Source organism: Hyla sarda, chromosome 1, assembly GCF_029499605.1.
Source record: "Hyla sarda isolate aHylSar1 chromosome 1, aHylSar1.hap1, whole genome shotgun sequence".
Classification (NCBI taxonomy): domain Eukaryota; kingdom Metazoa; phylum Chordata; class Amphibia; order Anura; family Hylidae; genus Hyla; species Hyla sarda.
The window spans coordinates 493,828,747-493,900,835 of NC_079189.1; the positions used below are offsets into that span (position 1 = coordinate 493,828,747).

General features: G+C 43.5%; 1 long non-coding RNA gene across 1 annotated transcript; it reads right to left on the reverse strand.

Moving 5' to 3' along the window:
- Positions 1-45,536: 45,536 nt before the first annotated feature.
- On the reverse strand, positions 45,537-48,725 carry LOC130310304 (uncharacterized). The gene is made up of 3 exons (XR_008858839.1): positions 48,612-48,725; positions 46,773-46,972; positions 45,537-45,749 (listed from the first exon to the last, which is right to left on the reverse strand). It is a non-coding gene; the product is annotated as an uncharacterized LOC130310304 (long non-coding RNA).
- Between the last annotated feature and the right edge of the window lie 23,364 nt (positions 48,726-72,089).

The following is a 72,089-nucleotide window of genomic DNA, read 5'->3' on the forward strand; positions in this document are numbered from 1 at the left end:
CAGCCCTGCACAATACAATACATGTCCTTTACGGCCCACTGGGTGAATGTGGTTCCTGCACAGCCGCAACAGCAACTTAGACAGGTCATGCCTCCTGCTCTCAGGCCGCTGGCCCTGCGACAGTTTGCGACTCCGCCTCCTCATCCTCCACCGTGTCCTCAGCCTCCACTGCACAGACAAGTCTTAGTGCCCCTCCAGCATACCATGTGTGTAGGGCATGGTGGTGTAACGCTGTTCTCCCCATGGTTTGCCTTGGCGAACTGAGTCACACAGGGGAGGAACTGCTAAAAGTCATTCATCAAGAAATCGAATCATGGCTTACTCCACGAAAACTTGAAATGGGAACCATGGTGACTGACATCTTGTCTGTGTTGTGACAAGGAAGCCTGAGACATGTGCCCTGCATGGCACACGTGTTCAATCTAGTTGTCAAGCAGTTCCTGAAGTGTTCCCCCCATCTAAATAATACACTACTGCTCAGGATATACAGGTCTGGCAGAAGACATCTAGCTCCCAGTTAACAATAAACCATTGGTCTGAAAACCCTTAGTATAGCACACAAAGAGTATGGGGAGTGACTCTATTAAAACATAACTTTTACTAGATCAAAGTAAAAAGTCAAAAAATAGTGCTGCATCCAGTGTGGATGACTCAGTGCAAATACCGGACAAACATGGAAACAATCTTCTCAATACTCATTATGGGTTTATGGATCGAATATACCCCAATTAGAAAAGTATGAAGAAATATAAAATAGTATTAAATCCTTTCACAAATATTGTGAACTTGCTCATGCAATATTTCTAGAACATAGGTTTCTCGACGCGTTTCTGCCGAAGTGCCTCGGCGTCCTCAGGGGAAACCCTTATAGATTATTATTTTAAATCAAATCAGTGATAAAAGTCAAATACAACCCTCACAGACTAATGCAGGTCTGATGCTTATAATGTCAAGCATGCCCAGACCTATGATACTGTAGGGGTGGCCACAGGACATCAGGTACCTAGAAAAAAAGAAAAAAAAAAGGCACATAATAGTATATAGTTGGGGAAATAGTTTCCATTTTTAAGATAATTCCCCACTTCCTCTACTTACATACAGACATTGCTGCCTAGGTTTACCTGGAAAAAAGCACAGAGGGAAAACAGCCTTTTTACTAACTCTCCTGAAAAGGCCGACTGTGGAGAAAACTGTATGCTCGACAGATAACCTACTCACGGTTACGATGTCCGGGCAAAGAATAGATGCGGTGATGTGCAAACCTGCCGAAGCAGGGAGCCGCGATCCTCGGCTACACTGCACATGCCGCATAGCGACGTCGTCTGACGTTATATCCGGTCGCCCAGACACACGCGTCAGAATGCCGCGCCCCGTCAGACGCCTCTGAGAGGTGCGGCTAAGATAATCTATGCGTGTGCGCAGATGGCGGCGATCCCGATCTCAAAAAAGTAACTAAGTGTTTGCAAGGGCTCAATGTTACTCAGTCTTGTCAGTGGGCGCAGCAATGTGGATTATAGGAATATAGAGTAAGTGTTGGGGATATAGGAACAACACCGTACCCATAGTCCATATTTTAAAGAAGTATGAGATGCTCAAGGCAGAACCACGCACATGTAGATTCACAACAGCTTTGGACAATTACTAGGAGGGCCAATAATGACTAATTTGTGAACATGTAATGTCCATATATTATTTTTTGCACATATGAGGCCAAGCACTCCACGGATACCAAAAGGTGCCCTGTATATGAGTGTTACTCGCCCTAAAAAAGCCGGCCCCACACAGGAACCACTCCCTATTTCCCCCTACAAACACTTCCATTTCCCAGGGTTTTTAGGTGGAAATAGAGAGAGTTTCCTGTGAGGGGCTGCCCTTTTTAGGTTGAGGAACACTTGCCAAGAAGGCAATTAATAGGGCGAGAGTAGCACCTTACGGGGGAAGTTTTACCCCTGGACAATGGACAATAGACAATACGTTGTTCCCTTCCACCTTTTCGAGAAAAGTGGTACTCGTCTTAAAAAGGGTGGCCCCACTCAGGAACCAATCCCTATTTCCACCCAAAAACCCTGGGAAATGACAGTGTTTGTAGATGGAAATAGGGAGAGGTTCCTGTGTGGGGCCATATGTTCCCCTCATGCTGATGCCAGCTCTAAGCTGTCGCATACGGCCACATGTTCTCATCATGCTGCTGCCACCTCCAGGCTGTGTGATTCAGCCACTATATGCTGCCACCAACTCCAGGCTGTGTCATTCAGCCACGATATGCTGCTGCCAACTCAAGGCTGTGTCATTCAGCCACTATGTGGTCTCTTCTTGCTGCCACCAACTTAAGGCTGTGTCATTCACGCACTATATGGTCTCCTTATGCTGCTGCCACCTCCTGGCTGTGTCATTCAGCCACTATGTGGTGTCCTCTTGCTGCCGCCACCTCCAGGCTGTGTCATTCAGCCACTATGTGGTCTCCTCTGTTTCCGCCACTTCCACGCTGTGTCATTTAGCCACTATATGGTCTCCTCATGCTTTTGCCACCTCCAGGCTGTGTTATTCAGCCACTATATGTTCTCATCATGCTGCCGCAAACTCCAGGCTGTGTCATTCAGCCACTATATGCTGCCACCAACTCCAGGCTGTGTCATTCAGCCAATATATGTTCTCCTCATGCTGCCGCCACCTCCACACTGTGTCATTCAGCCACTATATGGTCTCCTCATGCTGCCGCCACCTCCGTGTTGTGTCATTCAGCCACTATATGTTCTCCTCATGCTGACGTCACCTCCACGCTGGGTTATTCAGCCACTATATTGTCTCCTCATGCTGCTGCCACCTCCGCTGGGTCATTCAGCCACTATATGGTCTCCTCATAATGCCACCACCTCCACGTCGTGTCATTCAGGCACTATATGGTCTCCTCATGCTGCCACCACCTCCGCGCTGTATCATTCAGCCACTATATAGTCTACTCATACTGATGCCACCTCCAGGCTCTGCCATTGTGCCACTCTGCGACGTGATTCTAATAGCGACGCCTCTGATCTGCATGTCCTATTGAATAACAGTATTATTTCACTAACCCAGCACACAATCTGTGTGTCTTACAGCAAGACAAAATGTTCTACCCCCCTATTGAGGCTTTCTGTAGGCCAGAAATAGCTGTTTTTAATAGTGATTCACCGCAAATAAATTTTGACCGAAAACGTCCGAATCGAATTTTTCAAAAATTCCCTCATCTCTACACATTACATCTTGCTCAAAATGGTAACAATTTACATTTTATATTGAAACACTAAAATGAACAGGATGAGAATATAGAACTTTGTCAAAACAGTGTTCGACACTTTCATATAGCAACAAACATAACATTTCCGATTGATTAGAAGCAATGACAATGACATTATGAGTTGAGGCAACACTACCCAACCGTCTGTAGTTTGTTCTTTTTTTGTTAGAATTCAGTTGCTAACACAGGCTTCTGATTTGTGTTCTAAAGCAACCCATAGTGCTGTTCTAGTACAAAAACCCTTTGAAATTGTATTCAAAGATCATCACGCTTTGTATTAACTGAAACATGTTCCTTTGTACCGACTACAGAATCACATTGACTGATAAAATTATGGACAGTTCTTTGTGGAGTAGAATGTAGTATATTCTACAGAAACCTTACCTAATTAAGTGTGCAGACTAGACATTACTTCAAGTCTCCTTGTATTATCACTAATTATTAGACAAAAGTGCATTTCCCATTGCATGCAATTATTGGAAGAATCATGCTTGTTATGGTTACCATCATTTTCAGGGATTCACCGAAAATTAGAATATAGGAATAGAAGATAAACACATTATTCTGGAGTATTGTCCAATAGCAGGAAACAAATAAATAAACTTAAATAAATAGCCAGGCTGAAAATGGTGCAGAGTGTTGAATATATATTTTTTATTATTTTAATTTTAAGACTGCATTTATTTCCAGGGCTAAAGCAGCCAGATACACTATACGGCTAACCTATGCTTTAATGAATCCATTTAATCCAGTATACTTAATTTCAATTCTTCATGCATTAGTTAAGTCTGACATACTATTCATTTGCATAAGCTAGTGAAGGATTAATACAAAAGTAGGCCATGTGATATTACTATTTGATGTGCTATGACTCACCAGACTTGACATAATGCATGACATTTCATCCATACAAAATAATTTAATTTATTATTAATATCATCCAGAGAAATCCACTATGAGCACTACAATGTGAAATACTTGCAATTACTATACCTTATTTGATTTATAAATTGGTCTCGTCTGAAGCTCATTTACTACAAATTAAAACAGACCATGAAGCGGAAGATAAATTCAGGCAATAAAGCTTAAAGGGTATGTCCAGTTTATGATGGCTATCCTTACATCTGGCAGAGCTTAAAGGGGTATTCCAGGAAAAAACTTTTATATCTAGATAGATAGATAGAAAATTCATAAAAAGCAGCACATCCAGAATAGTGAAATGGGTGCAAGCCTGTTGAACCTCGGTGCTCCGGTTCTTACTAGATATAAAATGGATAAAGGCAGCACACCACGATGGTATAATCCAAAAAATCGTGAATTTATTCCATGATGTAAAAAACAACGTTTCGGCGATCTCTCACCGCCATTTTCAAGTCAATTTTATAGATAGATAGATAGATATCAACTGGTTCCAGAAAGTTAAACAAATTTGTAAATTACTTCTATTAAAAAATCTTAATCATTACAGTAGTTATCAGCTGCTGAAGTTGAGTTGTTCTTTTCTTTCTGACAACAGTGCTCTCTGCTGACACTAGTGTTGAGCGCGAATATTGGAAATGCAAAGTTTTACCACGAATATAGACACTTTGCGATTTCGCTAATATTTAGAATATAGAGATATATATTTGTAATGACGAATATTCGTTTGTTTTTCTTTTCTTGACAGTACACATCACAACAATGATGTGTTCTGTGTAAAAAAAAAAGTGATCATCCCTCCCTGCTTCCAGCTTGTGGTCCAAAGAAGGCTCCAATATTATTTACTGTGTGAGTCATAGTGGAGCGCAAATATTTCGCATATGCGAATATGCAAATATTTGCGAATATCTGTACTTAAAGAGGACACTGATCCCTTGCTTATTTTAGGTGAAAAATATAATCGCACATGCGCACTATGCACATTTCATTTAAAATTTTTGCATGGAAAAAAAGGGAAAAAACATAGCAAATATGCGAACTTTGCAAACATAGGACGCATATTCGTTCATATATTCGCAAAATATTGCGAATTCGAATAGGGCCCCTGCTGCTCATCACTAGCTGACACCTCTGCTTGTCTCAGGAACTGTCCAAAGAATTAGAGGTTTGCAAGGAGGAGTTGCTCCTACTCTGCACAGTTCCTTAGACAAGCAGAGGTGTCAGCAGAGAGCACTGATGTCAGAAAGAAAAGAACAACTCAATTTCAGCAGCTGATAACTACTGGAAGGATTAAGATTTTCTAATAAAAGTTATTTACAAATCTGTTTAACCTCTTAAGGACCCAGCCATTTTACACCTTAGGACCCGGCCATTTTTTGAACATCTGACCACTGTCACTTTAAACATTAATAACTCTGGAATGCTTTAGTTATCATTCTGATTCCGAGATTGTTTTTTCGTGACATATTCTACTTTAACATAATGGTAAAAAAAAATTTGTAACTTGCATCCTTTCATGGTGAAAAATGTTAAAATTTTACGAAAAATTTTAAAATTTTGCATTTTTCTAACTTTGAAGCTCTCTGCTTGTAAGGAAAATGGTTATTCAAAATATTTTTTTTTTTTTCACATATACAATATGTCTACTTTATGTTTGCATCATAAAATTGACAAGTTTTTACTTTTGGAAGACACCAGAGGGCTTCAAAGTTCAGCAGCAATTTTCCAATTTTTCACAAAATTTCCAAACTCACAATTTTTCAGGGACCAGTTCAGGTTTGAAGTGGATTTGAAGGGTCTTCATCTTAGAAATACCCCACAAATGACCCCATTATAAAAACTACACCCCCCTAAGTATTCAATATGACATTCAGTCAGCGTTTTAACCCTTTAGGTGTTGCACAGGAATAGCAGGAAAGTGAAATAGAAAATTCACAATCTTCATTTTTTACACTCGCATGTTCTTGTAGACCCAATTTTAGAATTTTTACGAGGGGTAAAAGGAGAAAATGTATACTTATATTTGTAGCCCAATTTCTCTCGAGTAAGCAGATACCTCATATGTCTATGTAAAGTGTTCGGCGGGCGCAGTACAGGGCTCAGAAGCGAAGGAGCGACAAGGGGATTTTGGAGAGTACGTTTTTCTGAAATAGTTTTTGGGGGGCATGTTGCATTTAGGAAGCCCCTATGGTGCCAGAACAGCAAAAAAAAAACACATGCCATACCATTTTGGAAACAAGACCCCTTGAGGAACGTAACAAGGAATTAAGTGAGCCTTAATACCCCACATGTGTTTCACGACTTTTGCATATGTAAAAAAATAAAATAAAATTTCACTAAAATGTGTGTTTCCCCCAAATTTCACATTTTTGCAAGGGTTAAGAGCAGAAAATACCCCCCAAAATTTGTAACCCCATCTCTTCTGAGTATGAAGGTACCCCATAACTTGGCCTGTAGTGCACTACGGGTGAACTACAAGGCTCAGAAGAGAAGGAGTCATATTTGGCTTTTTGAGAGCAAATTTTGCTCGGGGGCATGTCGCATTTAGGAAGCCCCTATGGTGCCAGGAGAGCAAAAAAAAAAACCACATGGCATATCATTTTGGAAACTAGACCCCTTGAGGAACGTAACAAGGAATAAAGTGAGCCTTAATACCCCACAGGGGTTTCACGACTTTTGCATACGTAAAAAAGAAAAAGAAAATTCACTAAAATGGGTGTTTCCCCCCCAAATTTCAAATTTTTGCAAGGGTTAAGAGCAAATTTTGCTCGGGGGGCATGTTGCATTTAGGAAGCCCCTATGGGGCAAGAACAGCAAAAAAAAAAACACATGGCATACCATTTTGGAAACTAGACCCCTTGAGGAACGTAACAAGGGGTACAGTGAGCATTTACCCCCATTGGTGTCTGTCAGATCTTTGGAACAGTGGGCTGTACGAAATTTTTAATTTGCACAGCCCACTGTTCCAAAGATCTGTCAGACACCAGTGGGGGGTAAATTCTCACTGCACCCCTCATTACATTCTGTGAGGGGTGTAGTTTCCGAAATGGGGTCACATGTAGGGTTTTGGTTTTTTTGCGTTTGTCAAAACCGCTGTAACAATCAGCCACCCCTGTGCAAATCACCTCAAATGTACATGGCGCACTCTCTCTTTTGGGCCTTGTTGTGCACCCCCAGAGCACTTTGCGCCCACATATAGGGTATCTCCGTAGTTGGGAGAAATTGCATTACAAATTTTGGGGGGCTTTTTCCCCTTTTTCCTCAAAATGAAAAGTATAGGGCAACACCAGCACGTTAGTGTAAAACATTTATTTTTTTACACTAACATGCTGGTGTAGACCCCAACTTCACATTTTCATAAGGGGTGAAAGGAGAAAAAGCCCCCCAAAATGTGTTAGGCAATTTCTCCCGAGTACGGCGATACCCCATATGTGACCCTAAACTGTTGCCTTGAAATACGACAGGGCTCCGAAGTGAGAGCGCCATGCGCATTTGAGGCCTGAATTAGGGATTTGCACAGGGGTGGACATAGGGGTATTCTATGCCAGTGATTCCCAAACAGGGTGCCTCCAGCTGTTGCAAAACTCCCAGCATGCTTGGACAGTCAACGGCTGTCCAGCAACACTGGGAGTTGTTGTTTTGCAACAGCTGGAGGCTCCATTTTGGAAACAGTGGCGTACCAGACGTTTTTCATTTTTATTGGGGAAGGGGCTGTGTAGGGGTATGTGTATATGTAGTGTTTTTTACTTTTTATTTTATTTTGTGTTAGTGTAGTGTTGTGTTTTTAGGGTACAGTCACATGGGCGGGGGATTACGGCGAGTTTCCCGCTGCGAGTTTGAGCTGCCGCGCAAAATTTGCTGCATCGCAAACTTGCAGCCTGATACTCACTGTAAGCCCCCTGCCCATGTGAATGTATCCTGTACATTCACAGGGGGGGGGGGATCTCCAGCTGTTGCAAAACTACAATTCCCAAACATTCTCAGGCATGCTGGAAGTAGTAGTTCGGCAACATCTTTAGAGCCAGATGTTGCCGAACTACAACTCCCAGCATGCTTGGAGTTGTAGTTTTGCAACACCTGGAGGACTACAGTTTGCAGACCACTAATACAGTGGTTTCCAATCTGTGCCCTTCCAGATGTTACAGAACTACAACTCCCAGCATCCCTGGACAGTAAGGGCATGCTGAGGATGTGTAGTTTTGCAACATCTGGAAGGGCACAGTGGTCCCAAAACTGTGGACCTCCAGATGTTGCAAAACTGCAACTCCCAGCATGCCCAGACGCCAAGGGCTGTCTGGGCATGCTGGGAGTTGTAGTTTACAGGGTCCCATTACAGCAATGCAAGTCGCTTTACGGCGACGTGCATTGCTGTAAAGGGCCCGACCGCGGCTGAAGATCAACTCACCTGCCGCCGCCGTCTTCATCGCCGGGATCCGGGTCTTCAGGGACGAGGTAAGTACCGGACCCGGTCCCCAGCCCTCCCCCCGCCGCGTTCTCCGGTCTTCCTCTCGTCCTCTCCGGACTTCCAGGGGCCGGGCAGGACGGGAGGAAGTAACCGCCCCCCCCCTGCGATTGGTCGGTTAACTAACCGAAGAATCGCAGGGGATCGGAGGAGGTGGCAGGCTTGCCACCTCGCTCCTATTCTTTAGCATGGTCCTGGCTGTCTGTGACAGCCGGGATCATGCGAAATTACCAGGCGGTCGGGTCCCAGAGACCCGATCAGCGCGGTAACGCCGCAGATAGCAAGGGCGATTTCCCTTGCGATTTGCGGCGATCGCCAACATGGGGGGGCCTACATGGCCCCCCTCGGCGTTTGCCCTGGATGCCTGCTGAAGCATTTCAGCAGGCATCCGGTTCCGATTTCTGCCCGGCACCCGGAAGAGACCGGAAAACGCCAGGGCGTATGGATACGCCCTGGGTCCTTAATGCCCAGGGTGTGAGGGCGTATCCATACGCCCTGGGTCCTTAAGAGGTTAAGGACCAGGCCTATTTTGGCCTTAACCTGTTAAGGACGTAGGGCGTACCTGTACGCCCTACGCCCGGTCCCAGTGTTTAAAACGTGGTAACACCAGGTCGGTCCTTACTGCTATTCATAGCCGGGACCCAGGGCTAACGGTGCGCGGCACCGATCGTTGTGCCACGTGCTATTAACCCTTCAGAAGCGGGGATCAAAGTTGACAGCCACATTTGAAAGTGAAAGTAAACGCTTCCCGGCAGCTCAGTCGGGCTGATCGGGACATCGCGATAATATCGCGATGTCCCGATCAGCTAGGATGCGAGCTGAGACCCCCTTACCTTGCTCCATCATGTCCGATCTGGGTTTGTTTGCTCCAAGCCTGAGCTACAGGCTTGAGCAATCGAGACCCTATCTGACTGATCCACGCAAAGCTATGGCTTTGCAGGATCAGCATAAGCTATAGCACTGCAAAAAAAAGTGGAAAAAAAAGTTAACAAAGGTCATTTAACTCCTTCCCTAATAAAAGTTTGAATTACCCCCCTTTTCCCATAAAAAAAAAACTGTGCAAATAAAAATAAACATATGTGGTATCGCCGCGTGCGTAAATGTCAGAACTATAAAAATATATTGTTAATTAAATCCCACGGTCAATGGCGTACGCGCAAAAAAAATCCAAAGTCCAAACTAGCTTATTTGTGGTCACTTTTTATATCATGAAAAAAGGAATAAAAAGCGATCAGAAAGTCCGATCAATACAAAAATGGTACGGATAAAAACTTCAGAACACGGCGCAAAAAATGAGTCCTCATACCAGCCCGTAGACTGAAAAATAAAGTTAGAAGATGAGAATTTTGAACATATAAATTTTCCTGCATGTAGTGATGATTTTTTTCCCAAAGTACAACAATATCCAACCTATATAAAGAGGGTATCATTTTATCCGCATGGAACTACAGAATAAAGATAAGGTGTTATTTTTACCGAAATGCACTGCATAGAAACTGAAGCACCCAAAATTTACAAAATAACATTTTTTCTTCAATTTTGTCACACAATGAATTTTTTTTCCGTTTTGCTGTGGATTTTTGGGTAAAATGACTAATGTCACTGCAAAGTAGAATTGGTGGCGCAAAAAATAAGCTATCATATGGAATTTTATGTGAAAAATGTAAAGCGTTATGATATGCTGCATATGCATATGCAGGTCTGGACAGTTCCTAAAATGGACAGCAGAGGTCCGAAGAGAGCACTGTGGTCATGACATCAGAGGAAATGCATTTCTTTTTTGGATTTCTCTTTAGTATACAGCCCCTAAAAAGTACTGGAAGGATTAAGATTTTTTAATAGAAGGGATTTACAAATCTGTTTAAATTTCTGGCACCAGTTGATTTAAAAAAAAAAAAAAAAAAGTTTTCCACGGGAGCACCCCTTTAAGGACCAGACCAATTTTATTTTTTAATTTTTGTTTTTTCCTCCTTGCCTTCTAAAAATCATAACTCTCTTATATTTCCATCCACAGACCCATATGAGGGCTTGTTTTTTGCGTCACCAATTGTACTTTGTAATTACATCCTTCCAGTACTTTTTAGGGGCTGTATATTAAAGAGAAAATCCAAAAAAGAAATGCATTTCCTCTGATGTCATGACCACAGTGCTCTCTGCTGACCTCTGCTGGCCATTTTAGGAACTGTCAAGAGCAGGAGAAAATCCCCATAGCAAACATATGCTGCTCTGGACAGTTCCTAAAATGGACAGCAGAGGTCAGAAGAGAGCACTGTGGTCATGACATCAGAGGAAATGCATTTCTTTTTTGGATTTCTCTTTAGTATACAGCCCCTAAAAAGTACTGGAAGGATTAAGATTTTTTAATAGAAGGGATTTACAAATCTGTTTAAATTTCTGGCACCAGTTGATTTAAAAAAAAAAAAAGTTTTCCACGGGAGCACCCCTTTAAGGACCAGACCAATTTTATTTTTTAATTTTTGTTTTTTCCTCCTTGCCTTCTAAAAATCATAACTCTCTTATATTTCCATCCACAGACCCATATGAGGGCTTGTTTTTTGCGTCACCAATTGTACTTTGTAATTACATCCTTCCAGTACTTTTTAGGGGCTGTATATTAAAGAGAAAATCCAAAAAAGAAATGCATTTCCTCTGATGTCATGACCACAGTGCTCTCTGCTGACCTCTGCTGGCCATTTTAGGAACTGTCAAGAGCAGGAGAAAATCCCCATAGCAAACATATGCTGCTCTGGACAGTTCCTAAAATGGACAGCAGAGGTCAGAAGAGAGCACTGTGGTCATGACATCAGAGGAAATGCATTTCTTTTTTGGATTTCTCTTTAGTATACAGCCCCTAAAAAGTACTGGAAGTATTAAGATTTTTTAATAGAAGTGATTTACAAATCTGTTTAACTTTCTGGCCCCAGTTGATTAAAAAAAAAAAAAATTTCCACGGGAGCACCCCTTTAAGGACCAGACCAATTTTATTTTTGAACTTTTGTTTTTTCCTCCTTGCCTTCTAAAAATCATAACTCTCTTATATTTCCATCCACAGACCCATATGAGGGCTTGTTTTTTGTGTCACCAATTGTACTTTGTAATTACATCACTCATTTTACCATAAAATGTATGGCGCAACTAAACAAATATTATTTATGTGGGAAAATTGAAAATTTTGGAAGGTTTTGTTTTCACGCTGTACACTTTCCGGTAAAAATGACATGTTTTCTTTATTCTGTGGATCAATACGATTAAAAGGATACCCATGTTATATGCTTTTCTATAATTGTACCACTTAAAAAAAATCTCAAACCATTTTAACAAAATTAGTATGTTTGAAATTGCCCTATTTTGACCACCTATAACTTTCAAATTTTTCCGTATATGGGGCGATATGGGGGCTAATTTTTTGTGCCATGATCTGTAGTTATCAGTACCACTTTTGCTTAGGTTTTCCTTCTTATAAATTTTTTATAAATTTTTTTGGGAATAAAATGTGACAAAGGAGCAATTTGGGACTTTTTAAAAATGTCTTTATATTTACGACGTTCACTGTACGGGATAATTAACAATATATTTTAATAGTTCAGACTTTTATGCACGCAGTGATAACAAATATGTGTATTAATAATTTTTTTATGCTTTTTGGGGGGTAAAATGGGAAAAACGGACATTTAACTTTTTTATTGGGGGAGGGGATTTTTCACTTTTGTGACTTTTTTATTTTACATTATTTTACTTTTAATTTTACACTTTTTATGTCCCCATAGGTAGACTATTCATAGCAATCATTTGATTGCTAATACTGTTCAGTGCTATGTATAGGACTTAGCACTGATCAGTGTTATCGGTGATCTTCTGCTCTGGTCTGCTCGATCTCAGACCAGAGCAGAAGACCCCAGAAGACAGCCGAAGCCAGGTGAGGGGACCTCCGGCTGCCATGCTGGATGATCGGATCACCGCGGCAGCACTGCTGGCGATCCGATCATCCATTCAAAGTACCGCACTGCCGCAGATGCCGTGATCTGTATTGATCACGGCATCTGAGGGGTTAATGGTAGACATCAGCGCGATAGCGTATGTCCGCCATTACCGGTGGATCCCTGCTGATAGCAGCTGGGACCTGCCGCGCATGACGCGTGCACCCACCCGGTCCTTGCGGTCATGGCGGCATGTAAATGTACGTCACGGTGCGTTAAGTACCACCTCACCATGACGTACATTTACCTCCATTGTCGTTAAGGGGTTAAAGCGCACCTTTCAGAGCCCACAAAAAAAAAAATGGTACATGTTGCTCAGTACCTAATCCTTGTCCTGAACATATCATTTTTATGCCTTTATCTCATACATGTTTCACAAAACAAATTGTCTGATAAACCTGCTCACCCTCTTTTCCATTCTCTATTGTGGAGGGGGCAAGTCCTTCTCTTGCCTGCACTCTGCATAGCTCAGCTTTCTTCCTCACTCTGCTAACTCACTACTCTTGGTAGCAAGCCTGGCAGACCTGCTCTGTAACCCCTTCCTCACTGGTGTTATTCTATACATTTTACACAGAGAGGAAGAATGGTTCTTGGAGATTGCATGTATGCTGTCCAGGCATGCTTGTAGTTGTACTTTTGCAATAGCTAGAGGCACATGTTTGGTAAAATGTGCTACTGTGGTGTTGCTGCAGGCTTTGTTCCTCCTGCAGTCTTGTCCATCAGCCATCTCTTGTTCATGACCCTTGGATAAGCTAATGCTGCTGTGGGACTCATTAGTGAAGTGATTTTCAAAGTCAGTATTCTTTAATAAAATGCTAAAAAAAATTTAAGAATTATATTAGAAAAACTTGTTTTGCCTTGATGTACAAAATATAAAAAGTTTTTACATCTGAAAGTTCCCATTTAACTTTTATTTCCAACTGTAAAAAACACAAGGGATCTTTAATACCCATTCTTTATATCCCCACCCTAAAACATAACTTTTGTGTTTTAGAAACAGTACTGGTATAGCCAAATATTAAAAACACTGGTGTCGACAGTAACTGATAGCTATGTGATATCTCTGTATTTGCTATCACTTGGGCTCACGGCCCATGGACATAGAAAATGTACCTTTATATCTTATATCACCATTTTTGGCAGCAGTAAAAAGCCATTAGTCCAGACCTCTGATGAAGCTCTGAGGAGCAAAACATGTCAGGGGGGCTTTGTGTCTGAGCCATTATTATCATCTGTTGCTTGGCCTGCAGCCAAATACAGTATGTAAATATATGATGTAAAAGTACATTGTTACGCCGAGCGCTCCGGGTCCCCGCTCCTCCCTGGAGAGCTCGCAGCATCCTCTCATTCACAGCGCCCCGGTCAGACATGCTGACCGGGTGCGCTGCAATATCTCTTCCAGCCGGGATGCGATTCGCGACGCGGGAGGCGCCCGCTTGAGATGCGCGTCCCGGCTCCCATACCTGACCCGTTCTCCGTCTGTCTTGTCCCGGCGCGCGCGGCCCCGCTCCATAGGGCGCGCGCGCTCCGGGTCTCTGCAATTTAAAGGGCCACTGCGCCACTGATTGGCGCAGCAGGCCTAATCAGTGTTATCACCTGTGCACTCCCTACTTATACCTCACTTCCCCTGCACTCCCTCGCCGGATCTTGTTGCCATTGTGCCAGTGAAAGCGTTCCCTTGTGTGTTCCTAGCCTGTGTTCCAGACCTCCTGCCGTTGCCCCTGACTACGATCCTTGCTGCCTGCCCTGACCTTCTGCTACGTCCGACCTTGCTATTGTCTACTCCCTTGTACCGCGCCTATCTTCAGCAGTCAGAGAGGTTGAGCCGTTGCTGATGGATACAACCTGGTTGCTACCGCCGCTGCAAGACCATCCCGCTTTGCGGCGGGCTCTGGTGAATACCAGTAGCAACTTAGAACCGGTCCACCAACACGGTCCACGCCAATCCCTCTCTGGCACAGAGGATCCACCTCCAGCCAGCCGAATCGTGACAGTAGATCCGGCCATGGATCCCGCTGAAGTCCCGCTGCCAGTTGTCGCCGACCTCACCACGGTGGTCGCCCAGCAGTCGCAACAGATAGCGCAACAAGGCCACCTGCTATCTTAACTGACCGTGATGCTACAGCAGCTATTACCACAGCTCCAGCAAGCTTCTCCTCCGCCAGCTCCTGCACCTCCTCCGCAGCGAGTGGCCGCTTCCAGCCTTCAATTATCCTTGCCGGATAAATTTGATGGGGACTCTAAGTTTTGCCGTGGTTTCCTTTCACAATGTTCCCTGCACTTGGAGATGATGTCGGACCAGTTTCCTACTGAAAGGTCTAAGGTGGCTTTCGTAGTCAGCCTTCTGTCTGGGAAAGCTCTGTCATGGGCCACACCGCTCTGGGACCGCGATGACCCTGTCACTGCCTCTGTACACTCCTTCTTCACGGAGATTCGAAGTGTCTTTGAGGAACCTGCCCGAGCCTCTTCTGCTGAGACTGCCCTGCTGAACCTGGTCCAGGGTAATTCTTCTGTTGGCGAGTACGCCATCCAATTCCGTACTCTTGCCTCCGAGTTATCCTGGAATAATGAGGCCCTCTGCGCGACCTTTAAAAAAGGCCTATCCAGTAACATCAAAGATGTGCTGGCCGCACGAGAAATTCCTGCTAACCTGCATGAACTTATTCATTGTGCCACCCGCATTGACATGCGTTTTTCCGAAAGGCGTCAGGAGCTCCGCCAGGATATGGACTTTGTTCGCACGAGGCGGTTTCTCTCCCCGGCTCCTCTCTCCTCTGGTCCTCTGCAATCCGTTCCTGTGCCTCCTGCCGTGGAGGCTATGCAAGTTGACCGGTCTCGCTTGACACCTCAAGAGAGGACACGAAGCCGCATGGAGAATCTTTGCCTGTACTGTGCCGGTACCGAACATTTCTTGAAGGATTGTCCTATCCGTCCTCCCCGCCAGGAAAGACGTACGCTGACTCCGCACAAAGGTGAGACGGCTCTTGATGTGAACTCTGCTTCTCCACGCCTTACTGTGCCTGTGCGGATATCTTCTTCTACCTTCTCCTTCTCTGCTATGGCCTTCTTGGATTCCGGATCTGCAGGAAATTTTATTTTGGCCTCTCTCATCAACAGGTTCAACATCCCGGTGACCAGTCTCGCCAGACCCCTCTACATCAATTCTGTTAACAATGAAAGATTGGACTGTACCGTGCGTTACCGCACGGAACCTCTCCTAATGTGCATCGGACCCCATCACGAAAAGATTGTATTTTTGGTCCTCTCTAACTGCCCTTCAGAAATTCTTCTTGGATTACCGTGGCTTCAACGCCATTCCCCAACCCTTGATTGGTCCACAGGAAAAATCAAGAACTGGGGTACTTCTTGTCACAAGGACTGTCTCAAACCAGTTCCCAGTACTCACAGTCGTGACCCTGTGGTTCCCCCGGTATCTGGTCTTCCTAAGGCCTATCTGGACTATGCTGATGTTTTTTGCAAAAAACAAGCAGAGACTTTGCCTCCTCACAGGCCTTATGACTGTCCTATTGACCTCCTCCCGGGTACTACTCCACCCCGGGGCAGAATCTATCCTCTGTCTGCTCCAGAAACCCAAGCCATGTCGGAGTACATCCAGGAGAATTTAAAAAAGGGGTTTATCCGCAAGTCCTCCTCTCTTTTTTTTTGTGTCCAAAAAAGATGGCATTGATTACTGCGGACTTAATAAAATCACGGTAAAAAACCGCTACCCCCTTACCCCTTATCTCGGAACCCTTTGATCGTCTACAAGGCGCCCACATCTTTACCAAGCTGGACTTAAGAGGTGCTTATAATCTCATCCGCATCAGGGAGGGGGACGAATGGAAGACGGCATTTAACACCAGAGATGGACACTTTGAGTATCTGGTCATGCCCTTTGGCCTGTGCAACGCCCCTGCCGTCTTCCAAGACTTTGTTAATGAGATTTTTCACGATCTTCTATATACCTGTGTTGTGGTTTACCTGGACGATATTCTGATTTTTTCTGCCAACTTAGAACACCGCCAGCATGTCCGCATGGTTCTTCAGAGACTTCGGGACAATCAACTTTATGCCAAAATGGAAAAATGTCTTTTTGAATGTCAATCCCTTCCTTTCCTAGGATACTTGGTCTCTGGCCAGGGACTACAAATGGACCCAGATAAACTATCTGCCGTGTTAGATTGGCCACGCCCCTCCGGACTCCGTGCTATCCAAAGTTTTTTGGGGTTTGCCAATTATTACAGACAATTCATTCCACACTTCTCTACTATTGTGGCCCCTATCGTGGCTCTAACCAAGAAAAATGCCAATCCTAAGTCCTGGTCTCCCCAAGCGGAAGACGCATTTAAACATCTCAAGTCTGCCTTTTCTTCTGCTCCCGTACTCTCCAGACCTGACCCTTCTAAACCCTTTCTATTGGAGGTAGATGCCTCCTCAGTGGGAGCTGGAGCAGTTCTTCTATAAAAAAATTCTTCCGGGCATGCTGTTACTTGTGGGTTTTTTTCTAGGACCTTCTCCCCGGCGGAGAAAAACTATTCCATTGGTGATCGAGAACTACTGGCCATTAAATTGGCGCTTGAGGAATGGAGGCACCTGCTGGAGGGATCAAAATATCCAGTTACTATATACACTGACCACAAGAATCTCTCCTATCTCCAGTCTGCCCAACGACTGAACCCTCGCCAGGCTAGGTGGTCGTTGTTCTTTGCCCGTTTTAACATTGAAATCCATTTTCGCCCTGCTGACAAGAACGTTAGGGCCGATGCCCTCTCTCGTGCTTCTGATGCCTCTGAAGTAGAAGCCTCTCCACAACACATCATTCCTCCGGACTGTCTGATCTCCACTTCTCCAGCTTCCATCAGGAAAACTCCTCCAGGGAAGACCTTCGTTTCTCCACGCCAGCGTCTCGGGATTCTCAAGTGGGGACACTCCTCCCACCTCGCAGGCCATGCGGGCATCAAAAAATCCTTTCAACTCATCTCTCGATTTTATTGGTGGCCGACTCTGGAGACTGATGTTGTTGATTTTGTGCGGGCCTGTACTGTCTGTGCCCGGGATAAGACCCCTCGCCAGAAGCCTGCTGGTCTTCTTCATCCTCTGCCTGTTCCTGAACAGCCTTGGTCACAGATTGGTATGGACTTTATTACGGACTTGCCCTCATCCCATGGCAACACCGTTGTTTGGGTGGTCGTTGATCGATTCTCCAAGATGGCACATTTTACTCCTCTTCCTGGCCTTCCTTCAGCCCCTCAGTTGGCAAAGCAATTTTTTATACACATTTTTCGCCTTCATGGTTTGCCCACGCATATCGTCTCGGATAGAGGCGTCCAATTCGTGTCTAAATTCTGGAGGGCCCTCTGTAAACAGCTCAAGATCAAATTAAACTTCTCTTCTTCTTATCATCCCCAATCCAATGGGCAAGTAGAAAGAATTAATCAGGTCCTGGGTGACTATTTACGGCATTTTGTTTCCTTCCGCCAGGATGACTGGGCAGATCTTCTACCATGGGCCGAATTCTCATACAACTTCAGAGTCTCCGAATCTTCTGCTAAATCCCCATTTTTCGTGGTGTACGGCCGTCACCCTCTTCCTCCCCTCCCTACTCCCTTGCCCTCTGGTTTGCCCGCTGTGGATGAAGTGACTCGTGATCTTTCCACCATATGGAAAGAGACCCAAAATTCTCTTTTACAGGCTTCATCTCGGATGAAAAAATTTGCTGATAAAAAGAGAAGAACTCCCCCCATTTTTGCTCCCGGAGACAAGGTATGGCTCTCTGCTAAGTATGTCCGCTTTCGTGTCCCCAGTTACAAACTGGGACCACGCTATCTTGGTCCTTTTAAAGTTTTGTGCCAGATTAACCCTGTCTCTTACAAACTTCTTCTTCCTCCTTCTCTCCGTATTCCCAATGCCTTCCATGTTTCTCTCCTTAAACCACTCATCCTTAACCGCTTCTCTCCCAAAGTTGTTTCTCCTACTCCTGTTTCCGGTTCGTCTGACGTCTTTTCTGTGAAGGAGATTCTAGCCTCCAAGATCGTCAGAGGTAAAAAAAAAATTTGGGTGGATTGGGAGAACTGTGGCCCAGAGGAGAGATCTTGGGAACCTGAGGACAACATCTTAGACAAAACTCTTATCCTCAGGTTCTCAGGCTCTAAGAAGAGGGGGAGACCCAAGGGGGGGGTACTGTTACGCCGAGCGCTCCGGGTCCCCGCTCCTCCCCGGAGCGCTCGCAGCATCCTCTCATTCGCAGCGCCCCGGTCAGACATGCTGACCGGGTGCGCTGCAATATCTCTTCCAGCCGGGATGCGATTCGCGACGCGGGAGGCGCCCGCTCGCGATGCGCGTCCCGGCTCCCGTACCTGACCTGTTCTCCGTCTGTCTTGTCCCGGGGCGCGCGCGCGCCGGGTCTCTGCAATTTAAAGGGCCACTGATTGGTGCAGCAGGCCTAATCAGTGTTATCACCTGTGCACTCCCTACTTATACCTCACTTCCCCTGCACTCCCTCGCCGGATCTTGTTGCCATTGTGCCAGGGAAAGCGTTCCCTTGTGTGTTCCTAGCCTGTGTTCCAGACCTCCTGCCGTTGCCCCTGACTACGATCCTTGCTGCCTGCCCTGACCTTCTGCTACGTCCGACCTTGCTATTGTCTACTCCCTTGTACCGCGCCTATCTTCAGCAGTCAGAGAGGTTGAGCCGTTGCTGGTGGATACGACCTGGTTGCTACCGCCGCTGCAAGACCATCCCGCTTTGCGGCGGGCTCTGGTGAATACCAGTAGCAACTTAGAACCGGTCCACCAACACGGTCCACGCCAATCCCTCTCTGGCACAGAGGATCCACCTCCAGCCAGCCGAATCGTGACATACATTTTATATGTCAATGGGCCATGAGCCCAATTGATAGCAAATACAGAGATATTACATAGCTATCAGTGACTGGCAACACTGGTGTTTTTTAAATTTTTGTTATACCCTTACTGTTTCTAAAACATCTATCAATGATTTCCGGTTAAGGATCTTGTGTTGTTTACAGTTGGAAACTTACCCGTTTCTCCACTTGGGTACTTTTTGTTTTGATTACATTTAGCAAAGTTAACCAAATTGTGAGGCTCAGAGGTTGGTGAGGTAAAGGCAGTTTTGATAGAAGTGTCATTTACTACTAAACAACCTCTGACACACATTATGAAATCACTAAAATCAGAGGGTGTTGAAACAGAAGCAAAAAAAAATTATAAGGAAATGATTTAAAATACTGGCATACGTTTTCCAGATTAAGGAAAATTATGGAATCATCCACTAAAAATCAATTACCTTTTTGTTGTTCCTCCTCAGGCTTTTATGAGACCTGAATTACATTAGGTCTTGACTTCACTAATGATAATTGAACCAATCACATCACTTCTTTCATTTTTCAGAGGCCTTTTAAAAATGAAAGAAGAGATCTGATTGGTTGCTATGGGCAACTTTTTCTCTACACAGGTCTTGATGAATCTCCCCCATGCTGTATACTGGCCAGTCAATTATTAGTAACTTTGCACATGGCTCATTAAGTTTTGGCTATTGCACATGCACTTTACGCCATTTTTATACTGCCCAGTACACTCACTAGTGACTCTGCATACTATGTATTTCTTCATGCTATCAGACCCATCATTGCATTGTCCTTTTTTTTTGATTATTTTTTGTTGCTCTGTACATTATAGTCCCGGGTATGCTGCTTTTTTCTTATGTCCATTTTCCTCCTTTTTTAATGACGTTTATCTATTTTGTAATCTAATAAAGACATTGTCATTTATTATACTCTTTGAGTAGCTCTGCTTTTTTCTTTTGCTATATATTCCATTGTTAGGAGTCTACATTGGCTTATACTATTCGTGCATTAAGGGGCTAATTAAGCTATTCATCCATCCAGTATTTATTATATGGCAAATACTATATGCTACACTATATTTTTTCATGGTTATGCACAATATATGATGGGTATATCGTAAGAGATGGCCTTATGTTCCCCCTTCTTTAAAGGAGTTTTTTTTTGCACACGCTGCCGTGTTTAATAATGATAATTGATATGCTACATTAAAAAGTAAATCTGTTTTTATTTTATTTTTCCCGATATAATGCATACTCATCCCAGTATTGCTATAGTGCAATCTTTTTCCTGCCAGCTCTGCCGTATCCATACAATTCTGTACTGTGGATGGGTCTGAACTAAACAATTACATATACACTGTATCACATTCATTATACTTGCATTATGTATTTAACCGGCCTGGGTCTTGGTGGTGAGGCCCCCACTAACCTCTAGATGGAGTTTGAAGAAGCACAGAGCTGTCTGCTTTACCACCTGGCTCACTGCTTGGTCCAAGTCGGATTGAGCAGTGAGCCCATCTAGCAATGGGTGAGGGGCTTAGCACCCCGCAGACCCCAACCAATTAAAACTTTTGACATGTCTGTTACACTCTGCGCTCCGGTCGCAAGCTCTGGCCGTGAGCGCAGTGTCCCTGTCTGCTGGCGGGACTGGGATTCGCATTGCGGGACGCGTCAGCATGCGAATCCCAGCCCGTCACTTACCACGATCTGCTGCAGCCTCCTCTGTGTCTTAGCTCCGGCGTGCACGTCCCCGTCTCCTAGGGCGCGCATGGCGGAGCTCTGAAATTTAAAGGGCCAGTGCTCCCATAATTAGTTGTTGCACCTGACACTACATTATATAGTCCCTGCACCTCCCACACTTCCCTGCTGGATCTTCAGTGCCCCTAGGCTGAGTTTAAGTGTTCCATGTTGCCTGTTTGCCTTACCCGTGTATTCAGAACATCCTGCTACGTTATTTGACTTCGTATCTTTGCCTCCTGCCTTGACCTTCTGCTACGTTTGACCACACTACTGCCTTACCCTTCAGTACCTCACCTTACCCAGCTACCTCTGTGGTTGAGCCGTGTCGGGGGTAGCGACCTAGGTGTCGCCTGCCGCAGCAAGCCCATCCTGCCTTGTGGCGGGCTCTGGTGAAGACCATCGGCACCTTAGACTTCGCTCCCGATGCGGTCCGAGTCATCAGCCACACAGGTTAGAGGATCCACATCTAGCTTCATAACAATGTCTGTGTGACATTTTAAGTGAAAGTAATGCTATAAGTTTACATGTACATCAACAGAGAAAAAGAAAATGCTCAGCTCACCATCCACTCATAGTAAGTTGCAGAGACTCGGGCTAGGTAATAGGTAGGAGCACCTGGAGCTCGGATGAATCAGCCATGACTAAGAGCTCCTCTGTAACTCGAAACACGTCAGTGTACTGTTTTTTAGGGGATTGTCTCCCCCCCTTTTTTTCCCTTTTTTGGTTTGGGTTTGATCCTGATCATTTTAACATGAGTTAGTAAAAGCTACGTTTTACCTTCTTTCTCAACCCTGTGAGCTGGATCCCTGTTGTTTGTATGGTCCTATAAGTTTACATGCCAAATGCCAATTCCTTGCCAAAATGTTCTTATTACATACAACTGAATGGGTTTCTTTCTCCAGCATGTGTATGGCTTTCTCAAAACCTCATTCAGATGAATGGGACAGATTTCTTCAGTTATAGAAATATCTGAGGCAAATCGGCCCCATGTGCACATTAGAGAAGTTTAAGTCAAACATTATTGTAGTTTTATTTTTATGAACATCGTTTTATTGAAATGTATGCAATATTTGCTAATTTGTGCTTGCATTTTTTCAGAGATTTTCCTGGAAATAATATACAGTATAAACATAATTGAAATAGTCTAATAGTAAAAGCAATTGAGGATTATTGATTTTTCATACTGTGAAATGTATTATATCTAGGAAAGCTGATTATCTCCACAGTCTGACACATAAAGGTGGTAAAGCAAATAAAATAAGCTGAAGATCTTACTGAGGTTGTAACCTTCATGGAACACATCCATAATTCTAAGCCCACAGAACTTGAAGCTTATACATGTTTACGCTGACCAAATATGATAGATCTCCGGAATAATGACACAATAATATGTCTAGATTGACAAATTTGGCCGTATAAGTAAAATTATGCTTCCATGCATAATGTTTCTCTTAAACTTGTTGTCAGAAGACTAGATTTCCATGTGGCTGCCACAGAACATCATTCAATTTTGAAATATAGTAATAATTATTGGTTGCATTAAGCAGGCCAACATTGCCCCCCATGTCTGCCATGCACAAGAGCCTATTAGGCCCTGCCTTGGCACTTAAACACGGACTAACATAATATTTTGTATTACAGCAGTATTAAAATGTATTACAGAAACAGTAAGGGGATTGTATATTCACGTAATATAGTAGGACTAAAAAAGGATTAAAAATTGTAAAATCTGATAAAAATAAAATACGTTTTTCTCTTAAATAATGTAGATCACTGCTGTAGCCAGTGATTGGGTAAGTGGACAAAACCTTCAGGAAGTGCTAAAGAAAGTTAATAAGCAGTATGTAGTGCAGCCTGGCTGAAATCAGTCCTGTACTAGGACCCTCCATAAGTTGTGCACAGCAACTTGAGTTAGGTTTCATCCACATTTTCATCAAATGCTCTTCTAGATGACAGATTCCTTCAATAATGCATGCAGTCCAATTATGCCCTAAACACATGACAGAAACTGTTAAAATAAGTAGGGTCTGTTGGGCACCATTGGAGTCCATCGTGTAAAGGATATGACACTATCATATTTTCATTGTTCTTCTTTGATGGAGCTGAACAACAGACAAATATCATGGTGATGCGAATTGAGCCTACAGAGCTAAAATGTGAATTATTATTTTCTTGAGTCAAGTCCCATAAAACCAGGTTGTTCTTGTTCTGGGTTCTGTGCAGATTTAAAGGGGGTACTCCACTGCCCCAGCGTTCTGAACATATTGTTCCGAATGCTGGCTGCGGGGGTCGTGATGTCACGGCCACACACCTCCCCGTGACATGACACCACACCCCCTGAATTCAAGTCTGTGGGTGTGGCAGCCACCACGCCCCCTCCCATAGACTTGCATTAAGGGTGTGTGGTGTGACATCACAAGAGGGCATGGCTGTAATGTCACGACCCCCGCAGCCCGCACCCAGCATTTGCAACAACGCAGTGGAGTACTCCTTTAACAGTCACTTAAATGGGTACTGTACTGTTACTTAAAAAAAAAAAAAAAAATGTGAAATGTATTAGAGACATGTCAAAAGTTTGGATCAGTGGAGGTCTGAGTGTTCAGACTGCTATCAGTAGCTAGAATTAGCTGTGATAAGAGTGTGTTAAGCGAGGCAAACTTACAATGTGAGTCTATAGGATTGTCTTGGTCTGCTGCAATTTTCTTACAATTGGCCAGGGTCTGAACACTGACCGATAAAAACTTTTGACATGTCTCTAGAACATGTCAAAAGTTTTTTAAAGCAACAGGTACACTTTGAGGTGGTTGTAAAGCCAATGGTGACCATAGAGAGTTATACTTGTTATATTGAGACTGTTCAAGTAGCGCTTCTAGCAATAACACTCAACTAACAAGTTACAGATAGACAACTTATAGGAAATCTGCATTGTACATTCTCCTTCTCTCCCAGCTTCATTTCTCTCTTTCTCTGTGCCCTAAAATTAGCCCACTCGGACTTCACAACTTGTCGTGTTTACAGCTATTACCTATACACATCAATAGAGATCCATATAATGTGGTAAGTATTAGAAGATTGAGTCATCAGCAGGAGTGCCAGTGTCTTTTGAACCTTAAACTTGAATATATTGATTTTCCCTTGGCTATAATAGATTTTTCCTTTCTTACCATTACACCAGTCTCACGTTAAAATGAGAGACCCACCCCCACCGGCATCTGCATCAGTTACAATTTCTTGGTGAAAACTTCACTTTTCGAGCTTGGAAATTAACCAACAATCAATTTTAAGCTCAAGGCTAAAATCTGGGACTTGCACAGCTGTGTCTAATATAACTCAATTATTTCACTACCTTAAGTGTTAGCTTCAAACTGTTACACCAGCAAAAACATAATTACAGGATTCTAAAATATCCATATGGTTCATGAGTGGGGCGATTGTGCTAAAGTGAAAAAGCATATTTTATGCTGTATGACAATATATTTGTTTTAAGCAATGTGTTCAATGCCACTAGCCTTGCTGCTTGCAGTGACAAAAAGCTATCACAGAAGTAGTAAGAAAATGATTAATAATACATCTTCAATGAAAAGTTTAGATTTCAATTTCCATATTCCTATTAAATATTAGCACATTAGCAGTATGAGTATAATAAAAACACAGTAAGGTGGTCACTCTAGGCAAAACTGATTGGGTGGTGGGTGACACAGGGATTCTCTCACTCATGTTTTATGAATCCATGGATTGTTCACTATCTTTTCTTCCCTCTCGGGTTTTGCATTATCATGACACAGTATATCATTTTTTTTCCTGTAGAAATAATGAAGACATGTTGTAAAAAGAAAAAGAAAACTACTATTACTTACCTACCCCGGTTCCCTACAGCTCTCATTCCAGACACTTCAGATCCTTCCTGCTTCCCAGACAAGGAGTTGGAGCAGGACCTGCCTACTCAGCAATGGCTAGTGATTGACAGGTCCTGCTACTACTTCTTATCTGGGAAGCAGAGAAAAGATACTAGCAGCTGGGGATTGGAAGGAGATAAAACGGTAGCTGAGAGGGACCAGGGTAGGCAATTGTAACTTTTATGTTTAGTTTTTTGTTTTTTTGTGTTTGCAAGTCTTTATGCTTGAATATCTCTTTAAAATCCACTATCATTTTGCTACACTGTTTTTAGGGTTTCATGGATCAAGTCCAGAATCAAACTAAGTTGTGTGGAGACCTCAAGGAAAAATCAACATGTTGATACCCTTTTCTATTTTTTTGAAGGAGAGAAGGAACAGCTTGGACTTTAGACAAGTTATATTACCAGGCATGGCTCTAACAGTAATAACAAAAGGTCATGAATGGTCCCTTGGTGGCTTTCATGTCCCCAAATATGTTTTAATGTGGCAGAGGTCATATTTAAAGGGGTTGTGCGCTGCCCTGGAGTTCGGAGCTCCGCTCACAGCGTCCGGAAGTTCATTACTCCGAACGCTGTGTGCGGGCTTCTGTGTTTGCAGCCGCCGGGCGTGACATCAGGCCCGGCCCCTTCATGACATCTCGCCCATCCCCTCGTGACGTCACGCCCGCCCCCTCAACAAAAGTCTATGAGAAGGGGGCGCAACCGCTGTCACGCCCCCTTCCCATAGACTTTGGTAGAGGGGGTGAGCGTGACGTCACGAGGGGGGGGGGGGGGCGAGACGTCACGAAGGGGAAGCCCGTACACAGCGTTCGGAGTAATGAACTTCCGGACGCTGTGAGCGGAGCTCCAAACTGCAGGGCAGCGCACAACCCCTTTAAAGCGTACTCGTTACATCTTAAAAAATGTTTCCCAAAACAGCATTTTTAGTGTTGTTGTTCCTTGTACCTCCATATATGACTATAAAATAACATCAAATACACTTTGTTTGACAAGAAAAACATAGTAAAATTAAGTTAGCAAACATAGTAAAATTAAGTCACACAGGCATTGGGTGCCAAAGTTGAGATAAGTTATTTCATCAGTTGCTGCTTTTTTTTTTTCCATTCATGACCATAATTTCTTTATTGGATTTATGTCTGGACTGTTGCTTGACCAGGGTAATACTTTAATGCAATGGTCCTTAAGAAAATATGTCACTTTATGACCCTTGTGACATGAAGCCACTGTAACACAATTAAATTGTGTTAATATTGGAAGTTTGTGAAAATGTGATGTTCATTGATCTAAAATTGTTAATAAGGTCAGTGTTAGTATGACATCTGTCAGCTGAAATCAAAATATACTAATGGCCAATGAACCATTGTAACCTAGACATTCTGGAAAATATGGTCTTAAAGGGGCACTCTGCCCCCAGACATCTTATCCCCTATCCAAAGTATAGGGGATGAGATGTCCGATTGTGGGGGTCCAGAATGCTTGGTGCGGGTGACCATGGTCGGGACGTCACGCCCCTCCATTTATGTCTATAGGGCAGGTCGATCACAGCCATCCGCACCAAGCGTTCTAAACATAATGTTCAGAATGGCAGGTACTGAACGTAAATCTTGGGGGGTCCTCAAAGCCAGAACCCAGCCATCAGAGATCTTATCCCCTATCCTTTGCATAGGGGATAAGATGTCTAGGGGCAGAGTACCCCTTTAAAAGAATATTAACAACTTGTGATTACACCCTTTTGATTAGGGAATCACAAAGTTCCCAGTAGACAGCTGGAAAAGGACATGCTGGAATGGCATGGAGTCTTAACATGTTAAAGATCTGTTTAACGAAGACTTCGGCATTCTTGACTTGGAGCCCAAAGACCTTTGGGAAAACAGCAACTGAATAAACAAATGAAGGAAAAAAAAACTTGTTTGAAAACTGGTTAACAGACTGTAAATAAGTGAAAAATCAAGAATGTCATTAGCATAAGCCAAAATTATTTTTTTTTAAATACAGCTTTGCATATTTTTGGTTGCTTTTTAAGATTATGTTCAGGTTTAGTGCCAAAAGGATCACCAAGTGTTCTTAGCTGCAATTACAATGTGTCAAACAACAGCCTGGAGAACAAATGAGGAAAGACTGCACCGTCCATCTAGTCTAGTGCCCCACTCTAGAGTGTCATGAACATCTTTGGGATAGGCAGGATCAACATTATACAGGGTGAAATGATGCAGAAGTCATGCAAGTCAGATGTAGGGCAACATCTGATCCCTCAGCTGCGTGACCTGGCAAGAAAAAGGGATTTACAGAGACTGGAGGCTTTATCTTCATGCAAAATGGTGCTCAATGTCACAAGGATCATTTTTGGTGGCTCATGACATTGAAGTGCTACTTTGGCCTGGCAACATCTTGTAAATACACCCAACAGAGGAATTGTGAGTAGATCTAAAGTCTGAAATTATATCATCTTGGACACACCGGGGGACATTTATCAAGGTGTTTAGAGCCGTTTTTTGTTTTTTTGCTTACTCCGGCTGTGCAAAAAGTTGCATGTGCACCTAAGCACTTTTTTTGCAACATTTGTGGGTACGCATAAAGTTACAAACAGCCTTACCTTAGCAACTTTCAATTTTTACTTTGTAGTAGTTGCAAATTTTGTAGTAGTTGCAAATTTATATATATATATATTAGAGGTGCACCGAAATGGAAATTTCAGAACCGAAACGAAACCGAAATAAAAAGAAATGTCCGGCCGAAACCGATACCGAAAATGACTTCTCCCCGCCTTCTGGTAAAATGCAGTGCTCCGCTCATTAGATTAGATTCCCCCATATTAGATTGCCAGCTCCCCCACATTAGGTCGGGAGTTCCCCCACATTAATAGGCAGCTCCCCCACAATAGTAGGCAGCTCCCCCGCAATAGTAGGCAGCTCCTCCACATTAATAGGTAGCTCCCCCACAATAGTAGGCAGCTCCCCCACAATAGTAGGCAGCTCCCCCACATTAATAGGCAGCTCCCCAACAATAGTAGGCAGCTCCCCCACAATAATAGCAGTTCCCCCACAATAGTAGGCAGCTCCCCCACATTAGGTCAGCATTTCCCCCACAATAGTAGGCAGGTTCCCCACAATAGTAGGCAGTTCCCCCACAATATTAGGCAGCTCCCCCAACAATATTAGGCAGCTCTCCCCCACATTTGTAGGCAGCTCCCCCCCACATTAGGTCAGCAGTTCCCCCACAATAGTAGGCAGCTTCCCCCCACCCCACAGACATACAGCTTCCAGCCATATACAGTGTATGGCTGGAGGCTGTATGTCTGTACTGCTGCCCCCACAGTGATCCGGTCACCTCTCCTCCGGCCCGGGGTCACATCTACTGCTATGGCCTATGGACCATAGCAGTAGGTGCCGGGACCGGAGGAGCGGTGACCGGAACACTGAAGAAGATGACGCGCCACCGGTCACTTACCAGGCCCCGGCCAGCGCGCGTTCTCCTACGTCGATCCTGCGGTCCTCCTGCGTCTCTATGGTTGTACGCACGGGACATGCCGTGCCGTGCGTACAACCATAGAGGCGGAGAAGCGAAGGACCGAAGGAGGACGCGTGCTGGCCGGGGAATGGTGAGTGACCGGCGGACATCCTTATGTCCCGAAAAGATTTTAGTATACAGTATTAGTTTTTATATGCTCTGGCCGGCCCCCGCCTGCAGCCACACACGGGAGCCGGCCCGGGCACATACAAAGAAGTATTCCTATCCCGGAGAGCGCGCCCCCCCCAGATGTTGCGCCCGGTGCGGCCAGCCCCCCCTGCACCCCCCACGCTACGTCTCTGGCACTGGCAGTGTTTGCAACTTGTGCTGTGGGCGGGCAGGGGAGGTGGGTCATTATCGGCAAATTTTTTGTTGTTTTGGCATTTCCCCAAAATAGCTATTTTCGGCCGATATATCGGTGCATCACTAATATATATATATTTATATATATATATATATATATATATTTTTTTTTTTTTTATGTGAGAATGTTGCACATAGGCAAAAAAAAGTCGCAAAACCCTTCAAAAAGTCACAAGTTGATTCCAGGTCTGAAGTACAAAACTGCTTTTGGTGAGCATTATTAATAGTTGCAAAAAATCTTAAAGTGCAAATGTCACCAGTGTTTTACCCCCAGACTACCCACATGAGCTTACTGTTATGAACACATGTAATGCAGCCATGCCTTTTGCAGCACTGCTTTATCCGGGCAAATCCCATTTTTGGATGCCGCTCAGCAACAGTAGGATAGGCATGGCTGGGCTTTGCAGTGATAAACCCATACCCCCCCCCCCCCCCACCTAACCCCGCCACGCCTATCCTCTCTACGTCACCGCTTGAACCGCTGCCAGGGAGACAGAGGTCCTCAGCACATGTGCCCCTGTCGTCCTGGATGAGCACGTGGCCTTGAATGACTTAACAGAGTGAGCTCCCCCCCTCGCAAGTGCTTGCTCCTTTGCTCCTGCTGGCTGAAAAATCCGTGTACCTGCGCTGTACTAGAGGCAGGAAGCGAACACTCACTCTGGTAGTCACGTCGGGCCGCATTTGCGTCTAGGACGTCAGGGGCACATGTGCTGAGGACCTCTGTCTCTCCAGCTGTCTGTATGATGAATGCTGCAATGAACTTGTCCACTCTGTGCCTGAACTAGTTTAATCCTTGATATTGGCTAAAGGACCACTCACAAAATAATAATTTCACTTAGCTTTTCTTGTAAAACAAGAACATTTCTTGAATTATGAGGCAAAGAACAATAAGAATGCTGTTGATTTAAACATTTCCATTTATTTGGTAAACACTGCAAGTTTACATTAGTATGAAGGCCTATGCATTATATAAATTGCACTATAATTAATAAAACATTATACACAGTATACACATTAATAATACATTTGTGCAATTTTCCTGTTAAAATTCTATGATGTTGTACTTAAAACATCATGTTCTTATTACTAATGGATTTCATATCCCCAGAAATATAGAGTGTATTAGGTCATACATAACAGAAAACAACATTATACATTTATGGTAAATTATAAATATTCTGAGTTGTGTAGGGTCTTTTTATAATGTGTTTGCACTAATCAATACTACTGGTCATCAGATATAGATATAACATCCACTACCATGACACATAAGATAGTATTTTAACCAGTCATGATGCAGTACGATGAAAGGTAGTAATAAAAAGAAAAAAGTCATCTGCCTCACCTACAGTATTGAAGCTTAAAGAGAATCTGACAGGCAGTTTACCCACACTAAAAGTACACTGGGTTATAGTTCGGGGGAAGAGCTGTAAAATGAGGGGTTACTCACTGAAATACGTTCACTAGGTGCTGCGTTATGCTTATACATTGTTTCATTCCTAATGCGCCACAGCACACACTGGAGGTGGGGAGCCCTGCTGCTCTCTGTGTGCTCAACTGCCTCCTTCATTAGCTTATTAATAAAGGTAGCAGGGCCGACAGGGATTTTGTAGGAGACAGGGGAACTCAGCCAGCCGTCTCCCTGCCTCCATGCGTGCTGGGGCGCATTAGAAATGAAACAATTACAAGCACAATGCAGCACCTAGGGAATAGATTTCAGTATGCCACCATTTTACATCTCTTCACCCGCACTATAACAAAGTATATTGGGTTTAGTGTTTAGTGAACTAGCTGTCAGATTCTCTTTATTGCCAAGCCAGAAAGCAAAAAGAGCATAGATTGTGGCGCACATCTAGGAACATGTGCTAAAATGTGCTAAATTTGACAACCCTTCTAATTTCTGCCTCAGAAAGCCTGTGACAGGCTACATGGTAGTGATGAGTGGCATTGCCCATATTCAAATTCACGATATTTCGCGAATATATAGATGAATATTCGTCTTATATTCATATATTCGAGGAAGAAAACAGTGAGGGGGTGGGCAACTTTACTATTGGTTGCTAGGGATGTTGTTGATAACCTCTTACAAGTGTATGTTACGCCGAGCGCTCCGGGTCCCCGCTCCTCCCCGGAGCGCTCGCAGCGTTCTCTCATTCGCAGCGCCCCGGTCAGACCTGCTGACCGGGTGCGCTGCGATATTACTCCCAGCCGGGATGCGGGACGCTCGCGATGCGCATCTCGGATCCCGTACCTGACCCGTTCCCCGTCTGTGTTGTCCCGGCGCGCGCGGCCCCGCTCCTTAGGGCGCGCGCGCGACGGGTCTCTGCCATTTAAAGGGCTGCTGCGCCACTGATTGGCGCAGCAGGCCTAATCAGTATTCTCACCTGTGCACTCCCTATTTATACCTCACTTCCCCTGCACTCCCTCGCCGGATCTTGTTGCCATTGTGCCAGTGAAAGCGTTTCCTTGTGTGTTCCTAGCCTGTGTTCCAGACCTCCTGCCGTTGCCCCTGACTACGATCCTTGCTGCCTGCTCTGACCTTCTGCTACGTCCGACCTTGCTCTTGTCTACTCCCTTGTACCGCGCCTATCTTTAGCAGTCAGAGAGGTTGAGACGTTACTGGTGGATACGACCTGGTTGCTACCGCCGCTGCAAGACCATCCCGCTTTGCGGCGGGCTCTGGTGAATACCAGTAGCAACTTAGAACCGGTCCACCAGCACGGTCCACGCCAATCCCTCTCTGGCACAGAGGATCCACCTCCAGCCAGCCGAATCGTGACAGTAGATCCGGCCATGGATCCCGCTGAAGTCCCACTGCCAGTTGTCGCCGACCTCACCACGGTGGTCGCCCAGCAGTCGCAACAGATAGCGCAACAAGGCCACCAGCTGTCTCAACTGACCGTGATGCTAAAGCAGCTACTACCACAACTCCAGCAACAATCTCCTCCGCCAGCTCCTGCATCTCCTCCGCAGCGAGTGGCCGCTTCCGGCCTACGATTATCCTTGCCGGATAAATTTGATGTGGACTCTAAGTTTTGCCGTGGCTTTCTTTCGCAATGTTCCCTGCACTTGGAGATGATGTCGGACCAGTTTCCTACTGAAAGGTCTAAGGTCAGCCTTCTGTCTGGGAAAGCTCTGTCATGGGCCACACCGCTCTGGGACCGCAATGACCCCGTCACTGCCTCTGTACACTCCTTCTTCACGGAGATTCGAAGTGTCTTTGAGGAACCTGCCCGAGCCTCTTCTGCTGAGACTGCCCTGCTGAACCTGGTCCAGGGTAATTCTTCTGTTGGCGAGTATGCCATCCAATTCCGTACTCTTGCCTCCGAATTATCCTGGAATAATGAGGCCCTCTGCGCGACCTTTAAAAAAGGCCTATCCAGCAACATTAAAGATGTGCTGGCCGCACGAGAAATTCCTGCTAACCTGCATGAACTTATTCATCTGGCCACCCGCATTGACATGCGTTTTCCGAAAGGCGTCAGGAGCTCCGCCAGGATATGGACTTTGTTCGCACGAGGCGTTTTCTCTCCCCGGCTCCTCTCTCCTCTGGTCCTCTGCAATCCGTTCCTGTGCCTCCCGCCGTGGAGGCTATGCAAGTTGACCGGTCTCGCTTGACACCTCAAGAGAGGACACGACGCCACATGGAGAATCTGTGCCTGTACTGTGCCGGTACCGAACACTTCTTGAAGGATTGTCCTATCCGTCCTCCCCGCCTGGAAAGACGTACGCTGACTCCGCACAAAGGTGAGACAGTTCTTGATGTCAACTCTGCTTCTCCACGCCTTACTGTGCCTGTGCGGATATCTTCTTCTACCTTCTCCTTCTCTACTATGGCCTTCTTGGATTCCGGATCTGCAGGAAATTTTATTTTGGCCTCTCTCATCAACAGGTTTAACATCCCGGTGACCAGTCTCACCAGACCCCTCTACATCAATTCTGTTAACAATGAAAGATTGGACTGTACCGTGCGTTACCGCACGGAACCTCTCCTAATGTGCATCGGACCTCATCACGAAAAAATTGAATTTTTGGTCCTCTCCAACTGCACTCCCGAAATTCTTCTTGGATTACCGTGGCTTCAACGCCATTCCCCAACCCTTGATTGGTCCACAGGAGAAATCAAGAATTGGGGTACTTCTTGTCTCAAGGACTGTCTTAAACCGGTTCCCAGTACTCCCTGCCGTGACCCTGTGGTTCCCCCTGTAACCGGTCTTCCTAAGGCTTATATGGACTATGCTGACGTGTTCTGCAAAAAGCAAGCTGAGACTTTACCTCCTCACAGGCCTTATGACTGTCCTATTGACCTCCTCCCGGGTACTACTAATCTATCCTCTGTCTGCTCCAGAGACTCTTGCCATGTCAGAGTACATCCAGGAAAATTTAAAAAAGGGGTTTATCCGCAAATCCTCCTCTCCTGCCGGAGCTGGATTTTTTTTTGTGTCCAAAAAAGATGGCTCCCTACGTCCTTGCATTGATTACCGCGGACTTAATAAAATCACGGTAAAGAACCGCTACCCCCTACCTCTTATTAGGGCCGATGCCCTCTCTCGTTCCTCGGATGCCTCTGAAGTAGAGCTCTCTCCGCAACACATCATTCCTCCTGACTGTCTGATCTCCACTTCTCCAGCCTCCATCAGGCAAACTCCTCCAGGGAAGACCTTCGTTTCTCCACGCCAGCGTCTCGGGATTCTCAAATGGGGACACTCCTCCCACCTCGCAGGCCATGCGGGCATCAAAAAATCCTTGCAACTCATCTCTCGTTTTTATTGGTGGCCGACTTTGGAGACGGATGTTGTTGATTTTGTGCGGGCCTGTACTGTCTGTGCCCGGGATAAGACTCCTCGCCAGAAGCCTGCTGGTCTCCTTCATCCTCTGCCTGTCCCCGAACAGCCTTGGTCACTGATTGGTATGGACTTTATCACAGACTTACCCCCATCCCGTGGCAACACAAATGTTTGGGTGGTCGTTGATCGATTTTCCAAGATGGCACATTTTATTCCTCTTCCTGGTCTTCCTTCAGCGCCTCAGTTGGCAAAACTATTTTTTGTACACATTTTTCGTCTTCACGGTTTGCCCACGCAGATCGTCTCGGATAGAGGCGTCCAATTCGTGTCTAAATTCTGGAGGGCCCTCTGTAAACAGCTCAAGATTAAACTAAACTTCTCTTCTTCTTATCATCCCCAATCCAATGGGCAAGTAGAAAGAATTAATCAGGTCCTGGGTGACTATTTACGGCATTTTGTTTCCTCCCGCCAGGATGACTGGGCAGATCTTCTACCATGGGCCGAATTCTCATACAACTTCAGAATCTCCGAGTCTTCTGCTAAGTCCCCATTTTTCGTGGTGTACGGCCGTCACCCTCTTCCCCCCCTCCCTACCCCCTTGCCCTCTGGTTTGCCCGCTGTGGATGAAGTGACTCGTGATCTTTCCACCATATGGAAAGAGACCCAAAATTCTCTTTTACAGGCTTCATCCTGGATGAAAAGATTTGCCGATAAGAAAAGAAGAACTCCCCCCATTTTTGCTCCCGGAGACAAGGTATGGCTCTCCGCTAAATATGTCCGCTTTCGTGTCCCCAGTTACAAACTGGGACCACGCTATCTTGGTCCTTTCAAAGTCTTGTGCCAGATTAACCCTGTCTCTTACAAACTCCTTCTTCCTCCTTCTCTTCGTATTCCCAATGCCTTCCATGTCTCTCTCCTTAAATCACTCATCATTAACCGCTTCTCTCCCAAACTTGTTTCTCCCACTCCTGTTTCCGGTTCTTCTAACGTCTTCTCCGTGAAGGAGATTCTGGCCTCCAAGACGGTCAGAGGAAAAGAATTTTTTGGGTGGATTGGGAGGGCTGTGGCCCAGAAGAGAGATCCTGGGAACCTGAGGACAACATCCTGGACAAAAGTCTTATCCTCAGGTTCTCAGGCTCCAAAAAGAGGGGGAGACCCAAGGGGGGGGGTACTGTTACGCCGAGCGCTCCGGATCCCCGCTCCTCCCCGGAGCGCTCGCAGCGTTCTCTCATTCGCAGCGCCCCGGTCAGACCTGCTGACCGGGTGCGCTGCGATATTACTCCCAGCCGGGATGCGATTCGCGATGCGGGACGCGCCCGCTCGCGATGCGCATCTCGGCTCCCGTACCTGACCCGTTCCCCGTCTGTGTTGTCCCGGCGCGCGCGGCCCCGCTCCTTAGGGCGCGCGCGCGCCGGGTCTCTGCCATTTAAAGGGCCGCTGCGCCACTGATTGGCGCAGCAGGCCTAATCAGTATTCTCACCTGTGCACTCCCTATTTATACCTCACTTCCCCTGCACTCCCTCGCCGGATCTTGTTGCCATTGTGCCAGTGAAAGCGTTTCCTTGTGTGTTCCTAGCCTGTGTTCCAGACCTCCTGCCGTTGCCCCTGACTACGATCCTTGCTGCCTGCCCTGACCTTCTGCTACGTCCGACCTTGCTCTTGTCTACTCCCTTGTACCGCGCCTATCTTCAGCAGTCAGAGAGGTTGAGCCGTTGCTGGTGGATACGACCTGGTTGCTACCGCCGCTGCAAGACCATCCCGCTTTGCGGCGGGCTCTGGTGAATACCAGTAGCAACTTAGAACCGGTCCACCAGCACGGTCCACGCCAATCCCTCTCTGGCACAGAGGATCCACCTCCAGCCAGCCGAATCGTGACAGTGTATTTGCATCATTCTAATTGAAAAGAAGGAATATGCGAATATTCACATATGCAAATATGCGGAAAAAAGTGAATATTCATAATTTCGAATGTATAGCGAATATATTCCCAATATTTGTGAATTTACAAATTTGCGATATTCGCGATAAAAATTCGAAATGCGAATATTAGCGCCCCACACTAATAGATGGCAGGCAACAGGGTTTTGATTGTAGCCTGGCAATGTCAACTTTTTAGGGAGATCGAGTACCCATCCTTCCTGGAATTAACAACTTATTTTCTATAACCAGCCAAATACAATTAAACAGCAGAATAGCATTAGCAGGTTTTTTGTGGCTTTTCCAGCCAAATAATACTAGCCATTAATAGATGTGTACTGGACTGTATCCAGCTCTTCTCGGTACCCCTGGTGGCGGTGGGTGCCAGTGTAATAATGGGAGCTTAGTCTTAGCCTACACAATTGAGTGGCTATCACAAAGCCAACCAGACAGTGGCCATTAAAGGAGTATTCCAGCACAAAATAATGTATCCCCTATCCAAAGGATAGGGGATAAGTTATAGATCGCGAGGGGTCTGAGCGCTGGGGCCCCCGGGATCTCCTTGACGGGGCAGCAGCAGTCTGCAGGAAGTGAAGTTTCGTCCTCAGCAGACACGCCCCCTCCATGTAGCTCTATGGGATACATGGAGGTGGCGTGTCGGCCCCGTCCAGGAGATCCCGAGAGGCCTCATCGCTCAGACCCCCCGCGATCTATAACTTATCCCCTATCCCCTATGCAAGTTACATTGCACTACAGATCTCCTTTAACCTCTTCAGGACACAGGGCGTATGGATACGCCCTGCATTCCGAGTCCTTAAGGACCGAGGGCGTATCCATACACCCGTGGGAAATCCGGTCCCCACCGCTAGCCGGTTGGGGACCGGAGCCGGATACCTGCTGAAATCATTCAGCAGGCACCCTGGCACATCGCCCAGGGGGGTCCTGAGACTCCCCCATGTCGGCGATCGGAGAAAATCGCATGTCAATTCAGACATGCGATTTTCTCCAATTCGGGGCTGATCGGGTCTCTGGTGACCCGATCACCCGGAAAATAGGGCTGATCGGAGTTGTCAGCAACAGCCCCGATCAGCCTAAAGGATAGGAGTGAGGTCACAAAGCTGCGATCTACTCCTATCCCCTGCCATTACTCAGAACAAAGTTCTGACCAATGGCAGCGCAGGACAGGGGGTTGCCATGGCAACCCCCCGTACTGCCCGCCCCTGGATGTCGAGGGGCTCTGGGAAGAAGATGGATGCCGTACCTGCAGGAGAAGATGCCTGGGGACCTGGGATCTTCGCTGGAGCCTGCTCTGGATCCTGATCAGGTAGGGAATCGACAGTGGGGGGGGGGGGGAATTGAAAGTGAAAGTAAATTGATCTTTACTGTGGCAACCACTAGGGGGGCCAAACTGCAACTCCCAGCATGCCCAGATAGCCAAAGGCTGTCTGGGCATGCTGGGAGTTGTAGTTTTGCAACATCTGGAGGGTCACAGTTTGGAGACCACTGTTACTGTTACTTACCTGTTCTGGTCCAGTTATGCTTCATCTCAGGACATAAACAAGCCATTTAAGCTTATTGGCTTGTTTACATGATGTTAAAGGGTTACTACCTTGGGAAAAATCAACTGGTGCCAGAAAGTTAAACAGATTTGTAAATTACTTCTATTTAAACATCTTAACCCTTCCAGTACTTATCACCTGCTGTATGTTCCAGAGGAAGTTATTTTTAAATTTCCTTTCTGTCTGACCACAGTGCTCTCTGCTGACGCCTCTGTCCATTATAGGAACTGTCCAGAGCAGTATAGGTTTGCTATGAAGATTTGCTCCTACTCTGAACAGTTCCTAAAATGGACAGAGGTGTCAGCAGAGAGCACTGTGGTCAGACAGAAAGGAAATTTAAAAATAACTTCCCCTGGAACATACAGCAGCTGAAAAGTACTGGAAGGGTTAAGATTTTTAAATAGAAGTAATTTACAAAAATATTTTTCAGTGAAGTAACCATTTAAAGGGTTACTAGAGTTAATTGTGATGTCATTGTTAAATAAACTCTAGTAACCATTGGGCTCCATGCTTTTGCTGTAGTGCCCTTATTTCCAGGGATCAGAAACATTTATTTTTCAATACCTGTAAAGATAGGTATTTGCACTCTCTAAGATAGATTGTAGCCTGGCATGTATTGCTAGGGACTGCAAGTCATTTATTGTCAGCCAAATATGTAGTTTCCGACAACAGATGACTTGCAATACTTTTATCAATCAGAAAAAGCCCCAATACAGTCACTATATTTTTCTTTATGCACCACATTGGGTTATCATGATGAGGTGACAGAATAAATACTACACCTGGGCAGCATAGTCCAATAAAAACATATTGCTGCCGTGTACCTTTAAAACTCTGTTTTCACACAGGTTAGTTTCTATTTGAATGTAGTTGCTCATTTTTCATTCAGAAGGGTTTCTGAAAATGTTTATGAAGATAATATCGCAATCATACCTCAAGGTCAACACACACAAACACTACTGAGTGATACAGTACAATAAAGTGGGCAAGCGAGATGCAGTTCCAGAATGTATGGACATGCTGATTCACTCAGTTTTCTATTGATTGTTAAAGGCCACATGGCTTTGCAAGTAGTTCACATGGGAAACTATGCAGCCATAATGTCTGTTCATTGATGGCTCCCAAAATTTTGCAGAAAGGGCACTTTGAAAACTGTAAAACCAATAATAATAAAAATTGCGCAAAACAGTTGCATATGAGCTAGCTGGCTTCTGACCACAATGCCCCACTCTAAGGCCACGTTCACACGGCAAAAAATCACCATGTCTGCTTGAATTCTGCATCCGCATTGGTCCAGCACAGAATTCCACAGCTTTTTATCATTTGTGTAATTGGTGCGGAATTCGTGCAGAAATTTCTGCACAAATTCCGCAGCTCTGTAAAAGATAGACTTTTTTCAATAGAACTGTCAATGTTTGTGCGGATTCCGATCATAATCTGCATGCATTCCACAAGAATTCCACACAAATTCGACAGAAATCAAGCTCCACTGACTTCAATAGGATTCTGCAGCCGATGTTCAGAAAAATATAAGAATAAACATATTTTTCGGGACTGCAGAATGTGGGATTTACGCAGCAGAACTCCTGTATGAATATTCTTGCAGAATCCCATTAAAGTTTAAAAAATAAAAAATAAATTGAACAGAACAGAATTTCCATTGTGTGAACATGGCCAAAAGTTCTGCACGGAATTCTGAATGTAAATTCTGCAGTAAATTCAACAGAAATTAATTGCCTATTCACTTCAATGGAACTCTAACAGCGGAAATTCTGCAGCAAAAATTGAAGTGTATTGACTATATAATTCATGCAGAAATTCTTGTGTGTGAACATAGCCTTAGTTTCACCTGCTGAGTTTAAACTTTAAAAGACAATTTGGGGCATCAGGACCACACAAAATATATATATACACACACACACATATATATATATATATATATTTTTTTTTTAATACACACACACACACACAATTGTATGCTTTTTTGTATTATAATATAACAGATGTACAAAAGAAACCGCCCAGGGGATGTCAGTGGTCATGTCTTGGACTGGCATGGACTGGCACTATAGTGACATTAACTCTGGCAATCAGAAATAATAAAAATAATTTCTTTATTTTTTTTTAGATATTGTAATTATCAGTTTTAAATGCAAGGGGGTTAAATTTAAGGTTTGAATAGTGAAAGGATAGTGAGAATAAAGATCTACGGATTGTCAACAGTTGCCAGGGACTGCACCTATGTATTATAGCCACACTCTCATTGGTGAACATGTGGCAGTGTAATTTTAACAAGCATTGACTAGTGCTCAGTTTTTATAGGTGAGCCATCACCCTTAAACATTACCAACTGTCTTATGATGTCTACACATTTGAGAAATATTATAGAAACAATCCTATCCATTTTTATTGTGGGATATTTTTCTGGTGTTTTATTACCAATTGCATTAAATTGAAGAAGAAAAAAAACACCATTTGTATGTAATACAATAGACAGTTATGATTATCAATTATCCTTATGCCTACCTTTTCCACCACACACATTGGGGGAGATTCATCAAGACCTGTGCTGAGGAAAAGTCGACCAGTTGCTCATAGCTAGAGATGAGCGAATTTTTTAAAAACTCAATTTGGCCGATTCGCCGAATTTGCCGAAAGTATTCTGTTCGGTCCAAATTTATTCGTGGCAAAACGCTACTAAAAACTGATATTTCTGGGCTACAGAGAGCCTCAATAGGGGTGTAGAACACTTTGCCTTGCCGTAACATGCATAGGGAGTGTGCTGTATTAGTGAAATAATACTGTTATTCAGTATGACATGCCGATTAGAGGAGTCGCTATTAGAGCGGCACAATGACAGAGCCTGGGGGTGGCATCAGTATGGGGAGACCAAATGGCGGAATAATAACACAGCGCGGAGGTGGCGGCAGCATGAGGAGACCATATAGTGGCTGAATGACCCAGCCTGGAGGTGGCAACAGCCTGATGAGATCATAGGACCTCACAATTGAAAATATTAAAGATATTTTTTTTAACATTTAAATTAAATATTTCAAATAGATGAACCTAAAATTTTTTATTTAATGTGCCAACAGCATGAGGAGACCACATAGCGGAACAGTGACACAGCCTGGAGGTGGCAGCAGCATGAGGAGACCATAATCTGGCATAATGTTAAAGCCTGGAGTTTGCAGCAGCAAGAGAAGACCATATAGTGGCTGAATGACACAGCCTGAAGTTGCCAGCAGCGAGAGGAGACCATATAGTGACTGAATAACACAGCCTGGAGTTGGAGGCAGCATGAGGAGAACATATGGTGGCAGAATGAGACAGCCTGGAGCTGGCATCAGCATGAGGAGAACATATGGTTAGAGAATGAGACAGCCAATAGCTGGCATCAGTATGAGGAGCATGCCCAATACTTTTTGTTTTCACAAGCGATAAAAGCAAAAAAAGACCCCCAAAATGTGTAACACAATTTCTCCTGAATATGGAAATACCCCATATGTGGACGTAAAATGCTCTGCGGGCGTGCAACAAGGCTCAGGGGTGAGAGTTCACTATGTACATTTGAGGCCTAAATTGGTGATTTGCACAGGGGCTCTGGAGTGAGAGTGCACTATGTACATTTAAGGCCTAAATTGTTGATTTGCACAGGGGTGACTGATTTTACAGCGGTTCTGACATAAACGCAAAAAAAGAAATACCCACATGTGACCCCTATTTGGAAACTACACCCCGCAAGGAACGTAACAAGGAGTATAGTGAACCTTAACACCCCACAGGTGTTTGACAAATTTTCATTAAAGTTGGATGGGAAAATGAAAAAATAATTTCACTAAAATGCTGGTGTTACCCTAAATTTTTCACTTTCACAAGGGAAAATAGGAAAAAAAGCCTGCAAAATTTGTAACCCCATTTCTCCTGAGTAAGAACATACCCCATATGTGGATCTAAAGTGCTCTGCGGATGAACTACAATGCTCAGAAGAGAAGGAGCACCATTGGAATTTTGCAGAGAAAATTTGTCCGGAATTGAAGACCACATGTGTTTACAAAGCCCCCCCCCCCCCCACATGTGACCCCATTTTGGAAGCTACACCCCTCATGTAATGTAATAAGGGGTACAGTGAGCATTTACACCCCACAGGTGTCTGACAGATTTTTGGAACAGTGATCCGTGAAAATGAAAAATTTTATTTTTAATTTTCAAAGCCCACTGTTCCAAAGATCTGTCAAATGCCAGTGGAGTGTAAATACTCACTGAACTCCTTATTAAATTCTGTGAGGGGTGTAGTTTCCAAAATGGTGTCACATGTGGGGGGGTCCACTGTTCTGGCACCACGGGGGGGACTTTGTGAACACACATGGCCCCCCCCCCCCATTTCAATTCCAAACACATTCTCTTTCAAAAAGCTCAATGGAGCTCCTTCTCTTCTGAGCATTGTAGTTTGCCAGCAGAGCACTTGACGTCCACACATGGGGTATTTCCATACTGAAAAGAAATGGGGTTACAAATTTTGGGGGGCATTTTGTCCTATTATCCATTGTAAAAATGTTTCATTTGAGGGAAAACTAGCATATTGGTGAAAAAAAAGTTAAACACCTGTGAGGTGTTAAGGCTCACTGGACCCCTGTCTTGAGGGGTGTAGTTTCCAAAATAGTATGCCATGTGTTTTTTTTTTTTTTTTTTGCCGTCCTTGTACCATAGGGGCTTCCTAAATGTGACATGCCCCCCATTTCTGCCAAATTAGCTTTTCAAAAGCCAAATGTGACTCCTTCTCTTCTGAGCATTGTAGTTCGCCCGCAGAGCATTTTACATCTTAACATGGGGTATTTCCATACTCAGAAGAGATGGGGTTACAAATTATGGGTGGCATTTTGTCCTATTTTCCCTTGTAAAAACTTAAAATTTGAGGGAAAACTAGCATTTTAGTGAAAAAATAATAATTTACACATCCAATTTTAACGAAAAGTCGTCAAACACCTGTGGGGTGTTAAGGCTCACTGGACCCCTTGTTACGTGCCTTGAGGGGTGTAGTTTCCAAAATAGTATGCCATGTTTTTTTTTTTGTTTTTTGTTTTTTGCTGTTCTGGCACCATAGGAGCTTCCTAAAGGGGACATGCTCCCCAAAAACCATTTCAGAAAAACTCACTCTCCAAAATCCCACTGTCGCTCCTTCCCTTCTGAGTCCTCTACTGCGCCCGCCGAACACTTGACATACACATATGATGTATTTTCTTACTCGGCAGAAGTTGGGTTACACATTTTAGGAAGATTTCTCTCCTTTTTCTCCTTGTAAAAATTCAATAACTGGGTCTACAAGAACATGCCAGTGTAAAAAAATTAGAATTTTCTCCTTCAATTTGCTGCTATTCCTGTGAAACACCTAAAGGGTTAACAAATCTTTTGAATGTCATTTTGAATACTTTGAGGGGTGCAGTTTTTATAATGGGGTCTTTTGTGGGGTATTTCTAATATGAAGGTCCTTCAAATACACTTCAAAACAGAACTGGTCCCTGAAAAATTTCGATTTAGAAAATTTTGTGAAAAATTGGAAAATTGCTGCTGAACTTTGAAGCCCTCTGATATCTTCCAAAAGTAAAAACATGTCAACTTTATGATGCAATCATAAACACAACACTAAACGCTTTCACTGGCACAAGGCAACAAGATCCGGCAGGGAAGTGCAGGGGAAGTGAGGTAATATAGCCAGGGAGCAGGTGGAAGCTAATTAGGCTAATTGGGCCAGGCACCAATCATTGGTGCACTGGCCCTTTAAGTCTCAGAGAGCTGGCGCGCGCGCGCCCTAGAGAGCGGAGCCGCGCGCGCGCGCCCTAGAGAGCGGAGCCGCGCGCGCCAGCACATGACAGCCGGGGACCGGGATGGGTAAGTGACTTGGGATGCGATTCGCGAGCGGGCGCGTCCCGCTATGCGAATCGCATCCCCGCCAGCAATGTCAGTGCAGTGCTCCTGGTCAGCGGGTCTGACCGGGGCGCTGCAGGGAGAGAGGCGCCGTGAGCGCTCCGGGGAGGAGCAGGGACCCGGAGCGCTCGGCGTAATAGTATACATTTTCCTGCATGTAGTTATGATTTTTTCCAGAAGTACGACAAAATCAAACCTATTTAAGTAGGGTATCATTTTAACCGTATGGACCTACAAAATAATGATAAAGTGTTATTTGTACCGAAATATGCACTGCGTAGAAATGGAAGCCCCCAAAAGTTACAAAATGGCGTTTTTTCTTCGATTTTGTCGCACAATTATTTTTGTTTCCGTTTCACCGTGATTTCTGGTGAGAATTTGTGACACAAAAAATAAGCCATAATATGGATTTTTAGGTGGAAAATTGAAAGGGTTATGATTTTTAAAAAGTAAGGAGGAAAAAATGAAAGTGCAAAAACTGAAAAACCCTGAGTCCCGCATCATATCGCGTCGGTCCCGGCGCTCATCAACGGCCGGGACCCGCGGCTAATACCACACATCGCCGATCGCGGCGATGTGCGGTATTAACCCTTTAGAAGCGGCGGTCAAAGCTGACCGCACCTTCTAAAGCGAAAGTGACCCAGCTGCTCAGTCGGGCTGTTCGGGACCGCCACGGTGAAATCGCGGCGTCCCGAACAGCTGACCGGACACCGGGAGGGCCCTTACCTGCCTCCTCGGTGTCCGATCGGCGAATGACTGCTCCGTGCCTGAGAACCAGGCAGGAGCAGTCAAGCGCCGATAACACTGATCACAGGCGTGTTAATACACGCCTGTGATCTGTGTAGAAGATCAGTGTGTGCAGTGTTATAGTTCCCTATGGGACCTATAACACTGCAAAAAAAAAGTAAAAATAAGTGTTAATAAAGGTCATTTAACCCCTTCCCTAATAAAAGTTTGAATCACCCCCCTTTTCCCATAAAAAAAATAACAGTGTAAAAAAATAAATAAATAAACATATGTGGTATTTCCGCGTGTGTAAATGTCCGAACTATAAAAATATATCATTAATTAAACCGCACGGTCAATGGCGTACACGCAAAAAAATTCCAAAGTCCAAAAAAGCGTATTTTGGTCACTTTTTATACCATTAAAAAATTCATAAAAAGTGATCAAAAAGTCCGATCAAAACAAAAATCATACCGATAAAAACTTCAGATCACGGCGCAAAAAATGAGTCCTCATATGTGGAAAAATAAAAAAGTTAAAGGGGTCAGAAGATGACATTTTTAAACGTATAAATTTTCCTGCATGTAGTTATGATTTTTTCCAGAAGTGCGACAAAATCAAACCTATATAAGTAGGGTATCAATTTAACCGTATGGACCTACAGAATAATGATAAGGCGTAATTTTTACCAAAATACGCACTGCGTAGAAACGGAAGCCCCCAAAAGTTACAAAATGGCGTTTTTCCTTCGATTTTGTCGCACAATGATTTTTTTTTCCATTTCGCCGTGCATTTTTGGGTAAAATGACTAATGTCACTGCAAAGTAGAATTGGCGATGAAAAAAATAAGCCATAATATGGATTTTTAGGTGGAAAATTGAAAGGGTTATGATTTTTAAAAGGTAAGGAGGAAAAAACGAAAGTGCAAAAATGGAAAAACCCTGAGTCCTTAAGGGGTTAAATGGGCACTGTCATTAACTTTTTTTTAAATATATTTTGTAGTACTTATTTACTAGAACATATCTCTAATATACATCAATAATTTTTTATGTGTTTAAAATATTGTATTTTCTATTTGAAATCCGGCCACTAGGGGTCCCCCTCCTAGTGGCCGGCTTCCGCCTGCTGTGATGTTGCCACAGAATTCAGACCAACACTGACTAGGCAATCGTTGCGAATTCAGACAGGCGGGAGCGAGCGCTGTGAACACTGGGTCTGCTCGTATTGGCTCATTGGCAACTCCTTGGGCAGCACATGAACTGCTAAACAGGGAGGAGAAGACCCTGGAGCAGCCTGCCATGCTATTGGCTGCTCATCTATGCGCACTCCCGACAGCAGCGCAGCATAGATGAGATGAGGGCGGAATTCGGCGTCTGCTGGGAAAGTTGGTTTCTTGCTCAGCAAGAGAGAGCAGCATAAGAGTAGCTGTTTGGAAGGTAGAAAAAATATTAAAAGGCAGGGAGGGGGTTAGGGATAGATTAGCAATAGGTAGGGACAGAAAAAAGAAATGATATACATGGTGGGAGCTACTGTGTCTGATTTATTAATGGTGTTTACCTTCATTGTGGTGTATAATACTGGTGTAAAGTAAGCCCGTCAATAAGTGGTGAAAGGAAGAGAGAAGTGTTTAACATATTTAGTAAAAAGCGATAATTTATCACAAAGCCTATGCCCCTGAGATGAATGTGAAGCAGTTTTGCCTTTATCTCCAGTATCAATTGATAGAATAAATTTATTCTCAAAACAAGATCTCTTCAGCCATCAAATTGGACACTTGGACTTAAGAGTTGCATATTTTCTTGCTTCTTCACTCTTCACAGAACTTTCTGCCCTCCTATGAAAACAGCAAGCATATTGATGTGTCTTAACAGCGGGTTGTGTATCAATTATATCCAGTGGATTCATTTCAAAATGTGCTATGAAAAACAGACTTCAAATGAGAATTCAGTAACCTTTTGGAACCAGAAGCTTAAAAACATTGCTAGTGATGATGGAAAGGCAGCAAAAAAATAAATAATAGTGCATGAGGATTGACAGGAAGGAGCAGAACAAAATGCAAGTGAACTATGAACTTAACCTCCTTCACTTAATAAAGCATAGTGTAACTAAGAAGGGATAAGACATGTTCTTCACAAAAAGCATTCAGAAATAGCACACTTTTACAGGGAACTGTCAGAAATTTACATCGTTTTGTATAAAGAGTAAATGAAAACAAACACTAAAACACATTAAATATGTTTTCTACTTGGAAGAATTTCACAATGGTCTTGGAAACACTATTGCTTCTGCTGCTAAATGTGCCATTGCTAAATAGATAGGAGAAACATTGTTGTCACTATATATATATATATATATATATATATATATATCAATGTGTGCGTGTAGGTATGTTCCAGCATCACTTCCAAATGGCTGGAGATATTTCAATAAGGATTGGTACGCGTTATGTGGTGACGCCAAAGTTGTGGTGTGACCAGAGGGTGTGAAGGGTGTTGGTGGATGGTGCAGATGGTATAGTACAGGGGCAAGGTGTTATTAACCACTAATGTCCGTGACCCCAGAGTGGTTTTTCAGGTAACCACCCGAACGGTAGCACTGCCATCCCAAGGTTAGGCAGGGCAAAAATAGTCCAAGACCAGGTAAGGGTTAACGGTAGCTTTACTGAGGTTAAACAGTTGTTAAAGTCTTTACAGCTAGGCCAGAATCCCAGAGAGTTGACCAGTAACACGGACAGGGCCTTGCAGCTTGCTGGGACTTGCAGTACTTTTGGGTCAGACTTCAATACAGCCACTCTGACTATAATTGACTTGACTAGTGACTTGACTTAGACACAGCAGACATAGATAAGTTGACTTACTGACAATGTGATTGGTGTGCAGGCTTTATGGCCTCCAGGTGTACTGGACACAGGATCTGTGATGTCTGTGCTTTTCTGTTCCTCAGGATCTAAGAGCTGTGGTATAAGAGAGTGATTGGAATGGCTGCATCTCTTATAAAGGGGGGCTGAGCCAGAAGCCCATAGGTCAAGCTGCAGGTCAGGTGGTCAACTGATGCTCTCTGGGTAACATAACACATCATGTGAACATAACAGGTGATTCCTCCAAATGTCCTTAAAGGTCCTTTATACTTTATATACCTATACATAACATTATGCACTACATTTAAAATGCTATACATAACATTAGACTTACTACTATGGGGGAGACGCTGCAGGAGAGCCCCTAGGACAATAAGGGACTCAACCTGACAGGGCCTAAATACTGTACAGGAGTATATCCTGTACTGGGACATTACAGTTACTTATGTTAAAGAAAAATATAGGATAGTTTAATTAACCCTAACCTACCCCCTTATGTGAGGGTTTTTTGTCTCAAGTCCGAGTATACGGGACTTCCAGTACCTTACTCCACGAGCTCTGTTCTGCATTTCCAGTGAGTGCATCAGTCCGGCTTGAAAGCCACACACCTCTCACAAAGCCACACCCTTTCCTGCAAAGCCACACCCTCTTCTATTTTCAACCCTTTTTGTGCATTTGTCTGGCCTGCAAGTCATTCTCACTTACTCAAAGCCACACTTCCTTCTATTTTCAGTCTACAATGTCCAGCGCCTCTCTATCCTGTCGCCAAGTTGGAGCAAGTTTTACATTGTAAAACTACATAAGGGAGACAAATCTTTCTATGCCCTTATCTGCAATAAAAACATTATCTGGTGACTTGGTGTTTTTAATAGTAGTCAGACTGTAAAATGTAATAAAGCCGTACTAAACATCAGAAATCCCCTGCCAATGCCGTTCCAACAGTGCCCAGTCATGCTGTAGAGAGTAGAAAATGGTGAACAGCATGGGCCAGGTACCATTAGAACAGCAGAGGTGACTCACCTCGGCCAGTGATTGGTTGAGTGGGCCCTTTTTTTGTTTCAGGAGGAAAGCAGCAAATGATGAGCAGTTGGAACCAGACATTGCTGGAACAACATTGTGGCAGGTGAGTATATTTTCTTTTTATGTTTTCCAGTCTAGCCATTTATGGAAAAATAAATTAATCACTGGACAACTCTTTTAAGTCCTCATATATGTAGACCCAAGGAGGGAGATTTGTCAAAACTTGTGCAGAGGAAAATTTGACCAGTTGCCCATAGCAACCAGAATGCTTCTTTCATTTTTGAAAAGTCCTTTGAAAAGTGAAAGAAACTAGCTGATTTGTTGCTATGGGCAACTGGTCAACTTTTCCTCAGCACATGTTTTCACAAATCTCCCCCAAGAAGTTTCCCCTAGAAAAAGTGCTTCTTTTAGATTATATTGAGCTGCAATTTTCCCACATACATGAGGCATAACTGCTACTAAAACAAACAGCCTTTTGCATCTTCCTACCCTGCCACTAGATAAAGAGGACATGGGTATGGCTTGCCTGGGCTCTTTACTAACTGGGGAACACCCATTGGGCTTTTGAGCCTCATTTGCATATCAACAACAAGGATTATACATTGGTGCTGGAGAGGACTATGAAATTTAAAAAGGTATGCCTGGGATCCGATGAATAGCCTTATCTAGCTATGGGCTTATTTACTCCCATGATCACTTTAAGCGTGATCGTCCTTAGAGCACCCACTGTATCCTAAAATTAAGATTCACTAAACTGTACCCTGTGCTTGGCATCTAGATAAAATGGACAGTTGAATATTTAGTTGAGTTTATATTTACCTGTTTTTCATCCAATCCGCGCCCCCCGAAGTGTTCTCAGCAATGCAGACAGGCTTAGAACTATGTATGATAAAGTCACATGATTTATCATCATATTAAAAGTGTATGTTCTTCCTTGTAGTTTTGCCTAGCTCTGTTATATTTACATATCACTGTACATACACTTCTAATGCTATTTTTCTTTCCAAAATCACACCCAACAGTTCTCTAGAAAGCCGAGACACATAAAATACAACAGGTACGATGCAACTATGAAAACGAAATGTGACATTGCAGAATATATCAGTCCCACCCTTCAGTAAGTTATAGATTCCCTAAATCAAAGTCAAACACCAGTTATAGAGGCCTCTTCCTAAACTCGAAACCAATCTGTTCTGAGGAACTAGAATTTTCACATGGATAAGCTCAATTTAATAGAAATCTGAGACGAGCCTGTCTTCTATTTCTTGAGATGCTCTGTGTTTACTTCTTTGGTGCCAGTGGAGCCAGATTCACAGCACCAGTGTGAATGACTAGAAGGCCATCTGCACGGAAAAGGTTAATATTTCATAATCACATTTTCACAGATGAAAAGAGCAAACAGATGTTCACTTGCCACAATATATCACATTGACCAGATGTTCAGAAATGTTCTGTGGAAAGCGCCCAACAAGAAAAATACTGTAGATACTGAAGACACAATTTTAAGGCATAGGAACTTCCATAATTAAAAAAAAAATCCTATTCTCTTATTAAATTCATCCAAAAGGTGAGTTATTATTGCTTATTAATGGAGAACAGACTCTTTGAGGTATTTACTATAAAATCTGTCCACAAGAAAAACCCTAGAACAAAAAAAGACAAAAGAAAAAGCAACATTAATAATGCACACCCAAATCATGCAAAAAATGAGGGCAACAGAAAACAAATCACATCATATCTAAAAACATCCCCTACAATGCAAACAATGTTATACAAAAAAGCTAAACTGCTAAAGAACACAGCCCCAATAGAAAGAATATGTAAGTTTAATGCGAAGGATTTCTAAAGATCATTACTAAATAATAAACAAAGTGTCATCTATTATTGTAAATAAACCAAACATTCCAACATGAGAGAAAGCGTTCAATAAGAATTTACCAGGAAAATAAGCAATAAAAAAAAGCAAATATTGATCAGAGGTAAGGATAATAGCAAAACTAAGAACCCATAATAAAGGTATGGGGTAGAATTTATCATTGTATATAGAACTGTTTTGTGTCTATTTTTTTGATAGAATTTTGCATCCCCTTTTTATTACAGTATATATAGAAGCCAGCGGTAGCGCAGTGTAGACGCATGTACTGCCGGTTCGTTATCTTAATAAATGCGGATCGCAGCAGGTCTCTGCAGAATGACCCGGGTGCGATCTGCACCTCAGCCCCTGGACTATAACTCCCATCATGGGCAGAGTATGTCCATGATGGGAGAAGTAGTCCTAAAAGTCGCACAGCCGGGGGATGTGCAAGTGCCATCCCTCAGCAGCGCTGCGGTACTATAACTACTCCCATAATGGGACAGACTCTGTCCCATGATAGGAGTAGTAGTCCAAGGGCAGAGGGACCGATCACTGTTGACATTATGCATTTTGCATAATGGGAACAGAGCCTTTCTGGCAGTGTTTTCCCAAACCGGGAGACTCCAGCTGTTGCTTAACTACAGCCCCCCATGATGGGAGTCGTAGTTTAGCAACAATTGGAGGCTCCCTGTTTAGGAACACGCTGCGTTATGTGCGCTCTTCCCAGGGGAGAGCAAATAAAATGTACTAACCCATATTTCTTGTTTTTCTTTTCTTCTCATTTCAGATACGAGAATGCGGAGGACTACGTCAGATTCGATGGACTGCGACGATGACCAGGTTTTTTTTTATTTCAAGAAAATGGTTATACCAGGGCTTAGCGTTAGCCCCCAAATCATCTAGCGCTAACCTCCAATTATTACCCCGGTTGGTACCTGTGGCGGTGTGTACCGGGGAAATAATTGGAGGTTAGCGCTAGCACAAGATTTATGAAAGGAGTGTACAACCTTAGTAAATTCTGAGCAAGAGTGTACAATAGACAAGCATGGAGTCCACTCAAGCCCCACATGTTCCGTTGCAAAGTATGTTACCATGCCTATTATGGCTATTTTTATTACTATTGGATTCTCCAGTAACAACATATTTCACCTATATTTTGCATATGTGAGAAATGTTAGATCTCTGGGCCTTCACTCTGCACAGAGGTCCTGACTAGCATGTCCTAAGTGAAAAGTGGTGTTCGAGCATGACCTCTGTTCTTCCATACATCTATGTAGCATATGTAAAATAATGAAGTGCTTCTATACACACGTTCACTAGTGGGGAACACATCTATGTAATATTTATCACTTTCACTTTGTTAATATATACACACACATATATATATATATATATATATATATATATATATATATATATATATACACACACACATTCAAATCAACTGGTGCCAGAAAGTTAAACAGATTTGTAAATGACCTCTATTAAAAAATCTTAATCCTTCCAGTACTTATCAGCTGCTGTATACTACAGAGGAAGTTGTGTAGTTGTTTTCAGTCTGATCACAGTGCCATCTATGTTTGTGTCACGAACTGTCCAGAGTAGGAGCAAATCCCCATAGCAAACCTCTCCTGCTGCAGACAGTTCCTGACATGGACAGAGGTGTCAGCAAAGGGCACTGTGTTCAGACTGGAAAATACTGCACAACTTTCTCTGGGGCATACAGCAGCTGATAAGTAATGGAAGGAATAGGCTTTTTAAATAGAAGTAATTTACAAATCTTTTTAACTTTTTGACACCAGTTGATTGAAAAACATTTTATTCTTCCAGAGTACCCCTTTAAATAAAATATGCTGTCAGGGCAAAACCCCCTTTAAAATAATCTTTCTAAAAATGCATTACTTAAGACAGTGTTTTCCAAACAGTGTGTCTACAGCTGTGCAAAACTACAACTCCCAGCATGCCCAGACAGCCTTCGGCTATCTGGGCATGCTGGGAGTTGTAGTTTTGCAACAGCTGGAGACACACTGTTTGGAAAACACTGCCCTAAGCAAACAAATGCGTGGATATTGCATCACAATAGCGATCTATGTGCAGTCAGGAATAATCCATTCTTTATAAGCATTGAAAAAATAAAAACATTTAACAGATATGAAGAGAGAGAAAAGCAGGAGTCAAGGAAACGCATTTAAGGTATATACTATTTCATTTTTCTCATTAGCAGAAGTGACCTTTCAACTCATTTTTGTTCCCCTTGTGACTTTAATCGGATGTCATTTTTTCTCATTTTCCTGCTGTCTGATCTCCTGAACATGAAATCCACATGTGCATAGAATGACATACTCTGAGGATTAAGAGAAGCCTTCACCACCTCACATGATGAGGATTAACTGAATGCACAATGAAAGGCGTCAGAAAAGAAGCTCAATGCAGAGGAGGCAGCGGAGACCGAGGGGGCCGAGGAACTCATTATTATAGAAAGTCCTACATATCATTAAATAGGTAGTAAGGAATCACAAAAAACAGTTAGTTAGAAATAAGCAAATCATTTAGCCTACTTCAATTTTACAAAGTCATCAGTAAAGCTATAGGTGCTACTAGACATTCTGTAGACATGTGTAAATCATATAAGAAATCCGAAATAGTTTATGAATGATGCCAATATTTAATAAATACATCTAAATATATATATATATATATATATATATATATATATATATATATATATATAGCAACAGAAGAATGCAGCAGCACACTGCCAGCACAAGGATATAGGTGCAACATGAATATGCAGTTAAAACATGGAGAGCTATACAGCTATGGTGTAATAGATGCAAATGTGAAACTATGAGATAGTGAGGCACTTAGCTCGCAAATTTGTCTCCGCCGGCGGTCAAATAGCTTGGACCGTCCCACCGCGATAAGGTAGCCTCCTGGGACGGACCCTACACTGTGAATATGCCTCTGTGTGAACAGTTCAGTAAGCATGGCAGGATCTGGAACATCCAAGCCACCTTATATACACACCTGATAGAGGTGGGTGGGGTGCAAGGCCAACATGGAGGTAGCCACTCTCCCGTATGTGCAATACAGACAAAGAATAAGTCAGCCAGCACTTTAGTTGATACCAAACTATTATATGGACCTGGCCAACAGGTGCACGCTACTAGGCTAGATATACAGCAACAGAAGAATGCAGCAGCACACTGCCAGCACAAGGATATAGGTGCAACATGAATATGCAGTTAAAACATGGAGAGCTATACAGCTATGGTGTAATAGATGCAAATGTGAAACTATGAGATAGTGAGGCACTTAGCTCGCAAATTTGTCTCCGCCGGCGGTCAAATAGCTTGGACCGTCCCACCGCGATAAGGTAGCCTCCAGATGGATGTTGGATGTTCCAGATCCTGCCATGCTTACTGAACTGTTCACACAGAGGCATATTCACAGTGTAGGGTCCGTCCCAGGAGGCTACCTTATCGCGGTGGGACGGTCCAAGCCATTTGACCGCCGGCGGAGACAAATTTGCGAGCTAAGTGCCTCACTATCTCATAGTTTCACATTTGCATCTATTACACCATAGCTGTATAGCTCTCCATGTTTTAACTGCATATTCATGTTGCACCTATATCCTTGTGCTGGCAGTGTGCTGCTGCATTCTTCTGTTGCTGTATATCTAGCCTAGTAGCGTGCACCTGTAGGCCAGGTCCATATAATAGTTTGGTATCAACTAAAGTGCTGGCTGACTTATTCTTTGTTTATATATATATATATATATATATATATATATATATATATATAAAATGTGATGACTCGCTCTTGCAAATAGGTGCGGTTGCAGTATAGAGGCAAGGAAACAGTACTTTAAAATCAAAGTTCAGTGTATTATTCACACTTGACACACAGCAAACAGTCTTTAAATGCAGAACCAAGGAATACATAACAAAAGTCCACCTGTATTCCTTAGGTGTTTGTTCACACCTGGGTCCATGCCATGCGGCATCAAGCAAGTCTTTTCCAGAGGCCTCCAGGCAGTCTGCTCACCAGCTTCCAACCTTGGAGTAAATGCAGGGAAGAACTCTACATGCAGCTCTCTCTGACAGTGTGAGATGCAACTAGCAAATCCCCCTCAGCTGGTGGAGCAGCCTGCCTTTAACCCCTTAAGGACTCAGCCCATTTTGGCCTTAAGGTCTCAGACAATTTAATTTTTACGTTTACATTTTTTCCTCCTTGCCTTCTAAAAATCATAACTCTTTGATATTTTCATCCACAGACTAGTGTGAGGGCTTGTTTTTTGCGCGACCAGTTGTCCTTTGTAATGACATAACTCATTATATCATAAAATGTATGGTGCAACCAAAAAACACTATTTTTGGGGGGAAATTAAAAAGAAAAACGCAATTTTTCTAATTTTGGAAGGTTTAGTTTTCACACCATATAATTTATGGTAAAAATGACATGTGTTCTTTATTCTGAGGGTCAATACGATTAAAATGATACCCATTATTACATACTTTTCTATTATTGTTGTGCTTAAAAAAAATAACAAACTTTTTAGCCAAATTAGTACGTTTATAATCCCTTTATTTTGATGACCTCTAACTTTTTTATTTTTCCGTATAAGCGGTGGTATGAGGGCTCATTTTTTGCGCCATGATCTGTTTTTTTGTTTATACCACATTTGCATATAAAAACTTTTAATACATTTTTTCAAATTTTTTTTTTTTATAAAATGTATTTAAAAAGTAGCAATTTTGGACTTTTTTTTTCCGTTCACGCCGTTCTCCGTACAGGATCATTAACATTTTATTTTAATAGTTCGGACATTTACACACGCGGCGATACCAAATATGTCTATAAAATTTCTTTTTTACGCTTTTTGGGGGTAAAATAGGAAAAAACGGACGTTTTACCTTTTTATTGGGGGAGGGGATTTTTCACTTTTTTTTTACTTTTACATTTTTTTTTACACTTAAATAGTCCCCATAGGCTGAGCGCACTACCATGTAAGGAGCCGGGTGAGGCGGGACATCGCTGCGGCCAGTGATTCGCTGATGGCTCTCAGCAGAGGACCGCACAGCTGTTACCTGTAGCAACGGGGGAACATAGGAAGGTAAGTCAAAGTGTATGTTCATTTTTGCAGCCCCGAGCACAGGAATATGTCACATTCATTATTACAGATCAGAAGCCCTGTGCCCGCGCTCACAATTCATTCATTCCCCGACATGGGGAGAATGTACAGGGCTGCTGCGGCTCACAGTTATCCCCTGCGGGGACATTCGATGGGGGGGTTATCAGGAAGCAGAGGAGTGTCCGCGGGTCACACATTCATTATTACAGATCAGAAGCCCTGTGCCCGCGCTCACAATTCATTCATTCCCCGACGTGGGGAGAATGTACAGGGCTGCTGCGGCTCACAGTTAACCCTTGCGAGGACATTCCATGGGGGGGTTATCAGGAAGCAGAGGAGTGTCCGCGGGTCAAATATGACTAGTTCCCTGATGTGGGGACAGCGCTGCGGCTGGCAATTCATTCCCTGATGTGGGGACTGCCGCAGAGGGAATCATGATAGTGCTGCGGCCGACATGTTACCAATTCCCCTGCCATGGGGATCGTGCGCCCGTGGGGGGAATCATGATAGCCGATTCCCCCCCCCCCCACGGGCGCATGGTCCCCATGGCGTGGAAGGGGTTACATGTCAGCCGCAGCGCTGATACAGAGTATTCAAGCCGGGCACAGGGCAGGCTGACAGCCGGAGGAGACATCCATCCTCCCTCAACAATTCAATGAATATTCATTACAGAGGTGTGGAAAAGGGGTGAAACAAGTGCAAAAGAAAAAAAACAGCAACACCTGCAGCTCTGACGTCTTGTCCACAACAGTGAACATACATGGCCGCAGGTGTGGACAACAGTCAAAAGCAACCAAAAAACCACTGAACTTCCTTCACAGAAAAGAGGTCAGTAAAAAAGCATATATGCTGTGGACAGATGTATCACATGTGAATTACAAAAGTGCTAAACTCACTTCAAGCACGCTAGGTAACCATAAAACTGTGGTACCGGAGTACCCCTTTAAGGCCATCAAAAGGCGGCGTGGATTGTGGGGAATGGCCCCACCCTGCACTTGGTCATTCCCAGGAAGAGCCGTCCCAGATTGGCCTTCTAGCCATACTACGGCCACAGTGTCAGTCTGCATCGCAGCACAGACACTGAATAAATACCGGCTCTTACTTCACCTAAGCCAGGAGCCTTGGTGACACATATCACCCATCCACCACGATACCTTTCACCTTCTCACAATATATATACATATATATAAAAACCAAAAAAGTATTGCAGCACTACTCAGCCTCAATGTGTGGGTGCCAGCGTCCAAAAACTTCTTGACCAAAAGTCCTCAGTTTAAATAGGATCCAACAATAACGTAGCACTCCAAAGAACGGTGAAAAAAAGTGTTGATTTATTCCTGTCACATCAGTAAAAGCAACGTTTCTGCTCCTATGGAGCCATTTTCAAGCTTGAAAATAGCTCCATTGGAGCAGAAATGTTGCTTGTACTGATGTGACAGGAATAAATCAACACTTTTTTTCACCGTTCTTTGGAGTGCTGCGTTATTGTTGGATCCTATACATATATATATATATATATATATATATATATACAGTGGTCCCTCAACATACCATAGTAATCCGTTCCAAATACCATCGTTTGTTGAAACCATTGTATGTTGAGGGATCCGTGGAATGTAAACTATAGGAAGTTATACTCACCTGTGCCCGCCACTACGGACCATCACCGCTGCCCTGTATGTCACCATCCATCGCTGTCGCCGCATCCCCTAAGTGTCCCCCCCACTTCAGAACGTCTCTGCTGCCCGGGATTGTTGCTCTCACATCGCCGTCATCACATTACTGCGCACACCGCTCCTATATATCACTGTATTTATCATTTTTTTTCCTTATTATATATGGAACACTTCAGTTGTATGAGGCTCAAAAATTCTTGATATATATATATATATATATATATATATATATATATATATATATATATAAAACTCAACGTGTGTGTGTGTGTGTGTGTATGTATGTATGTATGTATATATGTGTGTATGTTTCAGCATCACATAGTTACATAGTTACATAGTTAGTACGGTTGAAAAAAGACATAGGTCCATCAAGTTCAACCAGGGAATTGAAGGGTAGGGGTGTGGCGCAATATTGGGGAAGGGATGGGATTTTATATTTCTTCATAAGCATTAATGTTATTTTGTTACAGGAATATATCTAATCCTGTTTTAAAGCTGTTAATTTTTCCTGCTGTGACCAGTTCCTGAGGTAGACTGTTCCATAAGTTCACAGTTCTCACGGTAAAGAAGGCGTGTTGCCCCTTGAGACTAAACTTTTTCTTCTCCAGACGAAGGGAGTGCCCCTTTGTCCTTTGGGGGTTTAACCTGGAACAGTTTTTCTCCATATTTTTTGTATGGGCCATTAATATACTTATATACATTTATCATATCCCCCCCGCCCCCCCACTTAGACGTCTCTTCTCAAGACTAAACAATTGTAACTCCTTTAATTGCTCCTCATAGCTAAGATGTTCCATGCCCCATATTAGTTTAGTCGCACGTCTCTGCACCCTCTCCAGCTCCACAGTGTCCCTTTTATGAACAGGCGACCAAAACTGAACAGCATATTCCAGGTGAGGCCGTACCAATGCTTTATAAAGGGGGAGTATTATGTCCCTGTCCCTCGAGTCCATGCCTCTTTTTATACATGACAATATCCTTCCGGCTTTGGAAGCAGCAGCCTGACATTGCATGCTATTCTGTAGTCTGTGATCTACAAGTACACCCAGATCCTTCTCTACCAGTGACTCTGCCAGTTTAATCCCCCCTAAGACATACGATGCATGCAGGTTATTAGTACCCAGATGCATAACTTTACATTTATCCACATTGAACCTCATTTGCCAAGTGGATGCCCAGACACTTAGTCTACCCAAGTCATCTTGTAACTTATGCACATCCTCTATAGACTGTACCGTGCTACAAAGCTTGGTGTCATCTGCAAAGATAGAAACAGAGCTGTTAATGCCATCCTCTATATCATTGATAAATAAATTAAACAACAGCGGGCCCAGTACTGAACCTTGGGGTACACCACTAATAACCGGGGACCAATCAGAGTACGAATCATTGACCACCACTCTCTGGGAACGATCCATGAGTCAGTGTTCAATCCAGTTACAAACTAAAATTTCCAAACCCAAAAACCTTAACTTACCTGTCAGACATCTATGAGGGACAGTATCAAACGCTTTAGCAAAATCCAGAAACACTATATCCACAGCCATTCCTCTGTCAAGGCTTCTACTCACCTCTTCATAAAAGCAAATTAGATTGGTTTGACAACTTCTATCCTTAGTAAACCCATGCTGGCTATCACTTATAATACAATTATCCCCTATGTATTCCTGTATGTAATCCCTTATAAGTCCTTCAAACAATTTACCAACAATGCACGTTAAACTTACCGGTCTATAGTTTCCTGGGGAAGACCTAGAGCCCTTCTTGAAGATTGGCACCACATTCGCCTTGCGCCAGTCCCTTGGCACAATACCAGACACCAGAGAATCTCTAAATATCATGAACAGGGGTACAGATATGACTGAACTTACCTCTCTAAGAACTCTTGGGTGCAATCCATCTGGTCCAAACGGCTAAAGATATTAACATGAAACTTGGCACACATGTTACTAATATGTCAACAACAAACATAGGATAGATGATTTAACCCTTACTCACCTTCATTTGCCAGGGGCGGGGTTTATGTTTAAAGTCCCATACAAGTGAATGGGAAATATATGTTACTGCATAACTTCCAAACAGCTTGAGATATTTCGATAATACTTGGTCACATGTTACTTATATATCCACTTAAAATATAGGATAGTTAATTTAACCCTTAACTACCCCCATTTGTGAGGGTCGGGGTTTTTGTTTAAAGTCCCATGCAAATCAATGGGAAATGTATGTTCCCACATAACTTCGTACGGCTGGAGATATTTCAATAACTGGTACACATATTACAGGTCGGGATAGGAGGTCGGGATAGGAGGACGGGATAGGAGGACGGGATAGGAGGTCGAGATAGGAGGATGCGATAGGAGGACGCGATAGGAGGACCGGTATAGGAGGACTGGATAGGAGGTCGAGATAGTAGGTTGGGATAGGAGGTTGGGATAGGAGGACTGGATAGGAGGTCGAGATAGGAGGTCGGGATAGGAGGTCGAGATAGGAGGTTGGGAAAGGAGGACGGGAAAGGAGGACGGGAAAGGAGGACGGGAAAGGAGGACGGGATAGGAGGACGGGATAGGAGGACGGGATAGATGGACGGGATATGAGGACGGGATATGAGGTTGAGATATGAGGATGGGATATGACAACAATATATGAGGACGGTATATGAAATCAAAAGCTTCCACCTTTTGTTTATTTTCCTCCCCAACAAGGATTAGGATGGAAAAACCGCTCAACGCCGGGTACTCAGCTAGTATATATATAAGCAGGAGAATGCTGCAGCACACTGCTAGCACAAAGATACAGATAAAACATGAAATGCTATATTGCTACAATTCAAAAAATGAAAAAAATTGAGGTGCTTTGCTTACCATTTAGCCAAATAGTTTGGACCATCCCACCGCGATAAGGTGACCTCCTTGGGACGGACCCGACACTGTGAATGTGCCTATGTGCAATCAGTTACCAGGCTTGTAAGGTCTGGAACATCCAGCACCTTAAAAGATGGGTGGGGTGCATTTTTGTATTGTAGCCATTAGTGTTGAGCGGCATAGGCCATATTCGAATTCGCGAATATTCGCGAATATATGGACGAATATTCGTCATATTCGCGAATATTCGCATATTCGTAATATTCTCGTTTTATTTTCGCATATGCGAATATCCGCGTGTGCGAAAATTAAAATATGCGAAAATTAAAATATGCGAAAATTTGCATATACAAAAATTAGCATATGCGAAAATTAGCATATGCAACTTTTTCGCATATGCGAAAATTCGCACACCAGTCTCACACAGTAGTATTAGAGCCTTCTTACACCACATAAGCTGGAAGCAGAAAGGGATGATCACTGTGATTTTTACTGTGAAAAAAAAAATATATTTATTCGTAATTACGAATATATAGAGCTATATTCGTGAATATTCGCGAATTCGCGAATATGCGATATTCGCAAATAAAATTCGAATTGCGAATATTCGCGAGCAACACTAGTAGCCATATAGCATTTCATGTTTTATCTGTATCTTTGTGCTAGCAGTGTGCTGTGGCATTCTCCTGTTTATGTATATCACATGATTTCTTTGGCCCATTTACTCTGAACGCCTGATATAAATAGATAGATAGACAGATAGACATTAAATATCTTAATCAGGGATTTAGGGTAAATAAGCCAAAAGGGGGGGGTTCATTCACATAAAAGCAACATTTTAGGGACCTCACTGGTTTGAGAAACATTCTGTTAAAGGGAATCTGTCATCAGATTTCACCCTATATAACTGCTAACAACACAGTATATAGGGTGAAATCTACTTTCTCACCATATTTAGATATCTTCAGGGCCGTCCTTCATAGTGAAGAATAAAGGTTTTAAAATTGTCCTGCATCTAATTCTAAAGCCTTACAAGCAGCCCAGGGATGTCGGGTATCCTGTAGTATGCCCGAGAGGACTGTGATTCCTTAGCCTAGCAAATGACCAGAAAAATCTGATCCTGTGAAACCACACCAAGTTTTGCTCAGAAGCACATTTGTGCAAATGTGTAACTTTAAGGGGTTATCCATGAATAGAAAAACACAGCTACTTTCTTTTAAAAACAGCTCCACGTCTGTCCCCAGGTTGAGTGTGGTTCTGCAGCTCAGTTCCATTGAAATGAATGGAGCCAAGTTGTAAAACCACACCTAACCTAAAGACAGACATGGAGGTGATTTTGAAAGCAAATAGCTGTGTTTTTCTATTCCTGGATACCCCTTTTACAATAAAATAAGGTGAGACACACTGCTCATCTGTCAAGGGAGAGTCAGGAGGCCCACGTACACTTTAGGCAATCACTTCAAAGTGGTACTCCACTGGAAAAAAATTTTTTAAATCAACTCGTGCCAGAAAGTTAAATAGATTTGTAAATTACTTCTATTTAAAAATCTTAACCATTCCAGTACTAATCAGCTGCTGTTTGTTCCAGAAGAGGTTCTTTTCTCTTTTCTTTTCTTTTCTGTCTCACCACAGTGCTCTCTGCTGACACCTCTGTACATTTTAGGAACTGTCCAGAGTAAGAGCAAATCCCCATAACAAACCTATCCTGCTCTGGACAATTCCTAAAATGGACAGAGGTGTCAGCAGAGAGCACTGTGGTCAGACAGAAAATAAATTAAAAAAGAAAAGAATTTCCTGTGGAGCATACAGGAGCTGATAAGTACTGGAAGGATTAAGATTTTTAAATAGAAGTAATTCACAAATCTGTTTAACTTTCTGGCACCCCTTTACCTAAAGTATACAGGAACCTCAAAGGGGTACTCCGGTGGGAAACAATTTTTTCAAATCAAATGGTGTCAGAAAGTTGAACAGATTTGTAAATTACTTCTATTTAAAAATCATAAACTTTCCAGTACTTATCAGCTGCTGTATGCTCCACAGGAAGTTGTATTTCTTTCTGGAATTCTTTTCAGTCTGACCACAGTGCTCTCTGCTGACACCTCTGTCCATGTCCGGAACTGTCAAGAGTACAAGCAAATCCCTATAGCAAACCTCTCCTGCTCTGGAAAGTTCCTGATACAGACAGAGATGTGAGCAGACTGAAAAGAACTCCAGAAAGAAATGAAACTTTTTCTGGAGCATAAAGCAGCTGATTAGTACTGGAAGGATCATGATGATTGTTAATCTGTTGGGGACGAAGGGCGTATGCATACGCCCTTGCGTCCTGGTACTCAAGGATGAAGGGCGTATCCATACGCCCGTGGGAATTTCGGTCCCCGCCGCGCGCTGGGCGGGGACCGGATCGGGGTGACTGCTGATATCAATCAGCAGGCATCCCGTGCAAATGCCCAGAGGGGTCATTAGACCCCCCCCCCCCCATGTCAGCGATCGGCGCAAATCGCAAGTGAATTCACACTTGCGATTTGCGCCGATTCCGGGTCATTACGGGTCTATGGTGACCCGGTGACCCGGAATATACGGGGGATCGCGGTTGTCTAAGACACCCACGATCCCCCTAAAGCGATAGGAGTGAGGTTGCAGGGGTGCCACCCCTCCTATCCCTGCTATTGGTGGTCTAGACGCGGCCACCAATAGCAGATCGGGGGCAGGGGGGGCTTTACTTTCGTTTTCCCCATCCTGCCCACCCACAATAGGCGGGGCAGAATGGGGAAAACGAAGAGGACCGGGCGCCGACGTCCACTTACCCGTCCGGAGGCTGCGGAGCGACGGTGATCGGCTGGCGGCGTGCGGCAGAATAGGACGGCTACCTGGATGCGACGGAAGACGGTAAGTTGCCTAGCAACATCTAGAGGGCTACAGTCTGAGACCACTATAGTGGTCTCTAGACTTTAGCCCTCAAGAGGTTGCAAAACTACAACTCCCAGCATGCCCAGACAGCTGTTTGCTGTGTGGGCATGCTGGGATTTGTAGTTTTGCAACAGCTGGAGGTCTACAGTTTAGAGACCACTGCACAGTGATCTCTATAATGTGGCCCTCTAGATCTTGCAAAACTACAACTCCTAGAATGCCCACACAGCTGTTTGCTGTCTGGGCATGCTGGAAGTTGGAGTTTTGCAACATCTGGAGGTCCACAGTTTGGAGATCACTGTTCAGTGGTCTCTAAATTGTTGCACTCCAGCTGTTGCATAACTACATCTCCCAGCATGCCCTTCTGTGATCAGTACAAGCTGGGAATTGTAGTTTTTCAACAGCTGGAGGTACACTGGTTGGAAAATACTGAGTTAGGTAACAGAACCTAACTGAAGGTTTTCCAACCAGTGTGCCTCCAGCTGTTGCAAAACTACAACTCCCAGCATGTACTGACAAACCGTGCATGCTGGGAGTTGTAGTTTTGCAACAGCTGGAGGCACACTGGTTGGCAAATACTGAGTTAGGTAACAGAACCTAACTGAAGGTTTTCCAACCAGTGTGCCTCCAGCTGTTGCAAAACTACAACTCCCAGCATGTACTGACAGACTGAGCATGCTGGGAGTTGTAGTTTTGCAACAGCTGGAGGCACAGTGGTTGGAAAATACTGAGTTAGGTAACAGAACCTAACTGAAGGTTTTCCAACCAGTGTGCCTCCAGCTGTTGCAAAACTACAACTCCCAGCATGCACAGTCTGTCAGTACATGCTGGGAGTTGTAGTTTTGAAACAGCTGGAGGTTTCCCCCCCATGTGAATGTACAGGGTACATTCACACAGGCAGGTTTACAGTAAGTTTCCTGCTTCAAGAATGAGCTGCGGCAAATTTTTCGCCACAGCACAAATTCCTAGCGGGAAACTCACCGTAACCCGCCAGTGCGAATGTACCCTAAAAACACTACACTACACTACACTAACACCAAGTAAAGAGTAAAACACTACATATACACTCCCTTACACTGTACCCCGAATAAAAATGAAAAACGTATTGTACGGCAGTGTTTCCAAAACAGAGCCTCCAGCTGTTGCAAAACAACAACTCCACGCATTTCTGGACAGCCACTGACTGTCCAGGCATGCTGGGAGTTTAGCAACAGCTGGAGGCACCCTGTTTGGGAATCACTGGCGTAAAATACCCCTATGTCCACCCCTATTCAATCCCTAATTTAGTCCTCAAATGCGCATGGCGCTCTCTCACTTCAGAGCCCTGTCGTATTTCAAGGAAACAGTTTAGGGCCACATATGGGGTATTTCCGTACTCGGGAGAAATTGCACTACATATTTTGGGGGGCTTTTTCTCCTTTTACCCCTTATGAAAAGGAAAAGTTGGGGTCTACACCAACCTGTTAGTGTAAAATTTTTTTTTTTTTACCCTAACATGCTGGTGTTGCCCTTTACTTTTTATTTTCACAAGAGGTAAAAGGAAAAAAAGACCCCCAAAATTTGTCACGCAATTTCTCCTGAGTACGGAAATACCCCATATGTGGGTGTAAAATGCTCTGCGGGCGCACAACAAGGCTCAGGATTGAGAGCGCACCATGTACATTTGAGGCCTAAATTGGTGATTTGCACAGGGGTGGCTGATTTTACAGTGGTTCTGACATAAACGCAAAAAAATAAATACCCACATGTGTCCCCATTTTGGAAACTACGCCCCTCACGGAATGGGGGTACCGTGAGAATTTACGCCCCACAGGTGTCTGACAGATTTTTGGAACAGTGGTCAGTGAAAATGAAAAATGTAATTTTTTTGTTTGCACAGCCCACTGTTCCAAAGATCTGTCAAACGCCAGTAGGGTGTAAATGCTCACTGTACCCCTTATTACATTCCGTGAGGGGTGTAGTTTCCAAAATGGGGTCCCATGTGGGGGGTCCACTGTTCTAGCACCACGGGGGGCTTTGTAAACGCATATAGCCCCGACTGACTTCCATTCCAAACAAATTATCTCTTTAAAAGCTCAATGGCGCTTCTTCTCTTCTGAGCATTGTAGTTCGCTCGCAATGCACTTGACGTCCAAACATGGGGTATTTCCATACTCAGAAGAAATGGGGTTACAAATTGTGGGGGCATTTTCTCCTATTACCCCTTGTAGAAAAGTAAAATTTGGGGAAAAACCAGCATTTTAGTGAAAAAATACTTTTTTTCATTTACACATCCAACTTTAACAAAAAGTTGTCAAACACCTGTGGGGTGTTAAGGCTCACCATACCCCTTGTTACGTTCCTTGAGGGGTGTAGTTTCCATAATAGTGTGCTATGGGTGGGGGGTTTGCTGTCCTGGCACCATAGGGGCTTCCTAAAAGTGACATGCCCCCCAAAAACCATTTCAGAAAAACTCACTCTCCAAAATCCCATTGTTGCTCCTTCCCTTCTGAGCCCTTTACTGCGCCCGCCGAACACTTGACATCAAAATTTGAGGTATTTCCTTACTCGAGAGAAATTGGGTTACAAATTTTGAGAGGATTTTTTTCCTTTTACCCCTTGTAAAAATTCAAAAACTGGGCCTACAAGAACATTCGAGTGTAAAAAATGAAGATTTTAAATTTTCTCCTTCAATTTGCTGATATTCCTGTGAAACACCTAAAGGGTTAACACACTTACTGAATGTCATTTTGAATACTTTGAGGGGTCCAGTTTTTATAATGGGGTCATTTATTGGGTATTTCTAAAATGAAGACCCTTCAAATCCACTTCAAACCAGAACTGGTCCCTGAAAAATTCCGATTTTGTAAAATTTTGTGAAAAATTGGAAAAATTGCCGCTGAACTTTGAAGCCCTCTGATGTCTTCCAAAAGTAAAAACATGTCAACTTTATGATGCAAACATAAAGAAGACATATTGTGTTTGTGAATCAATATATAATTTATTTGGAATGTTTATTTTCCTTACAAGCAGAGAGCTTCAAAGTTAGAAAAATGCAAAATTTTAGAATTTTTCATAAAATTTTTGAATTTTTCACTAAGAAATGATGCAGGATCGACAAAAAATTTACCACTAACATAAAGTACAATATGTCGCAAAAAAAACTCTCGGAATCAAATTTATAAGTAAAAGCATCCCAGAGTTATTAATGCTTAAAGTGAAAGTGGTCAGATTTACAAAAAATGCTCCCGTCCTTAGGGTCATAATGGGCTCCGTAACCAAGGGGTTAAATAGAAGTCATTTACAAATTTGATTAACTTTCTGGCACCATTTGATTTAAAAAAATAGCTTTCCACCAGAGTACCCCTTTAACCCCTTAACGACGCAGGACGTATATTTACGTCCTGCGCCGGCTCCCGCGATATGAAGCGGGATCGCGCCGCGATCCCGCATCATATCGCGTGGGTCCCGGCGCTAATCAACGGCCGGGACCCGCGGCTAATACCACACATCGCCGATCGCGGCAATGTGCGGTATTAACCCTTTAGAAGCGGCGGTCAAAGCTGACCGCCGCTTCTAAAGTGAAACTGAAAGTATCCCGGCTGCTCAGTCGGGCTGTTCGGGACCGCCGCGGTGAAATCGCGGCGTCCCGAACAGCTGATCAGACACCGGGAGGGCTCTTACATGCCTCCTCGGTGTCCGATCGACGAATGACTGCTCCGTGCCTGAGATCCAGGCAGGAGCAGTCAAGCGCCGATAATGCTGATCACAGGCGTGTTAATACACGCCTGTGATCAGGATGAGAGATCAGTGTGTGCAGTGTTATAGGTCCCTATGGGACCTATAACACTGCAAAAAAAAAGTAAAAAAAAAGTGTTAATAAAGGTCATTTAACCCCTTCCCTAATAAAAGTTTGAATCACCCCCCTTTTCCCATAAAAAAAATAAAACAGTGTAAAAAAATAAATAAATAAACATATGTGGTATCGCCGCGTGCGTAAATGTCCGAACTATAAAAATATATAATTAATTAAGCCGTACGGTCAATGGCGTACGCGCAAAAAAATTCCAAAGTCCAAAAAAGCGTATTTTGGTAACTTTTTATAACATTAAAAAATGAATAAAAAGTGATCAAAAAGTCAGATCAAAACAAAAATCATACCAATAAAAACTTCAGATCACGGCGCAAAAAATGAGTCCTCATACCGCCCTGTATGTGGAAAAATAAAAAAGTTATAGGGGTCAGAAGATGACATTTTTAAACGTATAAATTTTCCTGCATGTAGTTATGATTTTTTCCAGAAGTGCGACAAAATCCAACCTATATAAGTAGGCGATCATTTTAACCGTATGGACCTACAGAATAATGATAAGGTGTAATTTTTACCGAAATATGCACTGCGTAGAAACGGAAGCCCCCAAAAGTTACAAAATGGCGTTTTTTTTTCGATTTTGTCGCACAATGATTTTTTTTTCCGTTTCGCCGTGCATTTTTGGGTAAAATGACTAATGTCACTGCAAAGTAGAATTGGCGACGCAAAAAATAAGCCATAATATGTATTTTTAGGTGGAAAATTGAAAGGGTTATGATTTTTAAAAGGTAAGGAGGAAAAAACGAAAGTGCAAAAACGGAAAAACCCTGAGTCCTTAAGGGGTTAAAGGGTCATTCTAAAGATGTGATCCTATGTGCTTACCACAGTTTAGAGTGGAGAGAAACAGTTCACAATAAGTAGAATGTGCTTGGCGTCATACGATGGCCTCTGCATTCCGACCACCCGGCGTGAGCCATGTGCAGGTGGGAAGGCATCATTGAAGTGACACTTTAAGAGATCCAATGATGCAACTGAGAGTTATTAGGAGCTGCTGCTGGCAGGTGTGAAGATAATTTTCACGGGGGAAAGGGGCCCAAGTTTAACATTTGTACTGGGGCCAATTTGCCTTTATCTACACCCCTATACACAACATTCATGTTGTAGATGAAGAGTTAGTTTCCTCTATTGTGTTGGGCTATTGCATTTAAACCTCATTTTCTTGACAACTCATTTTGTGAATAATAGATCCATGAACATCAGAGTAGAAATGGATTGAATTTTCTAAGTTCACATCTCTGGTTATTTATCTGTTTCAGAAATGATAAGGGTTATTTTTCTGCCAGCAGTTGCAAAGTTATCTTGTTATCCTCCTGATGTAGGTGTTGTAATGTTCACACAGCTTGCTTCTGCACTCTTATCTCCTCACCCAAGAATATAATTGGATCATCTGATATTGAACGCTACATTATCTGTCTGAGATTGTGAGATATATATATATATATATATATATACACATACAGTAACCCCCGACATGCAATGGCCCCGACATATGATCAAATCGACATACGATGGCCTCTCAGAGGCCATCGCATGTCGATGTCAGCATCGAAATATGATGCTTTTATATGTCGGGGCCATCACATTAACTGCTATCCGACAGCGCAAAATGCTTAAGCTGCTGTCGGATAGCAGTTTAAGCATCCCGGACAGGTTCACTTACCTATCCCCGCTGCTCCGGGTCCACTTTGCAATCCTCCGGCGTTTTCTGCATCTTCTCCAGGGTCCGGGCCTCGCTTTCCGGCGTCGTTATTACGTCGCTGCACACACCGTCCCGACGTCGCAACATAATAATGTCACCAGAAAGCGAGGCCCGGACATCGGAGAAGATGGGGAAAAAGCCGGAGGATCCCGAAGAAGACGCAGGAGCAGCGGGACAGCATCGGGAGCCCTTGGGACAGCATCGGAAGCAGTGAGGACGCGGTCCGGAGCAGTGGGGACAGGTGAGTATAACTTCCTATACTTTACATTGCACGAATCCCTCAACATACGATGGATTCGACAAACGATGGGTCGTTTGGAACGAATTACCATCATATGTTGAGGGACCACTGTATATTGATACACTTCATATGTCAGTATAAGTTTTCAAAAGAAGATAAAAGGAAATTATGGAAATCATTATATTCCACTGTGATAACTCTTCTCCGAAGGATTGGGAGGCAATGAAGTCACAAATTAGCTTTTTTTTTTATTATGTATCAACTTGAAATACAGGGTGGGCCATTTATATGGATACACCTTAATAAAATGGGAATGGTTGGTGATATTAATTTCATGTTTGTGGCACATTAGTATATGTGAGGGGGGAAACTTTTCAAGATGGGTGGTGACCATGGCGGCCATTTTGAATCCAACTTTTGTTTTTTCAATAGGAAGAGGGTCATGGGACACATCAAACTTATTGGGAATTTCACAAGAAAAACAACAATGTGCTTGGTTTTAACGTAACTTTATTCTTTCATGAGTTATTTACAAGTTTCTGACCACTTATAAAATGTGCTGCCCATTGTGTTGGATTGTCAATGCAACCCTCTTCTCCCATTCTTCACACACTGATAGCAACAGTGTGTTGTCTGCCTGGCGCACGAGTTCGGCACATCGCGGATCGGGTTGACAGGTTGCTGGGTGGGGCTGGAGAGGACCCAGCAGTCATGGTACATATTGGCACCAATGACAAAGTAAGAGGTAGGTGGAGTGTCCTTAAAAATGATTTCAGGGACTTAGGCCGCAAACTTAAGGCAAGGACCTCCAAGGTAGTATTTTCTGAAATACTACCAGTACCACGAGCCGCACCAGAGAGGCAGCGGGAGATCAGGGAGGTAAATAAGTGGCTCAGAAGCTGGTGTAGGAAGGAAGGGTTTGGGTTCATGGAGAACTGGGCTGACTTCGCTGTCGGTTACCGGCTCTACCGTAGGGACGGGCTGCACCTCAATGGGGAGGGTGCAGCTGTTCTTGGGGAGAAGATGGCTAGAAGGGTGGAGGAATGTTTAAACTAGGGACTTGGGGGGAGGGAACCTACAGCAAAGAGGGGGAAAATAGTGTAGATAGAGAGGTGGGAACTATAAATGTACCTGGGGGTGGAGCGGAGGGAGGGGTTAGAATAGTTAATAGGAATAGGCTTCATAGGAAAATAAAACTTACACCCTTGAATCCCATTAACCCCAATAACATAAAGGATGGAAATGTAAAGTGTATGTTCACAAATGCCAGAAGCCTAGCTAATAAAATTGGGGATCTTGAGGCCTTGATACTGGAGGAACATATTGATATAGATGGGGTCACTGAGACATGGCTGGACTCCTCGCATGACTGGGCTGTCAATCTGCAGGGGTTTACATTGTTTCGCAAAGATAGAATGAACAGAAAAGGTGGTGGAGTCTGTCTGTATGTTAGAAGTGGTATGAAAGTCAGTGTGAACGATGCCACAGTGTGTGATGATTCTGAGGAGGTGGAATCCCTGTGGGTAGAATTGCAAAAGGAGGGAAATACTGAAAAAATAATACTTGGTGTAATCTACAGACCCCCTAATATCACTGAAGAGATAGAAGGTCGGCTGCATAAACAAATAGAGAGGGCCGCCCGGGCAGGTACAGTGGTAATAATGGGAGATTTTAACTATCCAGATATAGATTGGGGTCCGGGGTTGGCTAAAACTACAAAGAGGCGACAATTCCTAAATTTATTGCAGGATAATTTTCTGGGCCAGTTTGTGGAGGACCCAACAAGAAGTGATGCCTTGTTGGATCTGATCATTTCCAACAACGCAGAGCTGGTTGGTAATGTAACTGTGCGGGAAAACCTTGGTAATAGCGACCACAATAGAGTTACTTTTGACTTAAAATGTAGAAAACAAAGACAGGCGGGGAAGGCAAAAACATATAACTTTAAAAAGGCAAACTTCCCTGGGCTGAGAGCTGCACTACAGGACATAGACTGGGGGGAAGTGTTCTCAAATACTGATACAGAAGGTAAATGGGACATCTTTAAATCAACTCTAAATAACTATACATCTTAATATATACCAAAGGGGAACAAATATAAACGATTAAAACTAAATCCTACATGGCTGACAAATTATGTTAAAAGAGCAATAAACAACAAAAAAATAGCCTTCAAAAAATTCTAATCTGATGGGTCAGCTATAACATTTAAACAGTACAAAGAGCTTAATAAAATCTGTAAAAATGTAATAAAAACAGCAAAAATTCAAAACGAGAGACAGGTGGCCAAAGAAAGCAAAACTAATCCTAAATATTTTTTTAGATATATAAATGCAAAAAAAAACAAGGACAGAGCATGTAGGACCTCTTAATAATGATAATGGGGAGGTTGTCACAGGCGATAAAGAGAAAGTGGAGCTACTGAATGGGTTCTTTAGTTCTGTATATACTATGGAAGAAGAAGGAGCTGACATTGGACAGGTCAGTGCTGGTAACACATCATGTAATGTACTGAACTGGCTTAATGCAGAGATAGTACAAGGTAAGTTAAGTAATATAAATGTAAGCAAATCTCCAGGGCCAGATGGATTGCACCCAAGAGTTCTTAGAGAAGTAAGTTCAGTAATATCTGTACCCCTGTTCCTGATATTTAGAGATTCTCTGGTGTCTGGTATTGTGCCAAGGGACTGGGGCAAGGCGAATGTGGTGCCAATCTTCAAAAAGGGCCCTAGGTCTTCCCCAGGAAACTATAAACTGGTGAGTTTAACGTGCATTGTGGGTAAATTGTTTGAAGGACTTATAAGGGATTACATACAGGAATACATAGGGGATAATTGTATTATAAGTGATAGCCAGCATGGGTTTACTAAGGATAGAAGTTGTCAAAGCAATCTAATTTGCTTTTATGAAGAGGTGAGTAGAAGCCTTGACAGAGGAATGGCTGTGGATATAGTGTTTCTGGATTTTGCCAAAGCGTTTGATACTGTCCCTCACAGACGTCTGACAGGTAAGTTAAGGTCCTTGGGCTTGGAAACTTTAGTTTGTAACTGGATTGAACACTGGCTCATGAATCGTACCCAGAGAGTGGTGGTCAATGATTCGTACTCTGATTGGTCCCCGGTAATTAGTGGTGTACCCCAAGGTTCTGTACTGGGCCCGCTGTTTTTTAATTTATTTATCAATGATATAGAGGATGGCATTAACAGCTCTGTTTCTATCTTTGCAGATGACACCAAGCTTTGTAGCACAGTACAGTCTATAGAGGATGTGCATAAGTTACAAGATGACTTGGATAGACTAAGTGTCTGGGCATCCACTTGGCAAATGAGGTTCAATGTGGGTGAATGTAAAGTTATGCATCTGGGTACTAATAACATGCATGCATCGTATGTCTTAGGGGGCATTAAACTGGCAGAGTCACTGGTAGAGAAGGATCTGGGTGTACTTGTAGATCACAGACTACAGAATAGCATTCAATATCAGGCTGCTGCTTCCAAAGCCAGCAGGATATTGTCATGTATCAAAAGAGGCATGGACTCAAGGGACAGGGACATAATACTCCCCCTTTATAAAGCATTGGTACGGCCTCACCTGGAATATGCTGTTCAGTTTTGGTCGCCTGTACATAAAAGGGATACTGTGGAGCTGGAAAGGGTGCAGAGACGTGCGACTAAACTAATATGGGGCACAGAACATCTTAGCTATGAGGAGCGATTAAAGGAGTTACAATTGTTTAGTCTTGAGAAGAGACGTTTAAGGGGGGATATGATAAACGTATATAAGTATATTAATGGCCCATACAAAAAATATGGAGAAAAACTGTTCCAGGTTAAACCCCCCCAAAGGACGAGGGGGCACTCCCTCCGTCTGGAGAAGAAAAAGTTTAGTCTCAAGGGGCAACACGCCTTCTTTACCATGAGAACTGTGAACTTATGGAACAGTCTACCTCAGGAACTGGTCACAGCAGGAACAATTAACAGCTTTAAAACAGGATTAGATACATTGCTGGAACAAAATAACATTAATGCTTATGAAGAAATATAAAATCCCATCCCTTCCCCAATATCG